The sequence below is a fragment of the Salmo trutta genome, chromosome 5, assembly GCF_901001165.1.
Source record: "Salmo trutta chromosome 5, fSalTru1.1, whole genome shotgun sequence".
In the NCBI taxonomy this organism is placed as follows: Eukaryota; Metazoa; Chordata; class Actinopteri; order Salmoniformes; family Salmonidae; genus Salmo; species Salmo trutta.
The window spans coordinates 48,134,689-48,186,307 of record NC_042961.1 but is presented as its reverse complement, the minus strand read 5'-3'; the positions used below and the strand labels follow the sequence as shown (position 1 = coordinate 48,186,307).

Below are 51,619 nucleotides of genomic sequence, written 5' to 3'. Positions count from 1 at the left end.
TTTTCAGAAACTATTGACAAATGTGAACTTATAATTCCACCTTGCAGGACAACAATTCATTTATCTTTCAATAGGGAGCAGCAGTGTATATGGAAGTCCCTGTGAATGCTTCACCAGTAGAGTCACATCAACTTTTAGAAGTTGTGAAAATGTTCAAATTGTTCACTTTCCTGTGATAGTTGATGTGTGTACTCATATCTGTCAGCAAAGGCCCAACAAAGACACTGTGGCTGTTAAGAATCTATAACAATGTACATTTATTACATACGTATTACACATCTGTATCATGTTATAAATCCATTTCAGAATCATAGTCACTTGTATCAAACAGTCTAGGTAGTAATCATCACTGGATCATTACTACTAACATCAATTAAGTTATTATAAAGTGTACCTTAGTTACCTGGAGCAGCCACACAATCACTCAAAATAAAACTGGTAGTAGGGTGATCTCTATATGATGAAGACAATGACGCGTGTTTTTACGTGTCATTTATTAAAATTGATTTTCAGGGAGTAGTTGAATAAGAATGGGAGACAACCTATTTATTCAAGTTCTCTCTCCTCTGTAATGTGTTGTCCTCTTTTAGTAGTGTTGATAGCATGTCACTAACACCCTCCCCCACACAGTGAACAGTTTCACAGGTACTCTGCAGTCTGCTGTAAGCCCAAGACGAGGCCGTATCTACATTTTGGTCAAGTAGGCCTGCTGGCTTTGTGCACACAGGACCCTCCTACCTGCTCTCTGTGTCTCTGTGTCTCTATGTGGTTTTCAGCAGGATGTATATGTGGTGTCACTGTTGTTCTCACTATCTTTGTTTGTTGTTCATCTTGCCCCTGACAAAACAGTTATTTATCAAATTGACTGTAATATACTTGTAGTTATCTGTAATCTGTTACAAACCACAATTAACTGCTAATGAACCCTATTTGAACTCTCTGAGTTAAGCATCTCATGTGTGATACAGCACCCTCTATTCTAACTTATGGTCCATGGGGAGGGGCCATTTTGTGATGATGTCATGGGAGAACTTTCAGTAAATTCTCAAACAGACATGTCTTATGAAGCACAAAAACTACTGCAGGTTCCTCTATCAGAATGAGACCAATAGAGGATCCTCCTGATAGATTGCTTCCTTTTAGAACCATATTAACCACATAGTAAATCAGACTAGATGAAGTGTGTCACTAGCTGGTTGGCTGGGGTGTCCAATCAGGTATGACACTTTCAAGTGTTACACTTAGTGAATGTTTCAGTGAATGATATACAATCAATGTAAGACTGACATGAAATGTACTTGTTTCATTGTGTAGGTGTTTACACCACATGTTCACACTTGTACATACAAGGGCTCCCGAGAGGCACAGCGGTCTAAGGCACTGCATCTCAGTGCAAGAGGCTTCACTGCAGTCCCTGGTTCGAATCCAGGCTGCATCACAACCGGCCGTGATTGGGAGTCCCGTAGGGCACTGTGCAATTGGCCCAGCGTTGCCGGATTTGGCCGGGGAAGGCTGTCATTGTAAATCAGTATTTGTTTTTAACTGACTTGCCTAGTTAAATAAAGGTTAAATATAAAAAATACACTATATATACAAAAGTATGTGGACAACCCTTCAAATTAGTGGATTTGGCTATTTCAGCAACACCTGACAGGTGTATAAAATCGAGCACACAGCCATTCATTCTCCATAGACAAACATTGGCAGTAGAATGGCCTTACTGAAGAGCTCAGTGACTTTCAATGTGGCACCGTCATAGTATGCCAACTTTCCAACAAGTCAGTTCGTAAAATTTCTGCCCTCCTAGAGCTGCCCCGGTCAATTGTAAGTGCTGTTATTGTATAGTGGAAATGTCTAGGAGCACCAATGTCTCAGCCAGGAAGTGGTAGGCCCCACAAGCTCAGAAAACACAACCGCTGAGTGTTGAAGCGTATAGCGCATTAAAATTGTCTGTCCTCGGTTGCAACACTCACTACAGAGCTCCGAACTGCCTCTAGAAGCAAAGTCAGCACAAGAACTCTTCGTTGGGAGCTTCATGAAATGGGTTTCCATGACCGAGCAAACCACACACAAGCCTAAGATCACCATGCGCAATGCCAAGCATCGGCATGGGTGGTGTAAAGCTCGCCGCCATTGGAACCTGGAGCAATGGAAACATGTTCTATTAATTACTGTTCTCTATCTGGCAGTCCGACGGACGAATCTGGGTTTGGCGGATGCCAGGAGAACGCTACCTGCCCGAATGCATAGTGCCAACTGTAAAGTTTGGTGGAGGAGGAATAATGGACTGGGGTTGTTTTTCATGGTTCAGGCTAAGCCCCTTAGTTCCAGTGAAGGGAAATGTTAATGCTACAGCATACAATGAAATTCTAGACGATTCTGTGCTTCCAACTTTGTGGAAACAGTTTGGGGAAGGCCCTTTCCTGTTTTAGCATGACAATGCCCCTGTGCACAAAGCGAGGTCCATACAGAAATGGTTAGTCGAGATCGGTGTGGAAGAACTTTACTGGCCTGCACAGACACCTGAACTCAACCCCATCGAACACTTTTGGGATTAATTGGAACGCCGACTGTGAGCCAGGCCTAATCGCCCAACATCAGTGCACGACCTCACTAATGCTCTTGTGGCTGAATGGAATCAAGTCCCCGCTGCAATTTTCCAGCATCTAGTGGAAAGCCTTCCCAGAAGAGTGGAGGCTGTTATAGCAGCAAAGAGTGGACCAACTCCATATTAATACCCAGGATTTTGGAATGAGATGTTCGACGAGCAGGTATCCACAAACTTTTGATCATGTAATGTAATTATTTATTTGTGGTATCGACTACTGCCCATAGCAATATATTGGAGTGATACAGTATACACTGAATAAACCAAATTAGGAACACCTACCTAATATTGGCTGGATGTCCTTTGTGTGGTGGACCATTATTGATACACACAGGAAACTGTTGAGCATGAAAAACCCAGCAGCATTTCCGTTGTTGACACAAACCGGTGTGCCTGGCACCTACTACCATACCCCATTCAAAGGCACTTAAGTCTTTAGCCTTTCTCATTCACCCTCTGAATCACACAATCCATGTCTCAATTGTTTCAAGGCTTAAGAATCCTTCTTTAACCTGTCTCCTTCCCTTCATCGACCCTGACTGAAGTGGATTTAACAAGTGACATCAATAAGGGATCATAGCTTTCACCTGGTCAGTCTATGTCATGGAACGAGCAATTGTATTATTTCATATTGTGACGTTGATCCACAGATGAGAATCCTTGTCCTTCTCTCCATCATAAGAACTGGAATTATCCTCTGCTGTCTGATCATCTTCATCATCATCTACACCACCAGGAAATAGACAAAGCTAAGGCCAGTGTCAATAGACTAGAGATGGGTTTTGGAGTAAAGTAGGAGATACTGTATCATCGCTATGCATTGCAAATTATGATTCACTGAGATTGCTTAGTTGCTCGTATTGCATTTGAAAAATATTAGCCTGTGACTTCTAATTCAATTGATCATCAGCATCCTTGCTTATGCTGTATGTGTAAATTGATTGAACTGCTCTCCTGAAATCCCTGTGTACCGAAGGTGCCTTCCTTTTGCATTAATAAATATATATTTAAACAACTGATACAGACTAAAATAGACTTCTTCTATCTCTCAGTTTCTGTACATAAAGTATGTCAGTATGTTTGTTTGTGCAGAGGGCTGCTGCAGACACAACCTGCTATTACCATGCTAAACACACGCACGCATCATGCAGTCAGTGAGCTGTTCACAGGTACCTGCACACTTTGGTCTGCTGTGAGCTCAAAACAAATCTATCTCTTTGCTTTGGACAGGCCTGGTTGGCCTTTCACTCACTATGTAGTTTCAGCAGGATGTCTATGTGGTGTCAGTGTGTTTTCTCTCATGTTTACATTGTTGATCACGACCATGACAATTAGAAACACAGTACACCGACATACTGCATGCTATATAGCTTCTATTTTATCACATGGGCCAGTTTCCCAGACACAGATTATGACTAGTCCTGGACAAAAAAGCATGTTCATGTTCATTCTTGAACTACGATAGTTGATTTAAAGTAGAAGTTGTATAAATGTATACTAGGCTACAGATAAGAGCCCTACCCACCCAGGTACACCCCTGACCCCTACTAAACTGTCAGATGTTACACTTCCGTAAGAGCATGATTCTGTGAATGATAGTTAATGAGACTGACATATAAATAGACTTGTTTCATCCTGTCAGTGATTCCCACATATACACTCATGATGCTCCATCCCTGTTCACCCTGCTACATATCAAGACCTGTTGTAAACCAAACAGACCTCCTATAGGTCATCAGGAGAACTGTGACTGTTGCATGGGGTGGGGCCAAGTCTATCACAACACTATCACAGCATAAGTTCGATACTAGAGCATACAGGTACATTCTGTGATGTCTGCTTGAAAATGTTCTGCATGCTTACCAGACAACAGTATTACTTTAAACTAATTTTGCTGATGGACATTTATATATCTCTTTCCACAGTGAAACCTCAGGATTAGACATCTTTGTCCAGAAAGTGCTTTCAATCTACAACATGTTCATCAAGATACCAATAACTGTGATTCACCCAACCTGCACAAAATATTATATAAAATAAGCATTGGTCCACTTTAAACATTGATTATATGAGTGATTTTCAGTTATGCAGACCATGCTGGGCATTTACAAAAATGACGCACACGTCCAAGTCCAACCAATCACCAATAAGCCCATTGTAAAAGTGTTCTGTACATACTGTATGTCTGTATGAATCTTTGTCCAGAGGGCTTCTGCAGAGACAACCTAGTGTTACCATGCTGAATCCACCCACGCATCATGCACTCAGTGAGCTGTTCACAGGTACCTGAACACTTTGGTCTGCTGAGAGCTAAAGATGAGGCAATCTCTACACTTTGGACAGGCCTGCTGGCCTGCTACACACTCTGTGGTTTTCAGCAGGATGTCTATGTGGTGTCAGTCAGTTACTCTCTTTGTCCATTGTTCACGCCCATCACAATTAGAAACACAGCTCTACTGACATACTGCATGCCATGTAGACTAACACAGTATCATTTTTGAACTGTAATCATTAATTTACAGAGTGTAGAGTAGAAGGTGTATCCAGTCTACAGCCAAGAGCCCTACCCACCCAGGTACACGTCTAGACCCTACTGAACTCTAACGTGTTATACTTCATGTTTCTGTGAAATAGTGAACGTAAGACTGACATAAAATAGACTTGCTTCATCCTGTAAGTGTTTCCCCCTTATAAACTCATGATGCTCCACCCCTATTCATCCTGTACATACAGTATCAAGTCACGTTCTACAAATAACAGTCCTCCTATAGGTCATCAGGAGAACTGTAACTGCTGCATGTGGTGGAACCAAAGATATCTAAGGCACACAATTGACATGGATGCCAAGAGCATACAGGTACACATAATGTATGCTTAAAAAATACAAAAATGTACAAACTACTATTTAAAAAACAACAACAACCTGTGATGGTAAATCAATCAATCAGTCAATCAAATGTATTCATAAAGCCCTTTTTACATCAACCGATGTCACAAAGTGCTGTACAGAAAATGATGATTGCCAAAACAGAAAAATGGTTGCTGGATGATATTTGAATTGTTCTTACACAGACTATCTATCCAGATAAGAGTTTTAACAGAGTATTAAACAGCTTTCATCCAGCCAGTTGTTGCAAATGACTAGAATTGGAACTCTTTTAGCATTGATAATACACAGTAAGGGATTCTCAGTTTACCTGTGAAGACCATGGTGGGCTGGATAAGGCATCAACAAAAATGACCTGTCCAGTTCAACCAGTCACCAAACAGCCCACTGTTGAATTGTTATCTACATGGGCAGACTTCTTCCACTCAAGACACAGTTAGTAAAGAAGATGGCAACTTAATAGATGATCAATTCAATGTCAATTCAATTTTAAATTCAAATTCAATTCAATTTCAACGGCTTTATTGGCAAAGCAAGTGCCAAAGCTAGTGAAATAGATAATTAACAAAAGTGAATTAAACAATAAAAAAGTCCCTTTTTTTGTGGCAACAGGTCACAAATATTGCTGCTTTAATTGCACACTGTGGTATTTTGCCCTAAATATATAGGATTTTATCAAATTGTGATTTTTTTTTCAAAATCTTTGTGGGGAAATAATCTGAGGGAAAAATGTTTCTCTAATATGGTCATACATTTGGCAGAAGGTTAAGAAGTGCAGCTCAGTTTCCACCTCATTTTGCAGGCAGTGCGCACATAGTCTGCCTTCTCTTGAGGGCCAGGTCTGCCTTCCTTTCTCAATAGAAAGGCTATGCTCACTGAGTCTACATAGTCAAAGATTTTCTTCATTTTGGGTCAGTCACGGTGTTCAGGTATTCTGCCACTGTGTACGCTCTGTTTGGGCCCAAATAGCGTTCTAGTTTGCTCTGTTTTTTTGTAAATTCTTTCCCATGTGTCAAGTAATTATCTTTTTGTTTTCTCATGATTTGGTTGGGTCTAATTGTGTTGTTATCCTGGGGCTCTGTGGGGTCTGTTTGTGTTTGTGAACAGAGCCCCAGGAACAGCTTCCTTAGAGGGCTCTTCTCTCTAGGTGATGGCTTTGTTATGGAATGTCTGGGAATTGATTGCTTTTTGGTGGTTGTAGAATTTAATTGCTCTTTTCTGGATTTTGATAGTTAGCGGGTAATTCAGCTCTGCATGCATTATTTGGTGGTTTACGTTGTACACAGAGGATATTTTTGCAGAATTCTTCATGCAGAGTCTCAATTTGGTGTTTGTCCCATTTTGTGTATCCTTGGTTGGTGAGCAGACCCCAGACCTCACAACCATAAAGGGAAATGGGTTCTATATCCAATTCAAGTATTTTTAGCCAGATCCCAAATGTTATGTCAAATGTTATGTCAAATGTTATGTTCCTTTTGATGGCATAGAAAGCTCTTCTTGCCTTGTGTCTCAGATCGTTCACAGCTTTGTGGAAGTTACCTCTGGCGCTGATGTTTAGGCCGAGGTATGTATAGTTTTTTGTGTGCTCTAGGGCAACGGTGTTTAGATGGATCATCACACTCTGCCTGATATTTCCACTTCTCAGGGAGATGGGTAGGTCCAGCTTTTATACTACTGTGCTTATAGGGGGTACACCCTAAATTTGAAGATACACAGGAACTTTATTGATGCAATTCATATTTGTCTTTGTGTGTATTCTAGCTGAGGTACAATCCTCAACCATGCGCCTTGTTTCAGCCAACATAGGAGACACAATGACTTTGCACTGCTCCCATGAAGGCATCTTGGCACTGCTCTTCTTGTGGTTCAAGAAAACCTTGGGTGATAGTCCTCAGCTTACAAGTGTGACAATAATGCTACATTCCACAATGAAATTAAAGGCAACCTTCACTTCTCAGTGCAAAGTGGCAAAGGAATAAAACACCTAAGGATCTCAGACATGCAGCTCTCAGATTCAGCAACATATTAATGAGGGAGTTCTATTTCCAACAAGGTGAAATTTCGAGAAGGATCCATTCTTATTGTTAAAGGTACACAATCTGAATTTAGAGAGAAGATAACTAGAAACGAATGTTCCGAAACTAATCTCCAGCATTTTTGCACTTTACATTTTGGATATTCAATGTCTTAATTAAATGTGAGGTATTCGCACAATCAGACATTACTGTCGCTTACATTTTCAATAAATGTTGAGGACACAAAATAGGAAACACATTTGCTGACGTAAAAACATTTTTGTTCAGCGTCCGGAAACACAACCGTTGTTCAGCAGTTTGTGTCTGAGTCAGTCCAGCCAGGAGACTCTGTGACTCTGAACTGTACAATACACACTGAGACCTGTGCAGGAGAACACAGTGTCTATTGGTTCAGACATGGCTCAGGAGAATCCCATCCAGCAATCATTTACACCCATGGAGACAGGAGTGATCAGTGTGAGAAGAGCCCTGAGGCTGGGTCTCATACACAGAGCTGTGTCTACAACCTCCCCAAGAGGAACCTCAGCCTCTCTGATGCTGGGACTTACTACTGTGCTGTGGCCTCATGTGGGGAGATAATGTTTGGAAACGGGACCAAGCTGGACATCAAGGGTAGGTGAAATATCTTACATTTCTGTTTATATCCATTGTTTAATCTACTATGTCAAAATGTACACAGTTGTAGTTATTTACATCACATTAGAAAACGTCTAATAATTTTCCAGAACAATAGCGCAGACTCTCTTCTCTTAGTGTACTGCCTGAGCTCAGCATTGGGTCTCTCGTTTACCCTGATCATTGTCCTTGGTAGCATCATGTACAAGATGAACAAGATAAAGTGTCTGCAGTGTAGAGGTAAGTAAAGTCCATACCAAATAAATTAATTATCTATGTAGCAGGTACAGTCCTTCATAGAAGTATCACCAGATGTATCTGTAATGGAAGAAGCAGTTGTAACTTTATCTTTTCTGTCTTCCTAGTCGGGACCCGTCTCTCAGACAAGAGGTCCAGCAGTCTCTTCTTTAGATGCAGCGGTAAATAGAATTCCTTATGTTGTATTACCATATAAAGAAGTGTGAAAGGGGTTACAATAAAATTATAATTTTCTCCTTCATTTTATAATTGTTCCTCATGGGCCCAAGATGCAGACAGTCTCCATTATGTAGCTGTTACAGTGAATAAACTGTTAACTTTATTCACTGTAACTGTAATGAATAAGTTGCATTGTTTCTCTGCCAAACTCATTTGACAATGACTACTTTGTGATAAGATAAACAAAGCATTTAACAATAATCAAGACAAAGGAAGTTGAAGGTATTTATTTGGGCCTTACTCCATAAAAATGTATGCTGCAGTGATGAACAGTTGTTTCTCTTCTCATGCCACTAGCACCCCTCACACACACAGCAACCTATTTACACGTACTCTGATGTCATTTCTTAATTAAGAAGAAAATAAGACATGGTAGTATGCCTTTAAATTAGTAAACAAGAAGAAGTTTCAAGTGTTTTAAACGTTTTGTAATTTGTGTTTTAGATTTGAATGCTTCTCAGCAAAGCCAGTATAGGAATCCTCATGCCAACACATCAGACAAACAAGTTAGCAGAATTGTTGTATCAAGAGTGAGACTGGTTAAGAGTATTAAAGCTAAATATTACAGCATTAGATTTGAGTCTGACTTGAGTGAGTCTGTGTTTCATCCCCATAGCGCCACGGTGACAATTATGACCTGAACTATACTGCTCTGAAGATCACTGACAAGAAGGGTACCAAGCCCAGGAGACAGAGGAGAGAACAAAGAGAACAGAGAGAGGAAGAAACCATCTACTCTGGTGTAAGTCATCAAGACAGGATGCAAGGGTCATCCAATCAGCATCATTCTAAGTTAAGTCCCACCCTTCCTCTGAACTCCACTTTGATCTTGACTGTTACAGTTTGAACTGGCTGTTATATACATTTCTCATTTGCTGTAGGATGCCATTGCATGAGCCTAGCTTTGCCTAATATAAATATAAAATAACCACTTTGCTGACCATAATTGTCCTGCAAGTGTGAAAGCTGATACTAGGATGGTTTCATAAGTCTCAAATCCTCAGCAATAGTGGCTGAGGTTGACTTGATTTTGTAGAAGTCTACAACAAAATGTATATCATGATTTTGCAAATGTCTGAAGTATGAATTTTAATGATAATGGTTGTATTATGGAATTCTATAACCTGCCCTTATACTTGTGTGATACTTCAATAAACATGTTTTTATTTTGAAGTTTACTGACTTGCCCAATTCTTACCAATTATTTGCACCAGGTATCAAAGGATCAAATCTTTATTTTGTCAAAAAGGTGCGAACGTCACCAGAGTTCACTTCCTCCTGAAAGCTTGAACTGCCTTCTACAGACATGAAGAGAGAAATACAATGTAAACCCCCTGTGTATGTCAAAAAGGACGTATGTACCAGTAGTCTCAGCCACCGACCCAAATGATGAAAAAATACAAACCAGTGACTCTGACTTTACATCATTTGAAGGGCTGCTCTAACTATGGTATGCCACAGGTCACATGTTAGATTGTAGTTTTTATTAGATGTTTTGTGCCTGTTCAGACAGCCAATAATATCACTCTGTTCAGAGTTTCCGCCTTCTTCATAATGATTACCTAATGAGTGTCATCATATAAAAGGTGCCCTGTTGTCAGACCCCACACACTATACAGTGCAGAAAGGACATTAAAATGATGATTATATATTGGACAATCTTTTTGTTTTACGGCAATTTGGGTAAGTAAGACTTATTAATACGGTTCTTTTGCTTTTTTATGTCAGTCTTTCTGAATCCATTTTATTGACTATGTAGTCTGAATAATGACAATAATGTCTAATTCTGTGCTATAACTTGTCTTTGATTTATTTAGTTTGTTTGCTTCACAGGTTGTGCACTTAACAACGATGCAATCCAACCAGACCCTTTGATAGTTACACAACTGGGACAAAGTGTATCACTAAATTGCTTTTTTCAATCTCATTTGATCAAAGTCTCTTGGTTCAAGCAAACTGTTGGACAGAAGCCTCTTCTCATGGTATCATCAGATTATCCCTCTAAAAATAGTTTTCCTTGTACCAAGGACTTTAATGAGACTAAACGTTTAAGTGTGAAGAGAGGAATTGACAGCTGTAACCTGACCATCTCCAAGACAGAGTCAGGGGACTCCGCTACATACTACTGTGGTGCTATGGAAGAGGGCAAAGTCACATTTGGGGAAGGAACTTTTTTAATTGTCAAAAGTAACTTAAGTCACTACCTAATGTGTGTTCATATAATGCTAAATGAATGAATCTAGCCGGAAAATAGAATGTACACACCATGATCTTACTCACTCTCTTCAGATTCAGGGTCCAACAGCATGTCTGTGCTCCAACAGCCTGTGTCTGTGTCAGTCCAGCCAGGAGACTCTGTGACTCTGAACTGTACAATACACACTGAGACCTGTGCAGGAGAACACAGTGTATATTGGTTCAGACATGGCTCAGGAGAATCCCATCCAGGAATCATTTACACCCATGGAGACAGGAGTGATCAGTGTGAGAAGAGCCCTGAGACTGGGTCTCCTACACAGAGTTGTGTCTACAACCTCCCCAAGAGGAACCTCAGCCTCTCTGATGCTGGGACTTATTACTGTGCTGTGGCCTCATGTGGGGAGATACTGTTTGGTAACGGGATCAAGCTGGATGTTGAAGGTAAGTAGTCCATAACCAAAATACAGCACTACTTTTCTCTGAAATGGTTTGAAATATCAATATGTAAATATTTCACCTTTAGTTGATAGTAGATTTCCAGTGATTTAACTTTAATAGCTAACTTTTATGCCAAATGCATTGAGGAAAAAATAATAAAAGAAAATAATGAAGCCTTGTTTTTTAACTTTCAGACCTTTTGGGTGATCAGAGTAATCTTATTTTCCCCGTCATTATATCTTGCCTGACAACTACTGTGATTCTGAGTGTGATTGTCAACATTATCCTCTGTGTGAGAATGAAGAGGTCACGATGTGAACACTGTGCAGGTACAGTAAAAGTCTTCATAATTATCTTAAAATTAATGATAGTTACAGAAAAAAGGCTCGCCCACCTTTTACCACTTCCCTCTCTGGCCTACTTCATTTTGAATCTGAAAATATTACATTCACAGTAGTATGTCTTTTTATTAGTAAACAAGAAAAGGTTTTGAATATACTGAATGTTTTGGCATTTGCCTTTTAGCAGGGACCCCTTTTCAGCAAAGCCACTATGGGAATCCTCATGCCAGCACTTCAGAACAACAGGTTAGCAGGATTAATTGTACCGTATCAAGAATGGGTCTGGATAAGGAAAAGAGTACAGCATTAGATTTGACCTAGAGTCTGAATTGAGTGAATCTATGTTTCATCCCCACAGCTCCACAGTGATGATGATGCCCTGAACTACGCTGCCCTGAAGTTCACTGTCAAGAAGAGTACCAAGCCCAGGAGACAGAGGAGAGAACAGAGAGAGGAAGAAACCATCTACTCTGGTGTGAGTCATCAAGACAGGATGTGACTGTCCTCCAATCAGCATCACTTTAAGTTGAACCCTACTGACCTCAACTTTGAGCTTGACTGTGTCTGTGTCACTTGGCTTTTTTGTACATTCCTCATTTGCTGTAAAATGAAATAGTCGGGCCTAGCTGAAGAGACAGTCACTGCATTGGCATATTCTCCTAATAACAACATAGAATCACTCAGATGCTGAGCATAATTGTCCAGCAAGTGTGAAAGCTGATACTAGGATGGTTTCAGAAGTCTCAAATACTCACCAATAGTGGCTGAGGTTGACTGACTGGATGCATTTGTTTTTGTGGAAGTGTACAACAAAATGTATATAATGACTTTGCAAATGTCTGAACTCTTCCCTTTGATGATAATAGTTGTAACATGGAACTCTGTAACCTGCCTATATGTGTGTGATAGTTCAATAAACACCATTTTATTTCATATGTTTAATGACTTGCCCAATTCTTACCACTTATCTTATGTTTGAATTTCTTCCAATTTGACATGAGTGTTTTGTGTAGATCGTTGACAAAAAAATGACAATTAAATCCATTTGAATCCCACTATGTGTCACAATAAAAGGTGAAGAAATCCAATGTTGGTGTAAACTTTCTATAGGCACTGTATGTGCTACTAGTCTCAGAAACCAACTCAAATGATGAAAAAATACAAACCAGTAACTCTGACTTCATACCATTTGAAGATAAATAGCACTCCTTTGTGATAGCGTAAGCAATTTAGAGAGAATAGCATCATAGATTCATCTATGAATATATATTGTATCTGTATATAACGTGGGGCATTATTTTGACCTCACTTCAAACAACCCATGGAGCCAACCTAAAATGTGTGACTCCTGTGGTGCATGTAGAAAGACATTTCTGCTGATCCTGTCACTTCACTTTGTCTCTTGACCCTCATCTCAGTTGTTCTGTTATACCAGACCAGAGAGAGAGACGTTGAAGGATGTTCAGGTTGTGTCTTGTCCTGGTTATCATTGCAGTTTAACAACTTAAAATACTATTGGTTAATGTTTTGGTTAATGGCATGCACCCTTACTATTGGTCAGTGAATATATGTTTAAAACCTGTTACAGCTAGACGTGCCGCTAGCGGGACACCTCGACAACATCCGGTGAAATTCAAACTACAGAAATATAAATATTTAACATTCATGAAAATACAAGTGTAATGCATCAAAATAAAGCTTTACTTCTTGTTAATCCAGCCGCTGTGTCAGATTTGAAAAAGGCTTTACGGCAAAAGCACACCATGCGATTGTCTAAGGACAGCGCCCCGCATACAAAACCATGAAAAACATTTTTCAACCATGCAGGTGTGACACGAAAGTCAGAAATAGCGAAATAATAAATGCCTTACCTTTGAAGATCTTCTTCTGTTGGCACTCCAAAAGGTCCCAGTTACATCACAAATGGTCCTTTTGTTCGATAAAGTCCTTCTTTATATCCATAAAAACTCTGTTTAGCTGGCGCGCTTCAGTCAATAATCCGCCGGTTTCCCTACATCAAAATGCATACAAATTGAATCCCAAACGTTACTAATAAACTTTTCCAAACAAGTTTAAAAACGTTTATAATCAAACCTCCGGTACCCTAATACGTAAATAAACGATACAATTTAAGACAGAGAGTAGTATGTTCATTACCGGAGATAAATAACAAAGAACGTGCTTCCATCAATGCGCATAGAAACACTACAGCCAAAATGGGAGCCACTTAGAAAAACTACAACTTCTAGCTCATTTTTTTCCAAAAACCAGCCTGAAACTCTTTCTAAAGACTGTTGACATCTAGTAGAAGCCCTAGGAACTGCAATCTGGGAGGATTTTGTCTTATAATAAAAGTGACAGCCATTGAAAACAGTGGTAGGCTGAATTTGTTTTGGGGATATTGGTTTGTCCTCGCGTTTCGCCTGCCATATTAGTTCTGTTTTACTCACAGACATTATTTTAACCATTTTAGATCCAAATCTACCAATTATATGCATATCCTAGCTTCTGGGCCTGAGTAACAGGCAATTCACTTTGGTCACACTTTTCATCCGGACGTCAAAATACTGCCCCCTAGCCCAAAGAGGTTTTGATTCACACACTCAGGGGAATCAAACACTGTACACCACACCCAACCAGGACTTACGGTTAATGTAATTAAAGTAAGTACATGTTCATGTTGTCTGAGTTATCCTCTTCTGCACGTTCATCTTGGAGACAATGGGACTCTGCAATGCATCTATTCAGACAGAAAATATTTTCTGATGATACAAGATAAGTGTTGGAAAGAATCCTCAACGTATTAATTACAATTTACAGATATGATGGTGGTGCAACATTTCACAATGAGTTTAAGGATAACCCTCAGTTCACAGTGCAAAGTGGAAATGGATTTTATCATCTACATATCTCCAGTACTCAACCATCTGACTCCACTACATATTTCTATGGGGGAATGAATGTTAATGTGATGAAATTCAAAAACGGGATATTTCTCATTCTGGAAAGTGGGCTATTGTTTTATTAACAGTAATATTGTTAATTGTTATTGTTTTAATTGCTATTGTTTTAGTAACAGTTAATTGTTCAAATGTGCTAATCCATCATCTAAAGTTCTGAACTAACTTTTCATTTCAGGATCAAGCAAAACTGTTGTACAACATTCTGTGTCTGAGTCAGTCCAGCCAGGAGACTCTTTCCTCTGTGAAAGTTGCGCCCCTGAAATTACATATTGGTTTCCTTACCCTACAAGCAGCCTATGGAGAAGGTATAACAAAAATCCATGCTTTGGTTTAGCTTACTCGGCACTGTTTCCAAATGCTAATGTTTTAGCATTCGTGGCACAAATCACATTCAAGTCCTGGGACCGATATTATCCTGTTTCGCACATCAAGTCCAAATCATATGAAAGTATCTCAAATCAATTCTGAAGCTCAACAAAGTCACTTATAGATGATTGAGCATGATGAACAAAAAATTCTGAAATCAGTACCTTCTGCAACTATTTGCACTTTTTTGGATACCATGTCTTGAAGATTAGATAACTATTTACATAATCAGATCACAATAGGAAACAGACTTACTGACATGTAGACTTTCTTGTCAGGTTGGAAGCGGGACCAAGTTGGACATCAAAGGTAAGTGATACATCTTATTTTTTTATATTTCCTCCGACGGAGGAGAGGCACTCAAGGCGGCCTTCTGGTTTGACTTAGGAGGCGCGCACACCACCCACCACTTCAGAGTATATTACTCGCTAATGTTCAGTCTTTGGATAACAAAGATGATGAGCTTAGATCAAGGATTTCTTTCCAGAGAGACATTGGGGCCTGTAACATATTTTGTTTCACGGAAACATGGCTCTCTCTGGATACTCTGTCAGAGTCGGGAAAGCCAGCAGGATTCTCAATGCATCGTGCAGACAGTAATAAATATCTCTCCGGGAAGCAGAAGGGCGGCGGTTGTGTTTCATGATTAATGACTCATTGTGTAGTTCTAGAAACGTACAGGAACTCAAGTCCTTTTGTTCACCCGACCTGAAATACCTCACAATTAAATGCCGACCATATTATCTCCCAAGAGAATTCTCCTCCGTCATTGCCATGGCCGTTTACATCCCACCTCAAGTTACCTCGATGGCCCTCAAAGAACATCACTGGACTTCATACAAACTGGAACCCACATATCCTGCGGCTGCATTTATTGTAGCTGGTGATTTTAAGAAAAATTGGATTACCTTTGCTGTTCTTTGTCAGAATGCTCTCCCAGGACTTCTACTTCAACAACAAATGTTGTTTTGGTTCGAAATAATCCATAGTTATATCCCAATAGCTCCCTTTTGTTCGTGCGTTCATGTCACTATCCAAAGGGTGACGCGCGGGCGCATTTCGTGACAAAAAACTTCTAAATATTCCATTACCGTACTTCGAAGCGTGTCAAACGCTGTTTAAAATACATTTTTATGCTATTTTTTCGTAAAATAGCAATAATATTCCAACCGGGTGACGTTGTATTCATTCAAACACTGAAAGAAAAACATGGAGTCGTCTCGTGCACGCGCGTCTCAGTGTCATTGTTCTCAGCAGGACCACTCACAAAAACTCCTGCTGTTTTTCGCCCAGAGACTGGAGAGCTCTCATTCCACTTTCTGGCGCCTTCCTATAGCCAATGGAAGCCTTAGAAAATGTCACATTACAGCAGAGATGCTGTATTTTTGATAGATGACCTAGAAGGAGAACAAATTGTCAGACAGGGCACTTCCTGTATAGAATCTTCTCAGGTTTTGGCCTGCCATATGAGTTCTGTTATACTCACAGACACCATTCAAACAGTTTTAGAAACTTTAGATTGTTTTCTATCCGGCCGTGAAAATACTGCCCCCATCCCAAACAGGTTAACAAAGCAAATCTGAGGACTAAGCTGCCGAAGATCTATCAACATGTTGACTTACTACTCGCGCAGCTAAGACTCTCAACCATTGCTATTCAAACTTCTGGAATGCTTACAAGGCCCTCCCCCGCCTTCCTTTTGGCAAATCTGACCATGACTCCATCTTGCTCCTCCCATCCTATAGGCAGAAACTCAAACAGGAAGGATCCGTGCTTCGAACTATTCATTATCTTGATATCATGGACTGGGATATGTTCCGGGTAGCTTACGAGTTTGTAAGGAAGCGTATAGGAGATGTAGTACCCACTGTGACTATTAACCTCTTACATCTAGATGTTCCGCTAGCGGAACGTCTGCTCCAATATCCAATGATGGGCGTGGCGCGAAATACAAAATTCCTCTAAAATCCGAAAACTTCCATTTTTCAAACATATGACTATTTTACAGCTATTTAAAGACAAGACTCTCGTTAATCTAACCATACTGTCCGATTTCAAAAAGGCTTTACAGCGAAAGCAAAACATTAGATTATGTCAGCAGAGTACCCAGCCAGAAATAATCAGACACCCATTTTTCAAGCTAGCATATAATGTCACAAAAACCCAGAAGACAGCTAAATGCAGCACTAACCTTTGATGATCTTCATCAGATGACACACCTAGGACATTATGTTATACAACACATGCATGTTTTGTTCAATCAAGTTCATATTTATATCAAAAAACAGCTTTTTACATTAGCAATTGACGTTCAGAACTAGCATACCCCCCGCAAACTTCCGGGGAATTTACTAACAATTTACTAAATTACTCACGATAAACGTTCACAAAAAGCATAACAATTATTTTAAGAATTATAGATACAGAACTCCTCTATGCACTCGATATGTCCGATTTTAAAATAGCTTTTCGGATGAAGCACATTTTGCAATATTCTAAGTACATAGCCCAGCCATCACGGGCTAGCTATTTAGACACCCGGCAAGATTTGCCTTCACCAAAATCATATTTACTATAAGAAAAATGGTCTTACCTTTCCTGTTCTTCGTCAGAATGCACTCCCAGGACTTCTACTTCAATAACAAATGTAGGTTTGGTCCCAAATAATCCATCGTTATGTTCCATCAGCGACGTTTTGTTCGTGCGTTCTAGACACTATCAGAATGGCAAATCACGGTCGTGCGCATGGCACATAACGTGACAAAAAAAATCGAAATATTCCATTACCGTACTTCGAAGCATGTCAACCGCTATTTAAAAACAATTTTTATGCAATTTATCTCGTAGAAAAGCGATAATATTCCGACCGGGAATCTGCCTGTCTGTAAATAGAGGGAAAAACAGAAAGGCGGGGGCGGGCAGTGCTCGAGCCTAAGCCTTTTGTCTGCTGATAGACCACTTAGCAAAAGCGCTCGTGTGTTTCAGCCAGGGCTTTGAATTATATCATTCAGCTTTTTCCCGGGCTCTGAGAGCCCATTGGAGACGTGGGAAGTGTCACGTAACAGCAGAGATCCTGAGTTTTTGGAAGAGATGTCAAAGAAAGCAAATAAATGGTCAGACAGGCCACTTCCTGTAAAGGAATCTCTCAGGTTTTTTCCTGCCAAATGAGTTCTGTTATACTCACAGACACCATTCAAACAGTTTTAGAAACTTTGGAGTGTTTTCTATCCAAAGCTAATATATATATGCATATTCTAGTTTCTGGCCAGGACTAATAATCAGATTAAATCGGGTAAAAAAAATTATCCAGCCGTGAAAATACTGCCCCCTAGCCATAAGAGGTTAAAACCTATCCTAACCAGAAACCGTGGATAGATGGTAGCATTCGCGCGAAACTGAAAGCGCGATCCACTGCATTTAACCATGACAAGGTGACTGGTAATACGGCAGAATATAAACCGTTTAGTTATTCACTCTGCAAGGCAATCAAACAATCTAAACGTCAGTATGGAGATAAAGTGGAGTAGCAATTCAACGGCTTAGACACAAGATATATTTGGCAGGGACTACAGACAATCACGGACAACAAATTGAAAACCAGGCACGTCACCGAGACCAACGTCTTGCTTCCAGACAAGCTAAACACGTACTTTGCATGCTTTGAGGATAATACAGAGCCACCGACGCGGCCCAGACTGTGGGCTCTCCTTCTCCGTGGCCAACGTGAGTAAAACATTTAAACGTGTTAACCCTCGCAAGGCTGCAGGCCCAGACAGCATCCCTAGCCTCATCCTCAGAGCATGCGCAGACCAGCTGGCTTGTGTGTTTACGGGCGTATTCAATCTCTCCCTTTTACAGTCTGCTGTCACCACATGCGTCAAGATGGCCACCATTGTTCCTGTACCCAAGAAGACAAAGGTAACTGAACTTAATGACTATCACTCCATAGCACTCGCCTCCGTTATCATGAAGTGCTTTGAGAGACTAGTCAAGGATTTTATCACCTCCACCTTACCTGCCACCCTAGACCCACTTCCATTTGCTTACCGCCCCAATAGATCCACAGACGATTCAATCGCCATCAATTGGACAAGAGGACAAGAGGAATATCTTTGTAAGAATGCTGTTTATTGACTGTACCTCGTCACTCAACACCATAGTACTCTCCACCATAGTACCCTCCAAGCTCATCATTAAGCTCGAGGCCTTGTGTCTGAACCCCACCCTGTGCAACTGAATCCTGGACTACCTGATGGGCTGCCCGCAGGTGAAGGTAGGAAACATCACCTCCACCCTGCTGATTCTCAGTACTGGGGCCCCACAAGGGTGTGTGCCACAAGGGTTCAGACCCCTCCTGTACTCCCTGTTCACCCATGACTGCGTGGCCAAGCATGCCTCCAACTTAATCATCAAGTTTGCAGATGACACAACAGTAGTAGGCTTGATTACCAATGATGACGAGACAGCCTACAGGGAGGAGATGAATGCTCTGGGAGTGTGGTGCCTGTAAAACAACCTCTCAGTCAACCACAACAAAAGAAAGGAGATGATCGTGGACTTCAGAAAACAGCAGAGGGTACACCTGCCTATCTACATCAACGGGACCGCAGTGGAGAAGGTGGAAAAGCTTCAAGTTCCTTTGCGTACACATCACTGACAAACTGAAATGGACCACCCACACAGACAGTGTGGTGAAGAAGGTGCAACAGAGCTTCTTCCACCTCAGGATGCTAAAGAAATGTGGCTTGTCACCTAAAACCCTCACAAACTTTTCACAATCGAGAGCATCCTGTCGAGTTGTATCACCGCCTGGTATGGCAACTGCACAATCCGCAACCGCAAGACTCTCCAGAGGGTGGTGGGGTTTGCCCAACACATTACCGGGGGCAAACTACCCGCCCTCCAGGACACCTACAACACCCAATGTCACAGGAAGGCCAAAAAGATCATTAAGGACATTAACCACCTGATCCACTGCCTGTTCACCCCACTATCATCCAGAAGGTGAGGTCAGTACAGGTGCATCAAAGCGGGGACTGAGAGACTGAAAAACAGCTTCTATCCCAAGGCCATCAGACTGTTGTCGTGACATTGTATCAATAATGTGACAACTGCTATTCATCAAATAATTAACTATGTTTATAGTTACGGGATTAAATTAATCAGGTAATCATTAACTCAGTAACCTGGGGCACCATGGGAAAAGTGTGCTTAATGAGTCTCCACTTTCCAAATTAACTCATTGTACATCTGAATATCGATTTTACAGCAGTCGCTAATTAATTAATTTCCTCTACTGTCTCATCCTGAATGTCACATAATTCGTAAATCTGCACAAACCCGGGTCTCACTAAATCATTCCATACATTTTACATTTACATTTTAGTCATTTAGCAGACGCTCTTATCCAGAGCGACTTACAGTAGTGAATGCATATATTTCATTTCATGCATTTTTTTTTTTTTTTGTATTGGCACCCGTGGGTATCGAACCCACAAGCACACCAATTGAGTTTATTATTTATTTACTAACAAGCTAAATGATAATATAAGATACATATACACCAACACACAGTCTAGGACATAAGTACAATGAAACAGGTCCCTAGGGAACCAACACAATATGACTTGTGTTACACAACATTGGGATTAAGAAAGAGTGCGAGAGAGAGTGTACGAGAGAAAAGCACACTTGGATACATTTGTAAACTATGCTTAGTTTAACCCTAACAACCTGCCACGGACCGCCACTCTTTTGGGTCAAAATTATAATGATGTAATTACTTGTTGAAGGTCTCCGTTCGGTATCTCTTCGTGGACCGAGTTCCGCTTACTGGGAGGTTCAACGAGGCATATTCGTTCGATGGAGGTCTCATTCGTTATCGGGAATAAGTCTCTTGATTGTCCACACGATGTCAGTGTCCTTTCTTTTAGTGGTCTCTTCCCTTGCACTCGTTCTGTGAGAACGGACTTCTGAGGAGGCTAATCAGACGTGTTGACGCTCCCAGCATGGGTAGGAGGGCCGTGTAGACAACCAATGATTTGAAGAGAAGAGCCGTTTGGTACTTCTTGAATTCACCTTCGTAGATCAGGGACTCAATCATAGCCTTGATTGTTAAGAGGTTCCTTTGTCCTCTTCCTCGTTTTGCATTTTGTGTGGTTGCGACTATCTTAGATCACGCTGCAGCTGTGGTCCGTTTTAGTCTGATATGTAAATTCTTAACTCACATGTTTTATACCCCAGGGTACAAAGGACTTTTCCGTCTTCATGACAAGTTCTCTGGGGCGTATCTAGTTACGAGGCAAGGTATTACAATGTACTATGGATGGTCTTGTTATACAACTAAAATCAAAGTTCCTTGTTCCAAAAACATTCTCTTTGATTTGGATATTTTCTACACAACGCACAGTATGAAAACATTGTATACATATTATGAAAACTCTACTAGTTACAATGTTTTCATTAAAAAGTTGTCATTAACTTTTAATAACATAACAAAAACGACATTCATTTTCATTTTCCATCTATCATTGTTACCACCATTTTGGCTGATGAAATATAAGTACATTTATTGCATGTTACCATTCTGAGGTAGATTCTCCATAGGCCCACCATACATTCCAATCCTCCACACTGAGAGGACAAAGGATTCGTCTGCTGCCTTAAGATTTACAATGGGCGTGAGGTGTCATAAACCCCCCCCACCAATCCCTCTATGCCTTTCCCCCTCCATGGGAGTGATACATATCTTTGTAGGACTGTGATCCACTGTAACCTGACCCGAACAGGCCAGTCATGACACTGTTAAACAGCCATCACTAGCACATTAGAGTCTATTGCCTACTGGCATATACAAGAAATCACTGGCCACGTTAACGAATGGAACACTAGTCACTTTAATAAGCGTGTAGTTGACAGCCAAAACTGCACTGTGAATACGATGGGGAATAGTAGCCTACACAGCCTCCTGCAGCCTGCCCATAGTCCCATAATGTCACAGATCCCTCCGGAACTTTCATCTCGCACACCTGGCCCCTATTCCCAGTAATTAGTACTTGTATAAGTGTGTCCTTGGTTTACTATTGTCCTGTCGATTATTGTTACAATGTCCGTTGGTGCGTATGAGTCCCTGCGCTGTGTTTTGGCCTTCGTGCTATTCTGGATTGCGCAGATGATTACACGTCTCGTCCCATTTGTTAATCATTGTGCGCATGTGTTATTTATTCGAGGTACTCCTCGCTCTTTTGTTTGTGTTTCAACCCTGTGTTTTTGTATAGTGTTTGTTTGGTCTTCATCCCGTGCCTTTACATGGCACGCCGTAATTTGGGTACAATAAAAAAAACTATTCCGCATTCCTGCGCCTGTCTCCCGAATCATTTATACCAGCGTGACATAGGTACTCCTCGCTCTTTGTTTTGGGTTTCTACCCTGTGTTTTGTTATGTGTTTGTTTGGTCTTCGTCCCCGTTCCTTTACACGGCACGATGTAATTTGGGCTTAATAAAAAACCCTATTACGCATTCCTGTGCCTGTCTACCGAATCTCTTCATACCAACGTGACACATAATAACCCATGTTTTAACAAGTGAATGGGATTTACAGCTTTTCTGCTTGCTCATTTGATCGATGACAAATACATTTTGATTGCCAACTAAGAGATATGCTAACAGTCGTTCAAGTTTGAGTAAATGGGTAACTAGTTTAGTTAGTTACATTTCTTGAAAGATAATCCCAATAGCTGTAGCCACCGAAGCTGAAAGAAATTGTCGGGGGGGCGGGGGGGTCTGCCACTCGGGCACTTGTCCAGGTGATAACATAACATTCTTCCAGCAGCTAGCTAGCTACAGTTCAAGGCTCTGTGTCATTTTATGTTTTAGCTAGCTACATTGCTTGGCTAGCTTTCAAGACATACAGCTAGCTTCCTAAATAAGTAGGCCTACATAAAAATATAAGCTAAAGCCTTAGCCACATAACGTTACTGCATAGCTAGATTGATTGTGTTGAGATTCCCAATCATTGCCCTTTTCGTCTGTTTTTCTCAAACATATTGGAATATATATACTGTACTCTAAATGCAGTTACACTGCAAAATTAGTGCTGTAAAAACGTGTTTTATTTTGGACTCAGTAGTTGCAGTACATTCAAGTTATGCTGCACTCCAACTGCATGAAACTGAAAGTGAAACTGAAACAGTTTATCCCCTAAATGGCTGGAGGTAGCAAACAATGTAACATTACTAGCTGTGATTTACAACCTGGCAATATTTATCAGACTACTTAGCGATTTATTGGTGAATTTTATTAATCATGCATTGAATGCATCATTTTAATTCTGATAACAATGCCTTACTCTACGTAATGTAATTTTGAGTAAAGTAGAACCTATTTTTAAAACCTGTTATAAAGATGGTTTTGAAGCATGAAGTGCGATATTGATATTTTGGACTGATATGATTATCTGTTTGTTTGATTTCTGCAAAGTAGTTTAAACTATGTCAGTTCCACTTTAAGTTGTAGGGTTGAACAGTTTTCTTCTCTTCTCATGCAAGTAACACTCCCTCACTGTCACAGTCTTCTCCTTCATCTGACGATATGTTAAAATCACTGTCAGAAAAGGTGGACCAATACGCAGCGGGTTGCGTGTTCATCATGATAATTTATTAAATAAACGTGAACACGGAAAAACAATAAACAAAAAAGAGAACGACAGACCGACAGTTTTACAGGCTAAGTACATACATACAGCAGTGCAAAATCAACTACCCACAAAATAACCAAACCAAACACACACCTCTATATAGGACTCTCAATCAGAGGCAACTAGAAACACCTGCCTCCAATTGAGAGTCCAACACCCAATCCTAAACATAGAAAAACTAGACTAGACAGAACATAGAAATACATACACAACACAAACCCTCTGCCACGCCCTGACCAAAACTAATACAATTACTCCCTCTGCTGGTCAGGACGTGACACTCACACTCATCATAACAACCTATTTACAGGTACTCTGTGGTCTGTATCTACACTTTGTTAGGGCCTGCTGGCCTCTCTCTCTCTCTCCCACTCTTGCTCTCTGTTTCTCTCTTTGTGTGGTTTTCAGCTGGATGTCTCAAAGCTGTTACGTCTCTCATGCTGAACTTGGTCTATATTCCACTTGCTCTTCAAGTTAACCGTTTTAGTAAGCAACAGTAAACTAACTCTTGAAAGTAAACTAAACTTTGATGAGGCATCTATTCATAGTCAACTGAAATCTGTGAAAATACACAATGAGATATTTATTATGTAATTTGACATAGTGATCAATAGTTCTTAGTCAAATACAAAACCTGATTTTAGGTGTGATGTTAGGACACTAGAACCATGGACCTACTCAATAACATTATCATAGGATGGCATTCCATCCATCTATTGTACTGAGTGTAAATCCTGAATGAGAGATCACTAAAAGAAGACTACCATATTGTGTTTGCTGTGTTTTTTCCATAGATGATTTTAGTGAGGTGAAATGAAGTGACTATGTGGTGATTGAAGCCGTAGGGAATGACAGTGTCAAAGCATAACATGCATGTTCCCAAAAGTTCGCAACTATGAATCTCTTATATTACAGTAGCTGCATTGATAAAGAATAAGGGATGCCAAACTTCAATAATAAGTACTTCATTTGTAATAAATCTATAATGATCAGAATCTACCTATAAAACAACTATTATGAGTCAGTCCAGCCAGGATGATCTGTGAGACAGAGCTGTACTATACACATGAGAAGGACATGGGTGTGCCTGAATGAGGGGTCAACAAACATGTGTGTCCAGTTCGACGAATCACCTGTAACTCAATTTTTGAAGTGTTGTACATAGTAGTAGAGTTTTTCCACTCACGACAAATTGTGAAGTGGATGACAACTTTAAAGATGATCACACTGTGTCATATATTTCCACTTCTCGTAGAGATTGGTAAGTGAATCTTTTATATTTCTCTGCTTATGTGATGTCCAAACTTGATTTGGAGACACAATGTATCCCATTATTGTTCTACACACTTTGACAATCTAAAGTTGTATTTGGGTAACCTATAACATAGTTACTACATTTTCATGTTTTCTAGTTGATGTGCTAGCTGGAACTGAGTCTTCATCCATACATTAAGAGAGTGAGCTCATGTTAGCCAACGTTGGAGACACAGTGATTTTGCACTGCTTTCATGAAAGCAACATGACAGTATTGTTCTCTTGGTACAAGCAAACGTTGGGAGATACACTTCAGCTCTTCTCAACTGTGAATAAGTTTGAAAGGAACCCAACATTCTACCATGAGTTTAACCTGTTGGGGATAGGGGGCAGTATTTGCACGGCCGGATAAAAAACGTACCCGATTTAATCTGGTTACTACTCCTGCCCAGTAACTAGAATATGCATATAATTGTTTGATTTGGATAGAAAACACCCTAAAGTTTCTAAAACTGTTTGAATGGTGTCTGTGAGTATAACAGAACTCATTTTTCAAGCCAAAACCTGAGAAGATTCCAAACAGGAAGCGCTCTCTCTGACTATTTCTTGGCCTTCTTGATCATCTCTAACCAAAATAGGAGATCTCTGGCATAACGTGACATTTTCTAACGCTCTCAGAAGGCACTTTTGAAAAAAAAAACAGCTTTTTACATCAGCATGTGATGTTCAGAACTAGCATACCCACCGCAAACTTCCGGTGAATTTACTAAATTACTCATGATAAACGTTCACAAAAAACGTAATAATTATTTTAAGAATTATAGATACAGAACTCCTTTATGCAATCGCGGTGTCAGATTTTAAAATAGCTTTTCGGCGAAAGCACATTTTGCAATATTCTGAGAACATAGCCCGGCCATCACAGGCTAGCTAATTTGACACCCACCAAGTTTGGGACAAACTAAAGTCTGAATTACTATTAGAAAGATTGGATTACCTTTGCTGTTCTTCGTCAGAATGCACTCCCAGGACTTCTACTTCAACAACAAATGCTGTTTTGGTTCCAAATAATCCATAGTTATAATCAAAATGCGAGCGCATTTTGTAACAAAAGAATTCAAAATATTCCATTACCGTACTTCGAAGCATGTCAAACGCTGTTTAAAATCAATTTTTATGCTATTTTTCTCGTAAAATAGCGATAATATTCCAATGGAGCGACGTTGTATTCATTCAAAGGCTGAAAGAAAAAAATGGAGAATTCTTGTGAACACGCCTCTCAGTCTCACTGTTCCCAGGCTGACCACTAACAAATTCTCCTGCTGTTCTTCGCACAGAGACAGCAGACACCCCATTACCCTTTCTGGCGCCTTCTGAGAGCCAATGGAAGCCTTAGAAAATGTCACGTTACAGCACAGATGCTGTATTTTCGATAGAGATGCTACAGAAGGAGAACAAATTGTCAGACAGGGCACTTCCTGTATGGAATCTTCTCAGGTTTTGGCCTGCCATATGAGTTCTGTTATACTCACAGACACCATTCAAACAGTTTTAGAATTTTTAGAGTGTTTTCTATCCAACTCTACTAATTATATGAATATTCTCGTTTCTGGGCAAGAGTAGTAACCAGTTTAAATTGGGTACGTTTTTTATCCGGGCGTGCAAATACTGCCCCCTAGCCCCAACAGGTTAACTGATAGTCTTGTCTTTAAAATGGTGTAAAATAGACATATGTTTGAGAAATTGAAGTTATAGCATTTTTGAGGTATTTGTATTTCGCGCCACGCTCTACCATTGGATATTGGTGAGGCGTTCAGCTAGCGGAACGTCTGTCCTGTATTCTAAAACACATCTCTGTGGTGTTCTGACGACCCTAAATAGATTTTCCACTCAGCTTACCTCATCTCTAACACCCAGTAATGACCATCAGTCCTCACCACACACTGTCTTCACACACCTCAGTGCATCAAAACCACAAACATCCATGTCACTAAGAGCACAACTCACTCTCTACATGAGAAAAGCCTGAACTAAAAATAGACTTCTTAGCTGAGTATGTTTTGAAGAGAGTTGATATTGCTGAAAATTTTATCTGAATATGACAATATACACATTGTAACTGAGAAGTTTTCAGAAACAATTCAAAATGTGAAAATGAATATGTGCAGGTTGAGGTAGTGCACTTAATTTCTCTTTCAATGGGATGAAGCAGTGCACATAGAAGTCCCCATTACTGCCTTAACATTCAAGTTGGCAGCAACTTTTAGAATTGTGAAAATGTTCAAATTGTTCACTGAGAATCATTGAAAACTTCCTTTCCTGTTATACTTGATGTGTGTAGTCATAATAGCTGTCAACAAATGCCCAACAAAGACAATGTATGGTTAAGAATCTTTAACAAGGTAATTTATTACATGCGTATTACACATCTGTATCATGTTATAAATCCATTTCAGAATCATAGAGTCACATGCATCAAACAGGCTAGGTAGTCATCATCACTGGATCATTACTACTAACATCAAAAAAGTTATTTTAAAGTGTAGCTTAGTTACCAGGAGGAGCCACACAATCATTCAAAATTAAATGGGTAGCAGAATGATCTCTATATGACGAAGACAATGGCTCATGTATTTACGTGTCGTTTTTTGTATTGAGTTCCAGTGAGTAGTTGCATAAGGCACACAACCTGTTTATTCAAGTCATCGCTCCTCTGTAATGAGTTGTCTTCATTTAGTTGTGTTGATAGCACGACACTCACATCCCCCTCCCCCATACAGAGAACAAGTTCCCATCCTCCTTGGTGAGGATCAAAGGTGCGAGATCAGCACGGCACATGGCTGACAGATAGCCAAACCCCGTCTCTCAGGAGACACGCCCAAGTGAGCTCAGAGTTCGTGTCAACATGACGGAACGCCCTCCAAGGCCAGAGTGCTTAAAGGCCTCACCAATAATTTACAATTGACCAGAGAACGTGAGGCCGTGGTCCAGACGTTGAAATGGTTAAAACTACAAGACCAGACAGCGTAGAGCGGTAGCTACACGGCTGAAAATGGTAAACCCTCTGAAACTCTCAACGAGTGAAGAAGGTAAAGACTAGACCAAATATTCACATTCTGCAGCTTGTATGTAATGTAGGGAACAGACCCCTCTCACCACCGTGTGGTACACCTGAGGTATCTAGTCTAACGAGCACTCCAAGACAGAAAAGCTCTACTACGAATGGCATTGTGACCTCTGGTGGAGTCTTACACCCCTGGATAACTTCACAATAGAACCATCGAGTTCAACAGAGAGACAACATTGTCTTGGCTGTGTGCTTGGGGTCGTTGTCTTGTTGGAAGGTGAACCTTGCCCCAGTCTGAGTTTCTTGATCGTGAACAGATCAAGAAACTGACAGACTCCATTGATGGAAGGCTCATGGCAGTTATTGAAAATAAGGGTGGCTATATTGGTCACTGAATATTTTTGAAAGGCCAAAAAGGTTATATAATTGTCATTTTGTGTTACTTATCTGTTACACTTACTCTAAAAATTGAGAATAAACAAGTGAGTAGAGAGAAATTATTTTTGTAATTTAGTTGCCTAATAATTCTGCACACTAATAGTTGCCTAATAATTGTGCACACTTATATATTTCCCTGAGAAACTCACTTTTCCTTTGTTAAACATTCAGGTTTGAGGTTCAATAACATTTTGGATTGACTGAGAGCATTGTTTTTGTTCAACAATAAAATTAATCACAAGGAATACAATTTGCCTAATAATTGTGCACGCAGTGTAGTCTCCCAGTCCCTGCGACTGAAAAACAAAACATTCTAATAACCTATTTTCGCTTCGTCATTATGGGGTATTGTGTGTAGATTGAGGAGGATAAACATTTATTTAATCAATTTTAAAATAAGGCTGTAACGTAACAAAATGTGGAAAAAGTAAAATGTTCTGAATACACTGTAACTGCTAATATATTTGTCTAAATAACATGTTTCTGAATATTCTAGATCTTCTAACTGCGGCACAATCCTCACCGATACACCTCGTGTCAGCCAACGTTGGACATAAAGTAACTTTGCATTACTTCCATGACGGAAACATGGGAATTCAATTATTGGGGTACAAGCAAACATTGTGAGAATTTCCTCAAATCTTAGCAACCTTTTATAAGTATAACAGTGATAAAACGTTTTACCATGAGTTTAAGGATAACCCTCGCTTCTCAGTGCAAAGTGGCAAAGGAATAGACCACCAAAGGATCTCAGACATGCAACTGTCTGATTCAGCAACATGCTACTGTGTAAATGCTTATAACGACATGGTGCACTTTGAAGATGGAGCAATTCTCATTGTAAAAGGTACAGAGATAGTTCTTATTTTCAGAAAGTCTAAAATGTGTATTTATAGATAAAGGGAGTAGAAGCATAGCTATAGGAATGAATAATTGCGGTAACAAAATGTACTGCCTCTTTTAGAATGAATTTTCATAATGAGATAATATCATGGTACAACACGTGAGGTAGGAATGTTCTAGTTCGGGGGTATTCAACTCTTACCCTACGAGATCCAGAGCCTGATGGTTTTCTGTTCTACCTGATCATTAATTGCACGCACCTGGTGTCCCAGGTCTAAATCAGTCACTGATTAGAGGGGAACAATGAAAAAAGCTGTGGAACTGACTTTAAGGTCCAGAGTTGAATTTGAATTTCTAGATAATCAAAAGTGTTATTGACATGATGCTTCTTTTCAGGTTAAGGATCCAACAGCAAGACAGTTATACAGCAGCCTGTGTCTGAGTCAGTCCAGCCAGGAGACTCTGTAACTCTGAACTGTACAATTCACACTGAGACCTGTGCAGGAGAACACAGTGTATATTGGTTCAGACATGGCTCAGGAGAATCCCATCCAAGAATCATTTACACCAATGGAGACAGAAGTGATCAGTGTGAGAAGAGCCCTAAGGCTGGGTCTCCTACACAGAGCTGTGTTTACAACCTCCCCAAGAGAAACCTCAACCTCTCTGATGCTGGGACTTACTACTGTGCTGTGGCCTCATGTGGGGAGATACTTTTTGGGAACAGGACCAAGCTGGATGTTGAAGGTAGGTAGTGCATAACAAAAATACAGCACTACTTTTCTCTCAAATGGTAGATTTACATTTTGATATTTCCTATCACCTTTAATTCATAGTAGATTTTAAATTATATATTTTTTATAGAGCAATAAATCAATAAAGAATAATAGAAAATAATCGAGCCTTGTTTTTTAAGTTTCAGACCTGTTGGGTGTTCAGAGTAATCTTCTTTTCCTCATCATTATATCTTGCCTGACAACTGCTGTGATTCTGAGTGTGATTGTCAACGTTATCCTCTGTGTGAGAATGAAGAGGTCACGATGTGAACACTGTGCAGGTACAGTAAAAGTCTTCATACTAATAGCAATAGTAATAATAGTTATTGATCATAAAGAAGAGTGAAGGCTAGGCCTCCTCTTATCACTTGCCTCTCTGGACATTGTTTTAATTTCACAAACCTACTTCATTTTGAAGTGGATAATATGACATTCACAGGAGTAAGCCTTTGTATTAGTTAATTAACAAGAAAAGGTTTCCAATATAATGAACGTTTTGACATTTGTCTTTTAGCAGGGACCCCTTTTCAACAAGGCCACCATGGGAATCCTCATGCCAACACTTCAGACCAACAGGTTTGCAGGATCAGTTCTACTGTATCAAGAGTGCGTCTGGATAAGCAAAAGAGTACAGCATTAGATTTGACCCAGAGTCTGAACTGAGTGAGTCTGTGTTTCATCCCCATAGGTCCATGGTGACGATGATGCCCTGAACTATACTGCCCTGAAGTTCACTGTCAAGAAGTGTTCCAAGCCCTGAAGACAGAGGAGAGAACAGAGAGAACAGAGAGAGTAAGAAACCATCTACTCTGATGTGAGTCATCAAGACAGGATGTGACAGTCCTCCAATCAGCATAATTTTAAGTTGAGCCCACTGACCTCCACTTTGAGCTTGACTGTGTCTGTGTGACTTGGCTGTTTTGTACATTCCTCATTTGCTGTAAAATGTAATAGTCGGGCCTAGCTGAAGCGACTGTCACTGCATTGGCATATTCTCCTAATAACAACATAGAATCACTCAGATGCTGAGCATAATTGTTCAGCAAGTGTGAAAGCTGATACTAGGATGGTTTCAAAAGTCTCAAATCTTGACCAATAGTAGCTGAAGTTGACTGACTGGATACATTTGTTTTTGTAGAAGTGTACAACAAAATGTATATAATGATTTACAAATGTCTAAACTCTTCCCTTTGATGATAATAGTTGTAACATGGAACTCTGTCACCTGCCTATATGCTTGTGATATTTCAATAAACATGTTTTTATTACCTATGTTTAATTCTTACCACTTAACTTGTCTTTGATTTTCTTCCAATTTGACATGAGTGTTTTGTGTACAGCGTTGACAAAAAATTTACAATTAAATCCATTTGAATCCCACTTTGTCACAATAAAATATGAAGAAATCCAATGTTGGTGTAGACTTTCTGTAGGCACTGTATGTGCTGCTAGTCTCAGAAACTGACCCAAATGATGAAATACAAACCAGTAACTCTGACTTTATACCATTTGAAGATAAATAGCACACCTTCTTGATAGCGTATGCATTTTTAGAGAGACACATCGTAGATTCATCTATGAATACATTCTGTATGTAAGGTGGGACATTATTTCGACCTCACTTCCTCTTCAAACAACCACTGGATACAATCTAAAAGTTGTGCCTCCTGTGGTGCATGTAGATACACATTTCCGCTGATGCTGTCACTTCACATTGTCTCTTGACCCTCATCTCAGTTGTACTGTTACACCAGACCAGAGAGAAGAAGTTGAAAGATGTTCAGGTTGTGTCACGACTTCCGCTGAAGTCGGTCCCTCTCCTTGTTTGGGCGGCGTTCGGCGGTCGACGTCACCGGCCTTCTAGCCATCGCCGATCCACTTTTCATTTTCCATTTGTTTTGTCTTTGTTTTACACCCCTGGTTTCAATTCCCCAATTACATGTTCATTATTTAATCCTCTGTTTTCCACATGGTTTTTGTGCGTGTTTGTTTATTGTAAGTTCGGTCCGATGTTTGTGGGCTTGGTGTTACGTTATGTATTTTGAATTTTTGAGTAAAGTTCCTTTTGTTACTCATCTCTGCTGTCCTGCGCCTGACTCCTATGCACCAGCTACACCCAGAACCTTACATTGTGTCTAGTCCTGGTTATCATTCCAGTTTAACAACTTAAAATGCTATTTGTAAACCAATGATTCTAATATTTCATACTCCTGAATCAATGTTTAACAATGTTTGATTCACACACTCAGGGAAACCAAAAACTGTACACCACACCCAACCAGGATTTAGGATGAATGTAATTAAAGTAAGTAAATGTTCATGCTGTCTGAGTTATCGTCTCTGCATTTCATTTATTTTTGGACATGGTGGACATTGGCAATCCAAGTCCTCTTCTGCACATTCATCTTGGAGACAATGTGACTCTGCAATGATTCTATCTGGACAGAAAATCTTATCTCATAGTACAAGATAACTGTAGGAAAGAATCCTCAACTTGTATTAACAATTCACATGTATGATGGTGGTGGAATATTTCACAATTGTAACGATCGTCGTCGGGTGATGAGGAAGCGGACCAAAGCGCAGCTGGGAGAGAACACATGTTTATTCTTCACACTGAAATAAACACGTACACAAAACCAAGAAAAATGCCGATACGTTAGCTGCTCAAATACAAAGAGGCAACACCCCACAAACAGCGTGGGGGAAAAAGGAACTTAAATGTGATCCCAATCAGAGACAACTAGCGACAGCTGTCTCTAATTGGGAATCGACAGAACCCAACATAGAAATAAACCACATAGAGCTAACACAAGGCTATAACGCAAACATAGAAAACAAACCAAGGAAAAATACCCAACATGACACACCCTGACCAAAATACACGAGTTCACCTAGTCAGGGCGTGACAACAATGAGTTTAAGGATAATCCTCAGGTTCACAGTGCAAAGTGGAAATGGATTTTATCATCTACATATCTCCAACACTCAGCCATCTGACTCCACTACATATTTCTATGGGGGAATGAATGTTAATGTGATGAAATTCAAAAACGGGATATTTCTCATTCTGAATGGTAGGTTATTGTTTTCTTAAGAGTAATTTGTAAAATATGGCTAATTATGTTAATTGTTCTACAGCAGCCTGTGTCTGAGTCAGTCCAGCCAGGAGACTCTGTCCCCAGTGGAAGTTGTGCCCCTGAAATTACATATTGATTTCCTTACCCTATAAGCAGTCTATGGACAAGGTATGACAGCAATCCTTGCTTTGGTTTAGTTTACATGGCACTGTTTTTTTCTAAATGCTAATATTTTAGCATTTGTGGGACAAATCCCATTCAAGTCATGGGACCAATATTAGCCTTTTTCACACATCAAGTCCAAATCATTTGAAAGTATCTCAAAATAATTCTGAAACTCAACAGAGTCACTTATAGACGATAGAACATGATACACAAAAAATGCTAAAATCAGTACCTTCTGCAACTTTTTGCACTTTTTTGGATACTATGTCTTGAACATGTGGTAATTATTCACATAGTCAGATCACCGTAGAAACAGATTTACTGACATGTAGACTTTCTTGTCATGTTGGAAACGGGACCAAGCTGGACAATAAAGATTTTGTTTATATATATTCAAATCAAATCAGACCATATTTATTGTCTCTCTCATCTTGATAATTGTCGTCAATTGCATAATTTACAAGATTAACAAGAGAACATGTCTGCAGTACAGAGGTATGTCACGACTTCCACCGAAGTTGGTCCCTCTCCTTGTTTGGGCGGTGTTCGGCGGTCGACGTCACCGACCTTCTAGCCATCGCTGATCCATTTTTCATTTTCCATTGGTTTTGTCTTGTCTCACATCACACCTGGTTTCAATCCCATCAGTTACATGTTGTGTATTTAACCCTCTGTTTCCCCTCATGTCCTTGTCGGTGATTGTTTGATTGTATGTTTGTGCTAGTTATGTGTTGGTGCGTGACGGGTTTTGTACCCACTTTTATTATTTTTGTATATTTTGGTATTCAGAGTTTTGTGAGCACTTATTAAACGACTCCGTTTATACCAAGTTCGTTCTCCTGCGCCTGACTTCCCTGCCACCAACACACACCCATTACAAGGTAACTGACTTATTCTTAGAAGATGCTCTTCTTTGATATCAACACCTACAGATGTATCAGTAGTGAGGTGTTGTATCTTTATCTCAAACAGAAGGTCCAGCCTGTCTCATCGTTGGTTACAAAGGTAAGCAGAGTTCTTGTATTTTGTATTACTATAAAAACGTGTACATTTTTTAAATATATTTAATAATGTGTAGTAGTATTCTCCTTCCATTTTATAATTGTTCTTTACACGCCTAAGATGCAGACAGTCTCCATTATGTAGCTTTGGATCTTGGATCAGAGCACCAAGAATAACAGGCCTGGAAGACAGAGAAGCAACATGGAGGAAGAGACAGTGTACTCTGGGATCAGACAGTAAAACAATACAACAGATGGCCATTAACATTAATTAGCTCTTTATTGACTCTAGCTTTATTAGCTGTATTACTGTAACTGTAGCTACTAATGAATAAACTAAATTGCTTCTCACTGACATGGACTGGCTTGTGGTAAGATGAACAAAGCATTTAACAACAATGAAGAGAAAGGAAGTTGAAGGTATTTATTTAGGCCATACTCAGGCATCTTAAAAGAGGAACTGACATAGATTTTTCACCTTCAAACTTATTAAAATACCCTACATATACAAAAGTATGTGGACAACACTTCAAATAGTGGTTTCGGCAATTTCAGCCACACTCATTGCTGACAGGTGTATAAAATCGAGCACACAGCCATGCAATCAACATAGACAAACATTGGCAGTAGAATGGCCTTACTGAAAAACTCAGTGACTTTAAACATGGCACTGTCATAGGATGCCACTTTTCCAACAAGTCAGTTCATAAAATTTCTGCCCTTCTAGAGATGCCCTGGTCAACTGTCAGTGCTGTTATTGTCAAGTGGAAACATCTAGGAGCAACAACGGCTCAGCCACAAAGTGGTAGGCCACACAAACTCACAGAACGGGACCTCAGAGTGATGAGCGTGTAAAAATCATCTGTCCTCGGTTGCAACACTCACTACCGAGTTCCAAACAACCTCTGGAAGCAACTTCAGCAGAAGAACTGTTCGATGGGAGATTCATGAAAAGGGTTTCCATGGCCGAGCAGCTGCACACAAGCCTAAGAACACCATGCACAATGTAAAGCTTGTTTAGCACCATCAAATGTATTCAAATGTGTATTTATACACTCTCTGTAAGAATATTACACGTTTTTTTTCATTTTGTGATAAGCGACAGGGGCAGACTGGCCATCAAATGCTAGATGGGCTGGTTCATTTTAAGCTCATTGGGCCTGTCAAAATTCCTTCATTATTAAAATTCATTAATTTTGACTTTTTTTGCAGAACACAAGTAGTCGGTTTTTTGTATTGAGTTCCAGATACTAGTAAGGCACACAACCTTTTTATTCAAGTAATTGTTCCTCTGTAATGAGTTGTTTTCATGTAGTTGTGTTGATAGCATGCCACACCCACCCCTATACAGTGAACACGTTCCCAGGTACTCTGCAGTCTTCTGTAAGCCCAAGACAAGGCTGTATCTATACTTTGGTCAGATGGGCCTGCTGACTTTGTACCGACAGGACCCTCCTACCTGCTCTCTGTGTCTCTGTGTCTCCATGTGGTTTTCTGCAGGATGTCTATGTGGTGTCACTGTTGTTATCACTATCTTTACTTGTTGTTCACGTTGCCCCTGACAGCTTACAGCCAAAGCAAAACAGTTATTTATTAAACTGACTATAACATATATTTTGTTATCTGAAATCAGTGACAAACCACAAAGAACTGCTGATGAACCCTATTTGAACTCTCTCAGTTAAGCATATCATGTGTGATACAGCACCCTCTATTCTAGATCAATGGGCTCAGGTGGAGGGGACAATGTATGATGATGTCATGGGAGAACTTTCAGTACATTCTCAATCAGACATGTACAGCACAAAAACTACTGCAGGTTCCTCTGTCAGAATGAAACCAGTAGAAGAGGATTACTTCCTCTGAGAACAATACTAAGAAGAGAGTGAAAGATAAAGCATGTCACATGTATTAGTTAGGCCGGTGTGTCCAATCAGTCATGGAACTCTCATGTGTTACACTTCAGTTAGTGGATGTTTCTGTAAATGATACACAGGGAATGAGACTGAAATTGAAATGTTTCACTCTGTAGATGTTTCCCCCACATACACTGACGTTGCTCTCCTCCTACATGTCAACACATGTTAAATGCACAACAGACCTATGGAACATCAGGAGTACTGTGTTAGGTTCTAATTTCTGGTACAATAAACCAGACGGATTCAAGCTAAGTGTATTCACCAAACTAGGTATTGCAGCTGCAAAAGCACACCTACAGGTAAAACAAGCATATATATTTATACCTCCCGACTTGGTCCCCTTTCTATGTCTAGCATGAATCAGTCTCTGTTGCTTGGCAGGAACTGAGTCTGTTCATCCTATTCATGTTACTGTGTTCCAGCCTGTCGATTCCAGAACCTTCGTACTTCCCAGTGCCTTTCACATGTCTTCTTATCAGTCATGAGAGGCCTTGAGTTATTGGGAGTACACGTTCCTACAGTCTACCGCAGTCCACTAGATAATTACACTTCTCATACAAAAAGAGCTTAAACCTAACACTACTTTCAATCTGTAAGAATATAAAAGTGCATATTCATACAAGGATAATATAATGATATAAACAGTAGATATAAGACAATGTTATAGAACAGAAATTAGGATCTATGAGCAGCCACCCCAGACACATGGCTCTTGTTCAACCCCTATGAAATCATTCTTGCAATCAGCCTTCGTTCTTTACCTCTGCTCAAATATAATGCACATAGATCATTCCAACTGACCCATAACACGATAATTACTACTGCTAAGATTATTATACAATTATAATCAGATTAAAACGGGCTCAAGTCAAATAGTTTTTAACAACTGTATCTGCTGAAAATATTATTTGTTTTCTTTCAAATAATGTAATACAGTTGGCTTACCTTTACCGGCGTAATGGAGGAGAGATAAATCCAGTGCACCTAAAGTAAGTGTGAGAAAACAAAAAGGCAAGGACATTTCAACGTTATTCACATTTTGAGACAATTTGAAAAAAATCAACACACAACACTTAAATGGTGGTAGTTTGAGGTATATACGTGAGGCAGGAATGTTCTGGTTCAGTTGAATTCAACTTTACCCTACGAGATCCGGAGCCTGATGGTTTCCTGTTCTAACTGATCATTAATTGCACGCACCTGGGGTTCCAGGTCTAAATTAGAATGGGACAATGAAGAAAGCTATGTAACTGACTTTAAAATGGTGTAAAATAGTCATATGTTTGAAAAATTAAAGTTTTTGCATTTTTTAGGTATTTGTAATTCGCGCCACGCTATACCATTGGATATTGGTGAGGCGTTCCGCTAGCGGAACGTCTACATTTAAGCCCTGAGGCTGGTTCTCCTAAACAGAGCTATGTATACAATCTCACCAACAGGAACCTCAGCCTCTCTGATGCTGGGACTTTATACTGTGCTGTGGCCTCAGTCTGTTCCTTCATTCTCCGATGTTGAAGCCCTTGACAATTGGAAACACAGCTCCACTGATATACTGCATGCCATCTAGACTAACAGAACATCTTACAATGCCGTTAAAATACCTTTGCTTGAAAAACTAGAAAAAAACAGCAATGGTACTGTTTCTCCATTTTGAGACACTGTAGCTAGAATATACTCCCTCAAGATAACTCAAGAAATTCATTTTGAAGTTTTTTGCCGTTGAGATCTTAGTCGCACAATTTTACATCTAACTTAGATGTTCAGTGCAGGACTTCTGTTGAATGTCAACAAACACTTTATTGAAGAATCCCTCCTGTTGACCAATCACGGATGAAAGGGCTTAGACTTCGGCTACCGGCTTTAGGTAGCGACATTTGCTGCCGACTTCGGTTTGCCTCAAGAATTTTCTTTTGTGTGCACGAACAACCGAAAAACCCTTGTCGAAGACCAAAATTAACTAAAACATCACAAAATGTTGACATAATATATGCACAAACTATTCCAAACTGTTTTGGCTGAATGAGGCGTCAACAAAACCTATGGGTATTTCTCAAAATGCATACTACCGTGCTCCGAGCATGCAAATTGGAGCACGGGAGGGTTGGAGTATCAAAATCAAAGTATGCGAAATGGAGTACAGAGGGCACTTGTCGAATGCGTACTCTGCTTGTACATATTCTGAAGCATGCATCGATGCAAGCTTCTTCAGAAAGTATACAAAGAAACATGATGCAACCACATAAAAATAATTCTACATTTCTTGAAATGAATGGCAGCCATTATTTGAGCTAAAGCGAGACAAAATACACTCCGACTTTGGAAAGAAATGTTGCCTATTGACATCTCATATGGTGCCTGAGTTTTTGGCATGATTAGTTGTGCTGCACTTCGCTCCGCTTCGCTTCGCAGGTAATATTACATCTCATTACATTACAACGGTTTGATTTGTTTGATTTGTTTGATCTGAGCAATTTTTTAGCTAGCTACTTAGCTGTCTTTGTATCAAAGATAATTGTGTAGTTTAGAGTAATTATCGAGGTTAGCTAGCCAGCTATTTTCGTCCGCCGCGCCGCGCCACCGTTCTCCTACTTAGTCAACAACTGCTAGCTAGCTAGCCAACTTCTACCGACTAGCAGCACTGTAGAAACTAATACATTACAACGGAACGATTTGATTAGTGTAGTGTTAGCTAGCTACATAGTTGTCTTTGCTGTCTTTGTATCTAAGATAATTGTGTAGTTTAGAGTAATTATCGAGGTTAGCTAGCCAGGTTAGCTAGTGTTAGCTAGCTACATAGTTGCCTTTGTATCATGATAAGGTGTAGCACTGAAACTATCGAGGTTACCTAGCCAGCTACACTTTCAAACAAAGTCAACAACGCAGCCACTGCTAGCTAGCCTACTTCACCAGCCAGCAGCAGTACTGTATCATTTTAGTCATTTTAATCAATAAGTTGTCTTTGTCATAGTTTGATAATTGTGTAGTTTAGAGTAATTATCGAGGTTAGCTGGCCAGCTATTTTCGTCCCCCGCGACGCCATTTCCAAACCTAGCCAACTATTACCGACGAGCAGCATTGTAGAAACTAAATACATTACAAAGGAACGTCTTGATTAGTGTTATGTTAGCTAGCTACATTGTTGCCTTTGTATCATGATACGGTGTAGTACTGAAACTATCGAGGTTACCTAGCCAGCTACACTTTCAAACAAAGTCAACAACGCAGCCACTGCTAGCTAGCCTACTTCACCAGCCAGCAGTACTGTATCATTTTAATCATTTTAGTCAATAAGATTTTTGCAACATAAACTTAACTTTCTGAACATTCGAGACTTGTAGTCCACTTGTCATTCCAATCTCCTTTGCATTAGCGTAGCCTCTTCTGTAGCCTGTCAACTATGTGTCTGTCTATCCCTGTTCTCTCCCCTCTGCACAGGCCATACAAACGCTTCACACCGCGTGGCCGCTGCCACTCTAACCTGGTGGTCCCAGCGCGCACGACCCACGTGGAGTTCCAGGTCTCCGGCAGCCTCTGGAACTGCCGGTCTGCGGCCAACAAGGCAGAGTTCATCTCAGCCTATGCTACCCTCCAGTCCCTCGACTTCTTGGCGCTGACGGAAACATGGATTACCACAGATAACACTGCTACTCCTACTGCTCTCTCCTCGTCTGCCCACGTGTTCTCGCATACCCCGAGAGCATCTGGCCAGCGGGGTGGTGGCACTGGAATCCTCATCTCTCCCAAGTGGACATTCTCTCTTTCTCCCCTGACCCATCTGTCTATCGCCTCCTTTGAATTCCATGCTGTCACAGTTACCAGCCCTTTCAAGCTTAACATCCTTATAATTTATCACCCTCCAGGTTCCCTTGGAGAGTTCATCAATGAGCTTGACGCCTTGATAAGTTCCTTTCCTGAGGATGGCTCACCTCTCACAGTTCTGGGTGACTTTAACCTCCCCACGTCTACCTTTGACTCATTCCTCTCTGCCTCCTACTTTCCACTCCTCTCCTCTTTTGACCTCACCCTCTCACCTTCCCCCCCTACTCACAAGGCAGGCAATATGCTTGACCTCATCTTTACTAGATGCTGTTCTTCCACTAATCTCATTGCAACTCCCCTCCAAGTCTCCGACCACTACCTTGTATCCTTTTCCCTCTCGCTCTCATCCAACACTTCTCACTCTGCCCCTACTCGGATGGTATTGCGCCGTCCCAACCTTCGCTCTCTCTCTCCCGCTACTCTCTCCTCTTCCATCCTATCATCTCTTCCCTCTGCTCAAACCTTCTCCAACCTGTCTCCGGATTCTGCCTCCTCAACCCTCCTCTCCTCCCTTTCTGCATCCTTCGACTTTCTATGTCCCCTATCCTCCAGGCCGGCTCGGTCCTCTCCTCCTGCTCCGTGGCTCGACGACTCATTGCGAGCTCACAGAACAGGGCTCCGGGCAGCCGAGCGGAAATGGAGGAAACCTCGCCTCCTTGCGGACCTGGCATCCTTTCACTCCCTCCTCTCTACATTTTCCTCTTCTGTCTCTGCTGCTAAAGCCACTTTCTACCACTCTAAATTCCAAGCATCTGCCTCTAACCCTAGGAAGCTCTTTGCCACCTTCTCCTCCCTCCTGAATCCTCCTCCCCCCCCTCCTCCCTCTCTGCGGATGACTTCGTCAACCATTTTGAAAAGAAGGTCGACGACATCCGATCCTCGTTTGTTAAGTCAAACGACACCGCTGGTCCTGCTCACACTGCCCTACCCTGTGCTTTGACCTCTTTCTCCCCTCTCTCTCCAGATGAAATCTCGCGTCTTGTGATGGCCGGCCGCCCAACAACCTGCCCGCTTGACCCTATCCCCTCCTCTCTTCTCAAGACCATTTCCGGAGACCTTCTCCCTTACCTCACCTCGCTCATCAACTCATCCTTGACCGCTGGCTACGTCCCTTCCGTCTTCAAGAGAGCGAGAGTTGCACCCCTTCTCAAAAAACCTACACTCGATCCCTCCGATGTCAACAACTACAGACCAGTATCCCTTCTTTATTTTCTCTCCAAAACTCTTGAACGTGCCGTCCTTGGCCAGCTCTCCTGCTATCTCTCTCAGAATGACCTTCTTGATCCAAATCAGTCAGGTTTCAAGACTGGTCATTCAACTGAGACTGCTCTTCTCTGTGTCACGGAGGTTCTCCGCACTGCTAAAGCTAACTCTCTCTCCTCTGCTCTCATCCTTCTAGACCTATCTGCTGCCTTTGATACTGTGAACCATCAGATCCTCCTCTCCACCCTGTCCGAGTTGGGCATCTCCGGCGCGGCCCACGATTGGATTGCGTCCTACCTGACAGGTCGCTCCTACCAGGTGGTGTGGCGAGAATCTGTCTCCGCACCACGTGCTCTCACCACTGGTGTCCCCCAGGGCTCTGTTCTAGGCCCTCTCCTATTCTCGCTATACACCAAGTCACTTGGCTCTGTCATATCCTCACATGGTCTCTCCTATCATTGCTATGCAGACGACACACAAATAATCTTCTCCTTTCCCCCTTCTGATAACCAGGTGGCGAATCGCATCTCTGCATGTCTGGCAGACATATCAGTGTGGATGACGGATCACCACCTCAAGCTGAACCTCGGCAAGGACTGCCCGTTCCATGATCTCACCATCACGGTTGACAACTCCATTGTGTCCTCCTCCCAGAGTGCTAAGAACCTTGGCGTGACCCTGGACAACACCCTGTCGTTCTCCACTAACATCAAGGCGGTGACCCAATCCTGTAGGTTCATGCTCTACAACATTCGCAGAGTACGACCCTGCCTCACACAGGAAGCGCCGCAGGTCCTAATCCAGGCACTTGTCATCTCCCGTCTGGATTACTGCAACTCGCTGTTGGCTGGGCTCCCTGCCTGTGCCATTAAACCCCTACAACTCATCCAGAACGCCGCAGCCCGTCTGGTGTTCAACCTTCCCAAGTTCTCTCACGTCACCCCGCTCCTCCGCTCTCTCCACTGGCTTCCAGTTGAAGCTCGCATCCGCTACAAGACCATGGTTCTTGCCTACGGAGCTGTGAGGGGAACGGCACCTCCGTACCTTCAGGCTCTGATCAGGCCCTACACCCAAACAAGGGCACTGCGTTCATCCACCTCTGGCCTGCTCGCCTCCCTACCTCTGAGGAAGCACAGTTCCCGCTCAGCCCAGTGAAAACTGTTCGCTGCTCTGGCACCCCAATGGTGAAACAAGCTCCCTCACGACGCCAGGACAGCGGAGTCAATCACCACCTTCCGGAGACACCTGAAACCCCACCTCTTTAACGAATATCTGGGATAGGATAAAGTAATTCTTCTAACCCCCCCCCCTTATAAGTTTAAATACCACTATTGTAAAGTGGTTGTTCCACTGGATATCATAAGGTGAATGCACCAATTTGTAAGTCGCTCTGGATAAGAGCGTCTGCTAAATTACTTAAATGTTAAATGTAAATGTACGTACCGTAGATCGCAAGCCCATAGTAAGTCAATAGGGCAAACTGGCTAGCTACTACTGTTAGCTAACCAGATAGCCACGAGGAACTGATAGATAGCTTCCCACATATAAATTACATTTATCTTGCATAATATTCATTTTAGGTCATTTTTGCCTGTTAAACTATCTGGTTAGCTACATTATTATGATGTACGTATAGCTAACTGATAGTTTTGAAGTAAAATGTTTGCTAGGTGTAATGTAATGTAAGTGCTTCTCAAATGTACTGTTTTATGCACCCTCCACACTCTCTTCCTCACAAGAACATACTCAAGAGAACATCGTCAGAGAATGCACTCTGAGCATGAGAGTGTGGATCACTCTAGTATGCATATTGAGAAACCCTATGCCTACCAGTTGAACCAATCATATTTCTGTTTATTTGCTTCCTAAAAAATACAAGGTATTTTAGTATTATACACAGACACTTTGAGGCATCTATATAAATGTTTTTTGAATCTATATCGCTGATCTATTTTCTATTTTTTTATTTTACAGTTTGTGCATTTACTATGGACATAGTCCAACCAGACCTGGTGATAGTAACTCATCTGGGAGGTATTGTGACTCACTTGCTTTTGTCCATCTAGTTTGATGACCTATGTTGCTTGGTTCAAGCAGGCTGTTGGACAAATGCCTTTACTCATGGCATCATCACTTCACACCAATCAAGATAGTTATTATACAACAACTTTATCAAGGATTTCACTGGAAACTAAACATCTGATTGTGAAGAGAGGAGTTGACAGCTTTAACCTGGCCATGTCCCAGACAGAGGAAGGAGAATGAGCTACATACTATTGTGATGTGCTTTGTTCTTGAACGACATTGAATTTGGAGAAGGAACTCTTTTAGCTGTCAAAGGTAACTTAAATTGCTTCTTTCATTTCGGATTGTTCATAAATTAAATAATTTAATTAATTAATCTAGCAGGAAAAGAGAATGTTCTCCATGATCTTACTCATTCTCTTGTCAGTGGCTATTGGGTCACACATGACTCAGGAGAATCCCTTCCAGGAATCAATTACACCAATCATTGTGATCAGTGTAAGAAGAGCCCTGAGGCTGGGTCTCCTACACAGAGTTGTGTCTACAACCTCCCCAAGAGGAACCTCAGCCTCGCTGATCCTGGGATTTACTACTGTGCTGTGGTCTCATGTGGGGAGATACTGTTTGAAAATGGGACCAAGCTGGACATTGAAACGGGTGGCACATCTTACATTTTTGTTTATATCTATTGGATACTCTACTGTGTAAAACTGTACACAGTGCAAGTTGTCTGCAGCGCAGAGGTAAGTGACTTATTCTAAGAAGTTGCTCTTCTTTGATATCACCATCTACAGATGTATCAGTAGTGAGGGGTTCTATCAATATCTTTTCTGTGTTTCTTTTCAGGACCCGGCTCTCAAACAAGAGGTCCAGCCAGTCTCGTTTTTGGATACACGGGTAGGTAGAAATCCTTAAAAATTGTTCCAGTTAATAAAACATATAGTTAGTAATATTCTCCTCCATTTTATAATTGTTCCTCACAGGCCCAAGATGCAGACAGTCTCCATTATGTAGCTCTGAATCTGAGCAACAAGAAGAACAGGTCTAGAAGACAGAGAAGCAACATGGAGGAAGAGAGTGTATTCTGAGATCAGACAGTAGAACAATAAAATAGACGTCAATTAAAATTAATGAGCTCTTAGTTAACTGTATTAGCTTTGTTATTGTAATTGTAGCTACTAATAAATGAAATGCATTGCTTCACCACCATTTCATATTGACTTGCTTGTGATGAGATGAATAAAGCATTCAACAATAATCAAGACAAAGGAAGTTGAATGTATTTATTTGGGCCATACTCAGGCATCTTGAAGTTGTAGTGTTGAACATTGTTTTCTCTTCTCATGCCACTTATACCCCCTCACACACAAAGCAACTGATTGACAGTTACTCTGTGGTCTGTGATGAACACAAAATGAGGATGTCTCTACGCTTTGTTAGGGCCTGCTGGCCTCAGGCACACAAGACCGTTGTCTCTCTGCTCCTTTCACTCTCTCTCTCTCCCACTCTCTTTCTCTCTATGTGTCTCTCTATGTGTCTCTCTATGTCTCTATGTCTCTCTCTCTCTCTCTCTCACTCTCTCTCTCTCTGTTTCTCTATTTCTGTGGTTTTCAGCCAGATGTCTCAGAACTCTTAGTTCTCTCATACTGTAGGTTATACTACTTCCTATTGAAATTTACAATTTTTGCAACAATAAACCATCTATTTTGATGAGATAATTTATCTATACCAAGTCAACTGAAATCTGTGAGCTACGTATTATGTATTTGATGTAGAGATCAGTACAGTATTCTCAATCAGTGTGATGTTAGGCCTCTAGAACCATGGACCTACTCAATAACTATATCATGGGAGGGCATTCTGTCCATCTACTGTACTGAGTGTAAATCCTGAATGAGAGATCACTAAAAGAAGACTACGGTATTGTGTTTGCTGTGTTTTCTCCATAGATGGTTTTAGTGAGGTGAAGTGACTGTGTGGTGATAGAAGCCCTCGTGGATGACAGTGTCATAGCATGCATGTTCCAAAAAGGTCGCACCTTTGAGTCTCTTAGACAACATCAGCTGCAGTGATAAAGAATAAGGGAAACCGTACATAAAAAATGTGTGCTCAATTTGTACAAATCCAAACTATGAGATTCTACCTTTACGACAATTCTGTGTTTCGAAACTGTACAAGATACACGTAAAGACCACAGTTGTGCCTGAATGAGGTGTCAACAAAAATGATGTTGTGTAGTTCGACCAATCACCTGTAACTCCATTGTTGAAGTGTTGTCTACATGGGTGGACTCTTTCCACTCAAGACCCAAGTTGTGAAGAGCTGACAACTTTGAAGATGACCGCACTGTGTCTGATATTTCCACTTCTTGTAGAGATGGGTAAGTCAATCTTTTATATTTCTCTGCTTATGTGATGTCCAATCTTGATTTGAAGACACAAGGTATCCCATTATCGTTTTACAGACACTTTGACAATCCAAAGTTGTAATTGAGATATGTAACAGCTAATATATTTTCATGTTCTCTAGTTCATGTGCTAGCTGGGACTGAATCCTCATCCATACGCCAGAAGATTGGTCTCATGTCAGCCAACGTTGAAGACACAGTGGTTTTGCATTGCTTCAATTTAGGCGACATGGGAATAATGTTCTCCTGGTACAAGCAAAGTTTAGGAAATATTCCTCAGCTCATCTCAACCATTTATAAGTATGACAGGAATGCAACATTTTACCATGAGTTTAAGGACAACCCTCGCTTCTCAGTGGAAGGTGGACAAGGGAAAAATCATCTAATGATCGCAGATGTGGAACTCTCTGATTCAGGCACATACTACTGTGGAAGTGCTTATGGAATCAATGTGGAGTTTGGACAAGGAGTCGTTCTCATCATAAAAGGTAAAGAGAAAGTTATTATTATGATTTCTTTTTTGTAAATCTGAATATACAGATATGATGTGTTTTCTTAATCAAATAAAATCTTGATTTAATACATTTTGATTTACAAAACTTGCTACAATGATATTCTAGAGAGATGAAATTGGTTTATTTTCAGGGTCCAGAAATATGCCTGTTATACATCAGCTTGTGTCTGAGTCAGTCCAGCCAGGAGAGTCTGTGACTCTGAACTGTACAATACACATTGAGACCTGTGCAGGAGAACACAGTGTCTATTGGTTCAGACATGGCTCAGGAGAATCCCACCCAGGAATCATTTACACCCATGGAGACAGGAGTGATCAGTGTGAGAAGAGCCTTGAATCTGGGTCTCCTACACAGAGCTGTGTCTACAACCTCCTCAAGAGGAACCTCAGCCTCTCTGATGCTGGGACTTACTACTGTGCTGTGGGCTCATGTGGGGAGATACTGTTCGGGAGCGGGACCAAGCTGAACATTGAGGGTAGGTTAAATAGCTTTCATTGTTGTTTATATCTACTATACAGATGCTTGCTATTCTGAGTTTCTTCTATTATTGCTCAAATTTCAGCAGGCGAGAGTATAGACCCTCTTCTCTTTGTATACTGCCTGGCCGTAGCATTGGCCTTTGCGTTCATCTTGATCATTCTCCTTGCTTGCATCATTTACAAGATGAAGAAGATAACATGTCTGCAGTGCAGTGGTAAGTGATTGAAAGTTGCTATTCTTTGATGTCACCATCTCTATAAGTAGATAAACTGGAAGACGTGGCAGTATCTATAGCGTTTTCTGTCTTTGTTCTCAGAACTGGTCTCTCAGACAAGAGGTCCTACAGTTTCCCGGTCAGATGCCAGTGTAAGCAGAAATACTTTTATATTGCATGTCTTATACAAACTTTCAGACTTGGCTTGCAAAACCAAATTGTGCAAGAAGTAATACATTTTAATGTCATCAAAAGTATTTTGTTCTTCGCAGAGCCAAGATGCAGACAGTCTCCATTATGTAGCTCTGAATCTGAGCAACAAGACGAACAGGTCTAGAAGACAGAGAGGAAACATTGAGGAAGAGACAGTGGTCATGTACTCTGGAATTAGACAGTAGAACTGGATGAATGAAATACTTTCCCCTTCATACTAGATAGCTCTTTAACTAGCTCTAGCTTCATTAGCTATTTCTATGAATGGATATGCAGAAAAAATGTGATAAACAGTTGTTAAAGCTTTTTTTAATGTAATACAATGTATACATAATTTCATGCATTGCTTCTCTGTCAAACTTATTTTACGTTTGATTTGCATTTCTCAAGAAAAAGAAAGCATTTCCGACGGTTAAACCTAATTCATTTAAATAAGTTGAACTCAATGTATTTTGTTCACACACCTCTGTGGTCATAGTGGAGGGTGTTACAGTGATTTTACACCTTTTTAGACAAGCCTTTCATAGACCTTTAACACAGGAAGACTGACCTGAAGCAACACACTGCACTCTACATTTCCTCTCAGGGCCACTGTACTGTTCACACCCCTTAGTGCAACAATGGTCTCTACACACAGTGCTTACAATGTAAAGGTCAATGTCTTCTCATTTATGTGAAGTCAGGTAGTCTCTTGCATCCTGTTACAGTAAATAACATAGGCCCCTTTCAACATAATTACTCATAGTGAAAGTGGCACAATAGCCACCTCCACAAAAGGAGGACAGGCCAGTTATAGTGTGGGAGGTCTTCTTTGTTTTCTCATTAAGACATAGGCCTACAGATTGCATGCCACACACCCCCTCACATACACAGCAACATATTTACATGTTTTCTGCAGTCTGCTATGAAAAATACACAAGGCTGTAGCTATCTACACTTTGTTAAGCCCAGTTGGCCTTCTGCACAGGACCCTCTATCTCTCTCTATCTTTCTCACTCTGTCTCTCTCTATGTGGTTTCAGCAGGATGTCTCAGCGGTGTCATTCAGTTGTATCACATAATCTTTTGCTCTTCATGTTGTCCTTTTTATCAACAACAGAACACTATTTTATGAGGCATCTAGTTATCTATATATAGTCGACTGAAATCTGTGTAAAAACACAATTAACTATTTATTATGTAATTTGACCTAGAGATCTGAAGTCCTTAGTTAAACACAAAGCATTGTTTGAAGTGGGATGTAGAGTATCATCATCTGGGCCAGGAAGAAAGAGCCTCCTAATTATATCATGGGAGGGATTTAATCTGTCAATACGTTAAAGAATAAATAGTATATGAGATATTGTTGGTTAAGCAAAGACTATTGTCATGTTTTCTGTTTCTCTGTGTTATGAAGTGACTGTGTGGAAGTCATAGAGGCCCTAGAGGATGACAGAGTCATAACATGTGGCCAACCAGGTCCCAACTACTGTATGACTCCCATGGACCACAATAGCATGAAAAACATTAAGTAAAGGATCCATTGACTCTTGCTGTTGTGTCTCTTTGGGTGGACAAGCCCTCTGTTGGCCAGCTGCAGTACATAGTATTGTAGACAGTGTGAGCATAGTTAGGCCTAACAAAGGATAAATCCACGGTAGTGACATTAACAAACAATTATAAAACTGAACATCGACATATTCAAACTTGCTACGTGATAAAGTTGTGCATTACAGAATCAAGCTGTACAACAACATGAAAGGACAGTGTTTGTTCTATTCATGGTCTACTGGGCGGCCTATCGAGTGTTCAGCCAATCAGATTTGACCATCAAAATCAGACGGTACCTGAGATGAACCAATGAACGTAAATGCAAGTTTCCATTCTTTTCTGAAGAGAGACTGCATTTTACACAGGTCAGTCTCGTCCAGTGAAGGAGCAACCAGGATGAATAAACTCCTCACCTTTCTTTTGATCTGGAAAGCATGTCAGTAACATCTAGCTCAATTGACTAACGTTATACATGTTCTTTATACATTTAAAGTGCTTACTATAGGCATTTGGTAAATGTAATAAATGCAGTAAATGTAGTGTTTTTTTCAAGTGCATCTCAAACAGCAGTTATTGGCGGAGGGGTGTCGTGGGGGACAGCATCAGCCAAGGGACCAGGATACACCGGCCTGAAAAGGAAGACATGAAACGAGGTGAGACACGGTAGTCACTGAGAAGCTGTAACCTATACGTCACCTCGTTGACTTTCCGGAGATCCTTGAACGGCCCCACAAACCGTGGGTTCCGCATCTTGCAGGGCATGTGGAGTGGGAGGGTCCTGGTGGTGACCCAGACGCGATCACCAGGATGGAACACGGGCACCTTACTGCGGTGGCGATCCGCCTGCTCCTTCTGGCAACGGACGGCACGCTGGAGCCTCACATGAGCATCACTCCAAACATCCTCTGCGCACCGGAACCAGTTGTCCACCACAGGGATCTCGGTCTGGCTCGGAGTCCACGGAGCCAGGGCCGGCTGAAAACACAGGACACATTGGAAGGGACTAAGCCCAGGGAAGGAATCTAGCCCACTCCCCCTGTTGGTCCTGGCAATGACTCCTCAGGAACCTCCCCAGCTCCTGGTTCATCCTCCCACCTGCCCGTTGGACTGAGGCCGGTACCCGGAAGAGAGGCTGACCGTGACCCGTAGTTTCTCCATGAAAGCCCTCCATACCCGTGAAGTGAATTGGGGGCCACGGTCACAAATGATATCTTCTGTAAGGCTAAAGTGCCGGAAGACCTGCTGGAACAGTGCCTCAGCAACCTGGAGCGCTGTGGGGAGACCAGAGAGAGGAATAAACCGGCATGATTTTGAAAATCTGTCCACAACCACCAAAGTAACAAAGTCAATGGACAGATGAGACCAGGGATGCTGAGGCACGGGAAGGGGAAGGAGCTTCCCTGCTGGAGCGTGCCGGGGGGACTTAGTTTAAGCACACACAGAACAGGAGTTGATGTAACTAATGACATCCTGCTCCAAGTTGGGCCACCAATACTTCTCGGAGAGAGATTGAATAGTATGGGTGATCCCAGGATGTCTAGCGATGACAGCTGTGTGTGCCCAAGTCAACAGCCACTCACTTATCCCCGTGGGATCGTTGATGCGCTCAGGAGGAGAAATAGTGGGTGTGGGTTCCCTCTCCAGAGCCTGGCGAATATCCACATCTACGTCCCAGATCACAGGGAATATGATACGAGATGGAACGGGAAAGCTGGTCCTCTGGCATTCGGGTGACCAGTCTGTGATTTTCATCCTCGACCATGAGATGGTGGGGTTATGGCTTTGGAGCCATGGGACACTGAGGATGATCTTGTGATCTGGTGCACTCGTGATGAGGAAGGGAATATTCTCCTGCTGAATGGACTGGTGTGGTGATGTGATCCAAGTGGTCGATTATCAAGGGCTTGGACCGGAAATGGGGAAGAGAATGGGTATGAGGTGATATTAGAGAGGTGGCAAAGGTCTGGTCAATAAAGTTCCCCGTGGCACCGGAATCCGCTAGCGCTGTAGAAACAGCACCTGAGGGACAGCCAGCTAGTGTGATCGACACTAAAGAGGGCCTGGCAGAAAATTATGAGGTTGGGGTACTCACACCTGCCCCAGGGGGTGGAAGATGACTGTCCCTCTGCTCTCGTGGAATAGGTACTGGACACTGCTGAAGCTGGAGCCCTCCTTGACCACAATAGGGGAGGCGTTTGACCCCTACCTCCATGGGCTCAGGCTCTGATACAGAGTGGTCACCGAGCGAGGGAGAGAAGTGATGAAGGTACTGATGCTCCCGAAGTAGGTTATCCAGATGGATGGTCATCGCGATGGGTGTGTCCAAGGCGAGGTTGTCATCTTGACATGCCAGTTCCGTCTGGACCTCCTCGCGCAGTCCTCTTCTGAATAGCGTACGAACCGCCGGCTCATTCCATCAGCTGGATGCTGCTACAGTCCAGAAGGTGAGCGGGTACTCAGCAGCGGTCTGGTCATCCTGCCCCAGATGGAATAGGCGCTCACCCCCCTCTTTGCACTCCCTCCGGTGACAATTGCTCGGCCTCCGACCGCAAGGCACTTCAGAGTGTAGTGCGTACGGCCAAGTACATCACTGGGGCAAAGCTGCCTGCCATCCAGGACCTCTACACCAGGCGGTGTCAGAGGAAGGCCCTAAAAATTGTCAAAGACCCCAGCCACCCCAGTCATAGACTGTTCTCTCTACTACCACATGACAAGCGGTACCGGTGTGCCAAGTCTAGGACAAAAAGGCTTCTCAACAGTTTTTACCCCAAGCCAAAAAGACTCCTGAACAGGTAACCAAATGGTTACCCAGACTATTTGCATTGTGTCCCCCCCAACCCCTCTTTTACACTGCTGCTACTCTCTGTTTATCTTATATGCACTTTAACTATACATTCATGTACATACTACCTCAATTGGCCCGACCAACCAGTGCTCCCGCACATTGGCTAACCGGGCTATCTGCATTGTGTCCCACCACCCGCCAACCCCTCTTTTTATGCTACTGCTACTCTCTGTTCATCATATATGCATAGTCACTTTAAT

The 51,619-nt window shown here is 41.3% G+C and overlaps 2 protein-coding genes, 1 long non-coding RNA gene and 1 pseudogene across 4 annotated transcripts; all 4 read left to right on the top strand.

Annotated features, from left to right (window-relative positions):
• The first annotated feature begins 10,135 nt into the window (after positions 1-10,135).
• Positions 10,136-12,538, top strand: LOC115194313 (uncharacterized). The gene is made up of 6 exons (XM_029753934.1): positions 10,136-10,306; positions 10,457-10,810; positions 10,913-11,263; positions 11,455-11,589; positions 11,786-11,847; positions 11,960-12,538. The coding sequence occupies exons 1-6, from the start codon at positions 10,261-10,263 to the stop codon at positions 12,098-12,100; spliced, it is 1,089 nt and encodes a 362-aa protein (XP_029609794.1). The 5' UTR covers positions 10,136-10,260; the 3' UTR covers positions 12,101-12,538.
• A 6,938-nt stretch (positions 12,539-19,476) lies between these two features.
• On the top strand, positions 19,477-29,983 carry LOC115194946 (uncharacterized; annotated as a pseudogene).
• A 521-nt stretch (positions 29,984-30,504) lies between these two features.
• On the top strand, positions 30,505-31,415 carry LOC115194324 (uncharacterized). The gene is made up of 2 exons (XR_003878337.1): positions 30,505-30,580; positions 30,693-31,415. It is a non-coding gene; the product is annotated as an uncharacterized LOC115194324 (long non-coding RNA).
• Positions 31,416-45,468: 14,053 nt separating this feature from the next.
• LOC115194322 (uncharacterized) lies at positions 45,469-47,477 on the top strand. Of its 2 annotated transcripts, none has more exons than XM_029753949.1 (6): positions 45,469-45,596; positions 45,746-46,111; positions 46,269-46,613; positions 46,704-46,832; positions 46,935-46,984; positions 47,105-47,477. In XM_029753949.1, the coding sequence occupies exons 1-6, from the start codon at positions 45,554-45,556 to the stop codon at positions 47,228-47,230; spliced, it is 1,059 nt and encodes a 352-aa protein (XP_029609809.1). In that variant the 5' UTR covers positions 45,469-45,553; the 3' UTR covers positions 47,231-47,477. The 2 variants fall into 2 exon arrangements, with proteins under 2 accessions (XP_029609809.1, XP_029609808.1); XM_029753948.1 differs by having other exon boundaries at positions 46,701-46,832.
• Positions 47,478-51,619: the final 4,142 nt, after the last annotated feature.

Bases quoted from the DNA above. Each gene is read 5' to 3' on its own strand.
- LOC115194313 (XM_029753934.1), top strand. From the start codon at position 10,261: ATGATGATTATATATTGGACAATCTTTTTGTTTTACGGCAATTTGG. The intron at 10,307-10,456 runs GTAAGTAAGACT...TTTGCTTCACAG, and splicing joins TTTGTTTTACGGCAATTTGG to GTTGTGCACTTAACAACGAT. The intron at 10,811-10,912 runs GTAACTTAAGTC...CACTCTCTTCAG, and splicing joins AACTTTTTTAATTGTCAAAA to ATTCAGGGTCCAACAGCATG.
- LOC115194322 (XM_029753948.1), top strand. From the start codon at position 45,554: ATGACCGCACTGTGTCTGATATTTCCACTTCTTGTAGAGATGG. The intron at 45,597-45,745 runs GTAAGTCAATCT...CATGTTCTCTAG, and splicing joins TCCACTTCTTGTAGAGATGG to TTCATGTGCTAGCTGGGACT. The intron at 46,985-47,104 runs GTAAGCAGAAAT...TGTTCTTCGCAG, and splicing joins TTTCCCGGTCAGATGCCAGT to AGCCAAGATGCAGACAGTCT.